This window comes from Dioscorea cayenensis, chromosome 9, assembly GCF_009730915.1.
Source record: "Dioscorea cayenensis subsp. rotundata cultivar TDr96_F1 chromosome 9, TDr96_F1_v2_PseudoChromosome.rev07_lg8_w22 25.fasta, whole genome shotgun sequence".
NCBI classification, from domain to species: domain Eukaryota; kingdom Viridiplantae; phylum Streptophyta; class Magnoliopsida; order Dioscoreales; family Dioscoreaceae; genus Dioscorea; species Dioscorea cayenensis.
Genome location: NC_052479.1, coordinates 1000438 through 1068012, shown reverse-complemented (window position 1 = coordinate 1068012; position 67575 = coordinate 1000438). Strand labels below are relative to the sequence as shown.

At 32.8% G+C, this 67575-nt stretch overlaps 15 protein-coding genes and 2 non-coding genes across 26 annotated transcripts; 11 read left to right on the top strand and 6 right to left on the bottom strand.

The window, feature by feature from the left end:
* Positions 1-2093: 2093 nt before the first annotated feature.
* Positions 2094-5684, top strand: LOC120268843 (caffeoylshikimate esterase-like). 2 transcript variants are annotated; one of them, XM_039276101.1, is made up of 9 exons: positions 2094-2200; positions 2320-2355; positions 2423-2516; positions 2626-2658; positions 2765-2911; positions 3003-3133; positions 3307-3444; positions 3559-3657; positions 5290-5684. In XM_039276101.1, the coding sequence occupies exons 1-9, from the start codon at positions 2198-2200 to the stop codon at positions 5572-5574; spliced, it is 966 nt and encodes a 321-aa protein (XP_039132035.1). In that variant the 5' UTR covers positions 2094-2197; the 3' UTR covers positions 5575-5684. The 2 variants fall into 2 exon arrangements, with proteins under 2 accessions (XP_039132035.1, XP_039132036.1); XM_039276102.1 differs by lacking the exon at positions 2094-2200 and having other exon boundaries at positions 2433-2516.
* LOC120268847 (dirigent protein 10-like) lies at positions 5620-6306 on the bottom strand. The gene has a single exon (XM_039276106.1). It carries the CDS (start codon positions 6272-6274, stop codon positions 5645-5647), a length of 630 nt encoding a protein of 209 aa, XP_039132040.1. The 5' UTR covers positions 6275-6306; the 3' UTR covers positions 5620-5644.
* A 252-nt stretch (positions 6307-6558) lies between these two features.
* On the bottom strand, positions 6559-9108 carry LOC120268846 (yrdC domain-containing protein, mitochondrial). The gene is made up of 5 exons (XM_039276105.1): positions 8974-9108; positions 8161-8397; positions 7539-7714; positions 7183-7474; positions 6559-6687 (listed from the first exon to the last, which is right to left on the bottom strand). Exons 1-5 carry the CDS (start codon positions 9042-9044, stop codon positions 6630-6632), a joined length of 834 nt encoding a protein of 277 aa, XP_039132039.1. The 5' UTR covers positions 9045-9108; the 3' UTR covers positions 6559-6629.
* Positions 9109-9975: 867 nt separating this feature from the next.
* On the top strand, positions 9976-14420 carry LOC120269269 (ruvB-like protein 1). Its single transcript, XM_039276600.1, has 12 exons — positions 9976-10172; positions 10318-10506; positions 10713-10844; positions 10973-11122; positions 11464-11619; positions 12010-12144; positions 12314-12379; positions 12459-12565; positions 13390-13489; positions 13600-13691; positions 13981-14050; positions 14160-14420. Exons 1-12 carry the CDS (start codon positions 10092-10094, stop codon positions 14247-14249), a joined length of 1368 nt encoding a protein of 455 aa, XP_039132534.1. The 5' UTR covers positions 9976-10091; the 3' UTR covers positions 14250-14420.
* A 679-nt stretch (positions 14421-15099) lies between these two features.
* LOC120269605 lies at positions 15100-15218 on the top strand. The gene has a single exon (XR_005539252.1). It is a non-coding gene; the product is annotated as a U5 spliceosomal RNA (small nuclear RNA).
* Positions 15219-16304: 1086 nt separating this feature from the next.
* On the top strand, positions 16305-19168 carry LOC120268354 (probable glutathione S-transferase DHAR1, cytosolic). 2 transcript variants are annotated; one of them, XM_039275788.1, is made up of 7 exons: positions 16305-16471; positions 16540-16630; positions 16720-16866; positions 17837-17954; positions 18177-18317; positions 18820-18935; positions 19008-19168. In XM_039275788.1, exons 1-6 carry the CDS (start codon positions 16390-16392, stop codon positions 18904-18906), a joined length of 666 nt encoding a protein of 221 aa, XP_039131722.1. In that variant the 5' UTR covers positions 16305-16389; the 3' UTR covers positions 18907-18935; positions 19008-19168. The 2 variants fall into 2 exon arrangements, with proteins under 2 accessions (XP_039131722.1, XP_039131721.1); XM_039275787.1 differs by having other exon boundaries at positions 18820-19168.
* A 1042-nt stretch (positions 19169-20210) lies between these two features.
* Positions 20211-21139, bottom strand: LOC120268348. Its single transcript, XM_039275783.1, has 3 exons — positions 20991-21139; positions 20776-20881; positions 20211-20653 (listed from the first exon to the last, which is right to left on the bottom strand). Exons 1-3 carry the CDS (start codon positions 21021-21023, stop codon positions 20553-20555), a joined length of 240 nt encoding a protein of 79 aa, XP_039131717.1. The 5' UTR covers positions 21024-21139; the 3' UTR covers positions 20211-20552.
* Positions 21140-24331: 3192 nt separating this feature from the next.
* LOC120268347 (DNA repair protein RAD51 homolog 4) lies at positions 24332-30653 on the bottom strand. The gene is given in 12 exon segments (XM_039275782.1): positions 24332-24580; positions 24678-24758; positions 25195-25306; positions 25308-25342; positions 25908-25978; positions 27181-27271; positions 27352-27465; positions 27609-27743; positions 27941-28022; positions 28125-28240; positions 28669-28748; positions 30553-30653. Coding segments are annotated over 11 exon segments (963 nt in total). The 5' UTR covers positions 30641-30653; the 3' UTR covers positions 24332-24580; positions 24678-24719.
* Positions 30654-32123: 1470 nt separating this feature from the next.
* LOC120269463 (auxin-responsive protein SAUR32-like) lies at positions 32124-32634 on the top strand. Its single transcript, XM_039276793.1, has one exon. The coding sequence runs from the start codon at positions 32260-32262 to the stop codon at positions 32605-32607; it is 348 nt and encodes a 115-aa protein (XP_039132727.1). The 5' UTR covers positions 32124-32259; the 3' UTR covers positions 32608-32634.
* A 1027-nt stretch (positions 32635-33661) lies between these two features.
* LOC120269187 (actin-7-like) lies at positions 33662-36891 on the top strand. Its single transcript, XM_039276517.1, has 5 exons — positions 33662-33817; positions 35239-35306; positions 35404-35797; positions 35874-36487; positions 36577-36891. The coding sequence occupies exons 2-5, from the start codon at positions 35250-35252 to the stop codon at positions 36640-36642; spliced, it is 1131 nt and encodes a 376-aa protein (XP_039132451.1). The 5' UTR covers positions 33662-33817; positions 35239-35249; the 3' UTR covers positions 36643-36891.
* A 348-nt stretch (positions 36892-37239) lies between these two features.
* Positions 37240-42045, bottom strand: LOC120269186 (metal tolerance protein 5-like). Its single transcript, XM_039276516.1, is given in 9 exon segments — positions 37240-37792; positions 37794-37871; positions 38003-38215; positions 38217-38237; positions 38933-38977; positions 38979-39014; positions 39543-39788; positions 39917-40026; positions 41744-42045. Coding segments are annotated over 9 exon segments (1191 nt in total). The 5' UTR covers positions 41913-42045; the 3' UTR covers positions 37240-37519.
* Positions 42046-46544: 4499 nt separating this feature from the next.
* Positions 46545-49281, top strand: LOC120268720 (receptor-like protein kinase THESEUS 1). Its single transcript, XM_039276009.1, is given in 2 exon segments — positions 46545-47898; positions 47900-49281. Coding segments are annotated over 2 exon segments (2451 nt in total). The 5' UTR covers positions 46545-46666; the 3' UTR covers positions 49119-49281.
* Positions 49282-49913: 632 nt separating this feature from the next.
* Positions 49914-49987, top strand: TRNAI-AAU. Its single transcript has one exon. It is a non-coding gene; the product is annotated as a tRNA-Ile (tRNA).
* A 517-nt stretch (positions 49988-50504) lies between these two features.
* LOC120268334 (diaminopimelate epimerase, chloroplastic) lies at positions 50505-53590 on the top strand. Its single transcript, XM_039275770.1, has 9 exons — positions 50505-50837; positions 50906-51073; positions 51176-51246; positions 51688-51745; positions 52100-52279; positions 52568-52652; positions 52891-52950; positions 53139-53212; positions 53322-53590. The coding sequence occupies exons 1-9, from the start codon at positions 50727-50729 to the stop codon at positions 53436-53438; spliced, it is 924 nt and encodes a 307-aa protein (XP_039131704.1). The 5' UTR covers positions 50505-50726; the 3' UTR covers positions 53439-53590.
* A 130-nt stretch (positions 53591-53720) lies between these two features.
* Positions 53721-54808, bottom strand: LOC120269357 (myb-related protein MYBAS2-like). The gene is made up of 3 exons (XM_039276694.1): positions 54688-54808; positions 54266-54395; positions 53721-54180 (listed from the first exon to the last, which is right to left on the bottom strand). Exons 1-3 carry the CDS (start codon positions 54806-54808, stop codon positions 53976-53978), a joined length of 456 nt encoding a protein of 151 aa, XP_039132628.1. The 3' UTR covers positions 53721-53975.
* A 2495-nt stretch (positions 54809-57303) lies between these two features.
* On the top strand, positions 57304-60154 carry LOC120269196 (F-box/kelch-repeat protein At5g60570). 8 transcript variants are annotated; one of them, XM_039276531.1, is made up of 3 exons: positions 57304-57776; positions 58425-58499; positions 58599-60154. In XM_039276531.1, the coding sequence occupies exon 3, from the start codon at positions 58667-58669 to the stop codon at positions 59948-59950; it is 1284 nt and encodes a 427-aa protein (XP_039132465.1). In that variant the 5' UTR covers positions 57304-57776; positions 58425-58499; positions 58599-58666; the 3' UTR covers positions 59951-60154. The 8 variants fall into 8 exon arrangements, with proteins under 8 accessions (XP_039132465.1, XP_039132467.1, XP_039132463.1 ...); XM_039276533.1 differs by having other exon boundaries at positions 58422-58499; positions 58602-60154; XM_039276529.1 differs by having other exon boundaries at positions 58422-58499.
* Positions 60155-66006: 5852 nt separating this feature from the next.
* LOC120269066 (zinc finger protein ZAT12-like) lies at positions 66007-66594 on the top strand. The gene has a single exon (XM_039276353.1). It carries the CDS (start codon positions 66007-66009, stop codon positions 66592-66594), a length of 588 nt encoding a protein of 195 aa, XP_039132287.1.
* Positions 66595-67575: the final 981 nt, after the last annotated feature.

Sequence of the window (67575 nt, the reverse complement as noted above, 5' to 3'; positions counted from 1 at the left end):
TTTCAAATAGTGTGACCTAAGATTGGCCTCAAATAAGACAAACTTTGAAGAGATGTGAAATAATATATATATATATTATTTATTTATGTGATAAAAATAAATAAATTATAATAAAAATAATTTATGATTCACATACAAAATTTATATTTATATAAATATATCCTTGAGTAAGTGAATAACCCCACATAATTCTTATAAATTTTATTTAACATGATTGTAATTAGGTCAGAATGAGCTTTCGAAGCCATTGCATTGTTCAAGCTCTGGTCGTTACATTATTTAATCGAGCTTCGAACTCGAGCCGAGCTTTCTTCGAGCCTTCATTTTTTATGCTTGTTTACTGCCATACTATTTTAACCGAGCTCGAGCTCTAATCGAGCTTCTTTCTCGAGCCTTCATGCCGAGCTCAACTCGCTAAGAAAATTCAGTTTAGACTTAGCACTAACTCGATTACGACTTTGATTTATATATATTTTTTATTTAGTAAACTTATTTAATGAATCATTATCAAGTGTGACTCAACTCGATTTGAGTTTGATTATATTAATGATCAAGTTACAAATAAAATCGTAAATCGATACTATAAATCTAGCTTTTAATTATACAATAAACGAGTTTAGCTTGCATTGCTTTATCTTACGAGTTCATTTAACTTAAATCGAACCAGTTGACTCGAGACTTTTGAACGAGCTTAGCCTTTTGAATAAGTAGGGGCTTTATACTCTATACGTGAATCTCAAATCGACAACAACGACATAATACATATACACCTTTAATATACATATATCATATATATAATGTAATATATATATATATATACACGAGCTCACAATCGAGTTTATAAACGAGACTGTTCATGTAGCTGGTCACGAGTTAGTGCTCATGAAAGTCAAAACTAGCCGAGCTTTTATGCCAAGTTTGTCATTGCTTTATTAATCGAGCTTGAAAACGATGCTCTGTTTCTACTGCTTACTACATATGAAAATTTAAACACGTAATGAGCTCTTTATCGCAGACCCAACACCCGAGCTACTCACGAAATCCGCTACTCAAATACACCCCTAATTGTAATACTAATATATATATATATATATATATCCTACCTTAATTGTGTAAATATATATGGAAAAAAATAAAAAATATTTATTTCTAAAATTTTTAATATTTAAAATAAATCTAAAACATTACACCAAGAATCTTGTGAATTTGATCTAGGAGATATTTTTTTGATGAGATATCTATAATAAAAACAAATATTAAAATATATATATAATTTTATATTCCAAAATCAATACTATTTCTAAAATAAATTTATTTGATGGAAATAAATTTATCCCCCCCACCTTTATTTTTTTTTGAGGTTTGAAGGTAGACAAGTATTTTTTAATATTTTATAAAGAGAGAAAAATGTCATAATTTTATTATATATATATATATATATTAATTATAACATCAAAATTAATGACTGTGGAACTATAGAAAGAGACATCAGTATGTTCTTCATGGTGGTTTGAATCTTTGCAACTTGTTGTATTTAATTAAATTGAGATTAATTATTAGTTTAATGCAAAGCATCTAATTTGAAAAAATGATATTTTATAAAGCCATGGAATCATATGATATCAGACTATCTTTATTGACACGAATAAAAAAATATCACATTACTTCAAACAAACCTTTCATTTTCAAAGATAACAAAACTTTCATTCACAACATACACATATTCCTTAGTTTGATGATTAATATTTTTGCCACTATTACTTTGTTTTAATCAATAGAGAAAATAACAACATATGACCAATTAATTATTTTAATACTTAAATAAAACCCTTGAATTAGGAAGATTTAATATGTTTATAAAAGTTTAAGCATTTAATTAATAATAAGTACTAAAATTCAACAATTTTTTAAGACCTAATCTAACAAATTATTAATGTTGATCAACATTATGAATTGACAATATAGACCTAGTACAATTATAGAATATATTTTTTAAATTTCTAGAAAAAAAAATCCATTAATCTAGTTCTTCTAAATGTAGGTGAGGGTCTTGATGATATATATATATATATATTTCAATGAATTTTTAAAGTAAAATTAATGTTTTTTAATCACACTTAATCTATAAATACAAAGCAAGTCCATAACATCACACCTCACCTTCTTTCTCACATCTCCTTCATCTTCTTCCCTTCTAATGGTATGTTAATTTTATTTATTTATTTATTTATTTATTTTTCTATTCTTTCTCAAACTCCCAAAAAATAAAATAAATAAATAAATAAAAAACAAGTGTTTTATTCTTCATTTGATTTACAGGCTCTAAGTGATGATCAAAACATCAAATATGAAGAGGTAGGCCTTTCTTATCTTCTTCTTCTTCTTCATTTTGAGAATAATTAATCTTATGATTTTTTTTTAGGAGTTTATAGTGAATCAAAGAGAAACAAAGCTCTTTACATGCAAATGGATTCCTGTAAACCAAGAACCAAAAGCCCTTGTTTTCATTTGCCATGGTAAATATATATATATATATATATATACAATTATAATTTCTCAAATCAAAGTTCATTTGATTTAAACTTTAGAGTCATTAATTTTAATCATATGCTTATAATTTATCAGGTTATGGCATGGAGTGTAGCATTTCAATGAGAGGTAATCTTTTTCTTCTCATAAGAAACACAGTAAAATATTACTAAACATTAATGTTTATTATTGTTGTTATTATTATTATTATTATTGTTGTTGTTGTTGTATTTAGGCACAGGGACACAGCTTGCAAAAGCTGGTTTTGAAGTTCATGGAATGGATTATGAAGGCCATGGAAAGTCATCTGGATTGCAAGGATATATACCGAATTTCGACAACATTGTCGATGATTGTTCGAACTATTTCATTAGTATTTGCGGTATATTACAAGTTATCAAAACTCTAAACAATACATATAAGTATTTTTTAGGTAGTTCTATTTGTTATTTTATTTTCTTCTTGAAATTTAGAGAGGTCGGAGAATAAAAAGAAGAAGAGGTTTCTTCTCGGAGAGTCTATGGGAGGAGCGGTTGCACTTTTATTGCATAGAAAAGAACCTTATTTTTGGAACGGAGTTGTTCTTGTTGCGCCGATGTGCAAAGTATGTTCATTAGATTTTTTATTTTTTTTTATAAAACTCTAAATCTCTTTTGAGTAGGAATGGAAATGAAATACTATATAGTTTATTGCAAGAGTGGTGTGCTAAATTGAATTCATTTGATATATTATTAGAGCATAAAGTAAAAATTAATATTTTTCTTTTTAAAATTTCAGATTTCAGAAGAGATTAAACCACATCCTATTATAGTGAATTTTTTGGGGAAGTTGGCTAATATAATTCCAACTTGGAGAATAACCCCAACACAAGAACTCTTGGATGTTGCCTTCAAAAATCCGAAATTTAGAAACGAGGTAAAATAATAATAATAATAATAATAATAATAATAATAATAATAGTAAAATGCTTAATTTAATAAATAAGTGATTTTAGTTTTATTTATATTTATTTTTTTATTTATTTTGAAGGTGAGGAATAATCCTTATTGTTATAAAGGAAGACCAAGATTGAAGAGTGCTCTTGAGCTTCTCCGAGTTAGCTTGGATATTGAGAAGAACTTAGACAAGGTAAACATATAATTTTCTCATTAATTTTAATTTATTTTATGATTTATTTTTTATGTTTAATAAGATGTGATTAGTACATTAGTTAGTTTTGATTAGAGTCATCTTGAAAGCTCCTTATTAAAGGTCAAATTCTTTTTTTAATACAAGTTGCTAATTTTGATGTCATTTGGGTGTGTATATATATATATATATATATAATCATTAAAATAAGCTGTATTAGTTGATTTTGTGAGATAGGTGCAACTAATTTTTAATTAAAAAAATTTAAAGAATAATTAAAGATATGAATAATATATATTATTAGTCAAAGCTTTGGGTCTTTATCACAAAACATAGAGAGAATATATATTACTTTATGTCTATATCTTGGGTCCCTTCATTTGCTTCAATTGTGCACTAAAAACCAAGTTCAATACTGTCACTTGATTCAGCAATTTCAGCTAATGGTCACTTGTAGATTTCCAATATTAAGATATTGACAAATTAATTTAAGTGAGTTTTTTAATTGCATATATATATATAATTTTGAAAGGTAGATATGTAATTATGAGGCTTTTGTTTTGATGTAATATATAAATATATTAAAATTGTTATATTAATTTATTAATCATAATTTATGAGAAATTTACTTTAATCTGTTGAAATATAATTTTATGAGAAAAAAATTTAAATATATTTATGCTAATCTTACTATAACACCGAATGATTCAGTTTTGCTTAGCATGACTATGATTTGATTGTCTACCCACTTAACCACTTGCCGACCACTTGCCGACCTATATACATCAATGTTGTTAGATCCAGTCTGTCATTTTGTGGATGAGTATCGTGCGAACCCACTGAGACCCGGGAACATGCATAAATTTCGATGAACAAATGGAGATGGCGTACATGCTACTGGAACCATCCACGACATTACTATTCACAACTCGAATGCAGTCGAACTCTCACCACTCGGGTGAGGCTATCGTAATCGATACCAGTAATTCGAAAGTCACCACCTGAAGATCCAGTCTGTCATTGACCTCTTAAAATTTAGAGAAATCAAGAGTGGAATCGAGGTCCACTTAAACTTCAATCGAGATCAATAATAAAATATAAAAAATATTTCATAATCATTAATAATAACAAATAAAATATAAAAAAGCACAATCAACTCAATTTGATATTTAGATTCATACCATGCTCAAATAAATATATACTAATTAAAATAAAATAATCAAAAGCATATAATCAAACGATAACGGCAATTACTTAAACATTTAATAAGAGTTACATAATTAAGAGTTGATTTTCGACCTTTTATACCCAACCAGTTCATTTGATTCTTAATCTAACCCGCTACCTTGCCTGATTTTGGCATAGTTTTATTAAAAGAAATTCAAAAGATAATAATCGGACTAACCTCATAGCCGGTTCCTGATTTTTCTGATTAGACTAACAGGGCTAGTCCGAATCCGTCTACATCGCTATATATACATTCATATATATATATATATGATATATATGAAGCTAAACAATTATGCTACAAAGGTATTAAAAAGAAATTAGACATAAGGTTGCAAATCATTGAGATCAATAGAACTTCATTAAAATGTTAACTGATGCATGGAATTTGTCAACTGTTATCAGGTCTCATTGCCATTCTTGATAGTACATGGTGAAGATGACAAGGTAACAGACCCTTCAACAAGCAAACTGCTCTATGAATCAGCCTCTAGCAAGGACAAGACCCTCAAGCTCTATCCAGGAATGTGGCATGCACTCACCTCCGGCGAGCCACCGGAGAACATCAATCTCGTATTTTCTGACATTGTTTCATGGCTCGATGATAGAGCTATCAACGTCAGCAATACTGATTTAGAAACAAAGCAGAAATCCAAGAATGATAAGCAGTTCTCTCTGTCACAAGACTAGAATCACAATTCACAATACTCAATTCTCAATTCTCATGTTCGGAAAATATATGTCAGAAACTCGAACAAAGTTATTTAAGATAGACAGTGAATAAAAGAACTTTTATAGAACCCGGAATTGATCTAACAATTGCATACCCATTTGCATCTTGATACCTCCCTGTTCCTCCGATCACGGCAATGTGAGACTCATTGAGGGCTGGTTGATATAGACCAAAGAATCGTAGGCTGTCTGTTGAGTCCTTGTTATTGCCATTAAACATGGCTTTCATCGCTACCATGCTGCTGTTTTTGTTCTCCGAGCTCATCACGTAGATTCCTTGTATTTTGCCTTGCAATTGTGAGCCGATGAGTAATTCCTCATTGATTACTGTTACCATGCCCGGTTCTAATGTTTGTAGCCTCCCAAGGAATGGTAGCCAGCTCGCTGAGGAGCTACTGCTAGCTCTGCCCATACTTGAGTGATGGGAAGGAACTCCATTTTTTGGTGATGAGAAAGTTGCGGGTTTGGGAGAGTACCGATGATGGCCATTGTTTGATGATACTGGAGCTTCCGATTGGCCTTTGTTCCCAAGTACATCATTCATGAGCAAGACAATTGTTCGACCGGTATTCGGCGATGGAACTGAAATTGATGGACAGACGATGATGAAGATGGCGAAGATAAACCATGTACAGACTCCATGCTTCATTGCTTTCATGTCTAGAGTTTGGGAGATGATGATATTTGTTTTTAAATCTGATATGAAGCCTGGAAAAAGCAAATGGAGTGGTTAACAAAGTTTAAGAGATTTCCCAACTAAAACACATAAACTAACTAAACATCAGAGACCAACTCCATTGATACTCCAACTTCAATATTATCTTCTGAAAAAATGAAACTCTGGAACAATGTAGTCAAAAAAAAAATGCAACTCATCCAGTAAGAGATGAGCCACATCATTGACGTCAACCAATTGATATTAGCCAAATGAATTCGGAAGGTAAAAGGAGACTTTCAAAGAGCCTAAAACTAGCCGAAAAATTAATAAGTTTATCATCCCCTCAAGGCCATCTTCAAGAAGCTTCTTCCAGGTGGAACTTTTCCAAGATGGCAACCGTTGCATCTCTCGCGCTGCAATATTAAAATCAAGGCCAATATCATCTTGCATGTGACAAGCAATTTGGTACCAAAAAAAACATATAAAGAACTTGACAAAAGCATGCCAGTTTGAGGCTTGAAACCAAAAAGCACCAAAGACCAACCGATTTTGGAGGGAAATCTAATTTTCAGAATTCAGACATCATTACAATCTGTACAGTTGATACTTCAGATTGAGAGTTAATTACGATGAACAGTGCTAAACTTTAGTTGCATTTTTAAGATATGGAAAAGGAGTGAGGATAATCAAGAAATGAAGAAATTGACACATAGCATGCTTGAATACTTCATATTCAGATTAAAATTGTGATTAAGAAGGATAAAAAGTTCAATTTCATTTCCACCTGAACAAGAAAAAGAAACAAGAAAATTTTCATCATCAGTGTGTTTGAAAAAATTCATCAGTTAAGCTTTGCTAAGTTAGTTGAGAATGCAGCGGATACGAAGCATAAATACTAGTAAGCATACCTTCCCGGCCTTAGAATCTTGTAGGTTCCTGGCTTGGTGAGATCAACAACTGTGGAACCAGCACGACCAGCAGGAAGCAGGCCACCATCAAAAACATATGCACAATGTTCCCAGAGGTTCTGAAAATCAGTAGTGCTGACACTACTCGGCTGTCCGCTAAGGTTGGCACTGGTGAGAGCCAGTGCACTTCTACAACCACGAGCAATTGCCTGAATGAAGTTGGAGTCTGGCACACGAACTCCAATGCTGTCTAACCCGGGATTTAGCGACTTTTCCAAATCACTAGAATTACCTGATGTAAATAGCATTCTAAGAATTTATAGTTAATAAAAAAGCATGTGTAGTGTCATACAGACCTCGACTTAGAACAACAGTAACAGGTCCTGGAAGAAGACAGTCAAGCAGTCCTGGAGGTAAGTGATCCAGAATGGCGAAGCGTGATATATCTGATACATCAGCAACACTAATTGCCAGAGGACTCGTTTGTTGCCGTCCTTTAATGTCATAAATCCGTTTAACGGCTTGTGCAGAACTGTCACAATAAGATCATTGATAAGACATCAACACTATATCTTATAAGTCAATATCACTATCTACAAGTGAAGAAGTACAGGAAATCAAAAGGAATTATTAATAGCATTTGTGCATTTTTGCATGAAAAGAAAGAACTCAGACCTCCCAAGTGGTATAAATTCATATTTCCTTCTAATTATTGAACAATTAGAAAGTTACAAGCTAAAAACTAACCCATCGTTTCCAATGTTCTCAGTAAGTCAGAAGAAAATTATCACAACAATGGCCCAATTGTTTTCCAACAAAAGACAGCAACCATGGAATTTCCAAAACACTCTTAAATCTCTGCTATATTTCACCAACAAATTTCTTCACGAGAATAAATTAAGTTCTTGCTAAACATAGACAGCACCGATGAATTCTGTTAAAGTATGAACTTGGAAGCCATGTTACATTGTCACTCACCAAGCATCACAAGCAAACCCATAAAGGGTGTCTGTCGGAACTGCAATAACTTTCTCATCTTTAATAGCACTGATTGCTTCTTCAACATGATCTTCTGATGCCGGGAGGATGACACCAGCCTTAGTTATGTATCCCATGTCACATTGCTTTGAATTCTGAGTCATATGCCCCCAGAGACCACAACCAAATCTCCTTCTATCTTGCAGAAAATTAAGATTCCCAGATCTATTAGGACACCTGAGAAAGGTTCACAAACTCAGTAAACTATTAACAATCCCAAATCAATGAGAAGCTAGAAAGACAAAGGCACTACCTTTAGCACTAATCAGCTAATGAAATCCATAATCTCAAAGTCTAAACAAATATATACAAAACCAAAATTTTATATCTCCTGAAAATTCCAGAAAAATAGCCACATGATGTTATTGGATTCAGAGGGAAACCTATTGATAAAACTATTGATAAAAATCTCTAATCTCCTCTTTCCACCACTTAAAACAAAAGACTAAAATGCTCTGGAAAAGGAATTAAAACATAATGGGAGAAAGGTTCACAAAATCAGCAAGGCAAAGGCACAACCTTTAGCATGATCAATGACTAAAATTAACAATCTCAAATCTGAGCAACTACATTCAAAATCAAAACTTTATGACTCCTGGAAATTCCAGACAAATAGCCACAGAATATCATTCGATTCAGAAAAAAAAATTAATGATAAAACTATCAATAAAATTCCTTATCTGGACTGAAATGCACTGGAAAAAGAATGAAAACATAATGGAAAATGGGATTGAAAATGGATTGATAGAATACCAGAAAGAGAGGGATCCGACGGAGAATGGAATCCGGGGAAGTCTTTCAGTGAACTTGGAGGGAGAAAGCATCAGCTTTTCCAGAGCTCTAGTTGGGGGGCAATGGTGGAGCTTCAAAGCTGAAGCTTTTGTGGCTATGGCGTTGGATTTAGGCTTTGGTTTTTTTCCACTGTTTTGTGGATATAGGTCAAAGCTTTGACCAAAGTTTAGGTCAACAAGTTTGCATTATGGGTGATTGACTTTTTTGATAATTTAGAGGAATTGGAAGTAATTTGGATTTAAAATTATATGGACTTGGAATTATATAATTTTTAAAATTTAAATAAATTTGTGTTTAGTTTGAGGAAAAATATGTAAATCTGAATTTTGAGTTTTTTTTTTTTTGAATGTTTGAAAAATATATGATGAGAATAAAATTATAAATATCAAAACATGTAATTATATAGAAAAATTACAAATGTGCTGGACTTCGTTGTCTAAGCTGCGAATGTGATCAAATTTGATTATGATCGAAAAACAGAAGTAAGTAATAGTTAAAGATACGGTTGTTTTATTGCAAACAAGATATGTTTTAAAAAATGGGTAAAGCAAGAAGATTTCATGTTTATTACTTTATAATAAACATTAGATTTTAAAAGAAAAAAAAACTTTAAAAATATATAAAAAAAAATTATTTCCGAACCTTACAATTTTATCTTTCAAATATTTTCAAAAAATAAAAACAATAAACTTTTTTTATTATTATTTTCATGGTCATTTAATATGAAGGGAAAAAAGGATAAAATTGCAAATTATAACAAATCCAAAAACAAAAAACTTCATTCCTTATAACAAATGAAATTGTGAATCTTGATGAATTCCTTGATTTTCAACCCATTAATTCCAAACCCGATAACCCGTTTGGAAAACGGTTCTGTTATAAACCCGATAACCCGTTTGGAAAACGGTTCTGTTATAAACCCGATAACCCGTTTGCACCATTTCGTTTCTAGAAAGATCGGGTGACCGCCTTCTCCCAAACAACGACACAAGCCCTTCGAAATCCACGCGCACACCCGCGCGGCGTTCCCGGCCATCGGCGCAAGCGAGCTCCAGCGTCGAAGCTCGTCGGAGAAGAAGATGAGGATCGAAGAGGTTCAGTCCACCACCAAGAAGCAGCGCATCGCCACTCACACCCACATCAAGGGCCTTGGCCTTGACGTTCGTTTCCTTTCTCTTTTCTAGGGTTTAGGGTTTTAGATTTTGTCTTTTGATTCTTCCCATGGTTTATGGGGTTTTAGGGATTGTTGGTGGTTTTGATTTGTTGATTTGTGAATTGATGGTTTGGTTTTTGCTTGATTTTTAGCCCAATGGCGTTGCGCTTCCGATGGCGGCGGGGTTTGTGGGGCAGGTTGCGGCGAGAGAGGCTGCTGGGCTTGTGGTTGATATGATCCGGCAGAAGAAGATGGCTGGACGGGCGCTGCTTCTTGCCGGGCCTCCGAGCACTGGGAAGACTGCTCTCGCCCTTGGGATTTCTCAAGAGCTTGGAACCAAGGTGTGTCTTGGTGTCTTCTCTTCTTCTTGGACTATATTGCTTCCAAAATCATTACTTGCTTCTCGTTGTGGAGCATTGTTTATTGCAACAGTTAATTTAATTGGCTTCTGTTGATTTTTCGTTTGGCGTGTCTTGTTTTTGTGCTTAATGTGGTCATGGTTCATCCCTTTTTATTAATAAACATGGGCATATGTTCTGAGTTGTAGGTTCCTTTCTGTCCAATGGTTGGGTCCGAAGTGTACTCTTCGGAAGTGAAAAAGACTGAAGTGTTGATGGAAAATTTTCGAAGGGCTATTGGGTTGAGAATCAAGGAAAATAAGGAAGTATATGAAGGAGAGGTAATTTCTTTTTCTTATGATAGCTGGTTTTGGGTAGTGTGTGTATGTGTGGAGATGGTGGATTTGTTGTTTTATTTGTTATGCTATAGTGTCTTCATTCACCATAGTCATATCTACTTTAATTGCAGGTTACTGAGCTTTCTCCAGAAGAAACTGAGAGTACAAATGGTGGCTATGGGAAGAGCATTGGTCATGTAATTGTCGGGTTAAAGACTGTAAAAGGAACAAAGCAATTAAAATTGGATCCAACCATCTATGATGCTCTAATCAAGGAAAAGGTATACATGTTCTCTTAATTCACTAGAGAGGTGTACTTCATTTGGGAGGCATTTTTTAATTTTTTCGGAGGTGGCATTCTACCAAAACATATGAAGTGTATTTAATTATGACTTCTATAATCTCTAATTGTTTATGTAAACTCTTTTATTATTTTCTATTGGCGGTCTTGCTTATTTTTCTTATATAATTTTTGCAGAGTGTATTTTGCTTATTTCCTATTGTTGATATTGTTATTGGTTTGTCCTTGTAAGATTTACATATTATTGGAATAGAGCTCATGATTCATAAGCTATATTTGATTTGCTCCCGATCATGTTATGGTTACTAATATGAGCTGCAGGTTGCTGTAGGCGATGTCATTTATATTGAAGCAAATAGTGGTGCTGTGAAGAGGGTTGGTAGAAGTGATAGTTTTGCTACAGAATTTGATCTTGAAGCAGAAGAGTATGTTCCACTACCTAAAGGAGAGGTGCACAAGAAAAAAGAGATAGTGCAGGTACCTCTAACACGTTCTTATGTTGTGAAGCTAGTTAAATTTAAAATTTGCTCAATCTTATGGTTGCATTACAGTTTGTTTTTAGCTTTTATTTGAATGGCTCGATTATCCCTTCAGTTAAGCTATCACACAAGTTCATCATGTGTTATTTGGATACAAAAGTTTGTTGAGATTTGCAATTTGATGTTTGACTGTGCTACAGAACTTCATATTTTCTGACCCGAGTTTTGAATTAGTTAACTTCATGCTATAATTTTATAGTATTTTATTTTGATTTTCTCATAATTATAGTCACAGTATGACCAAATAAATGTCCATTTATTACCAAAAGTTATTCTAAACCCTTCATCTATTGGCATGACGGTGACTGATGTTCCTCTCTTCTTTTAGGACGTAACTTTACATGATCTTGATGCTGCAAATGCTCGTCCACAAGGTGGGCAGGATATACTATCGCTTATGGGGCAGATGATGAAACCTCGGAAGACTGAAATCACTGACAAGCTACGACAAGAAATCAATAAGGTGCAACTTCTGAATCTTTTAGGAATGTACCTCAATAAATATATTCCTTTGCTTATCCATAGACAAACCTTTTATCTCCATACTTTAGTTGAAAATAACCATGTTTTAATAGTTGACCTAATTATTAACTTGCGTGATTAACTTTGACAATGGTCGTGGTTGATGCCAGGTGGTTAATAGATATATTGATGAGGGAGTTGCGGAGCTTGTTCCTGGAGTCTTGTTTATTGATGAGGTCATCTGTCCTTTTCAATGATCAACCATCACATTGTATATGGTGGAAATTTGCAGTCTATAACACATTCTTTCTGCAGGTTCATATGCTGGATATGGAATGCTTTTCTTACCTCAATCGTGCGTTAGAAAGCGCTATCTCACCAATAGTGATATTTGCTACAAATAGAGGAATATGCAATGTGAGGTACACATTAGTGAGAAATTCGGGCTTTTGAGTGCCTTCCTTGCAAAAATAACTTGTATCCAGTTCCATGTTTATACATACCTTCCATAGTAAATGGATTTCTGATATCTTATTTAATTCAGCTATTTAACCTTATAGTTCAGGGCTTCTTAACAACCAAAGTTCATCTCTGCAATTACCTTTTGTGCAGTTGGTTTGTAGGAATGTTAACCATATCATCTGTGCTTTGCCGGAAACTTAAAAAAAAAAAATCAAAACATACTTGTTAAGCTCAAACATAAGCAGTGTTGTTATTAATAGCAGCCAACTTTGTTGCTTGCTTTGGAGAAAAGGCAGGTGGAGTACATTGTAGAGTAATTGCTGATGATAAACTTTACGTTTGGTCAAATATAAATAGTGGTGCTAATTTTAATTAAACAAATAACTTGGTTATTATCTTTTGAGAGAAAGCATGGTAAGTTAAATTGGAGAGTAGTTAGGGATGATGAATTTTTGTGGGTAACTCGGTTTTCTTTTAACAACTTGATGCATGGCTTGACATGCTTTCAACTTTGCCATTTATTAGTCTTGGCAAGTTATTTTACTTGGAAACCACTAATTGTCATTGCTCAAAGTAGGGCTCAAAGTAGTTGATAATCGAAGTATAGTTGATTCTTTTATCACTAGAGCTCAAGGTAGAGCATTCTAGCAATTTGCTGTCTCACCTCTTAGGTATATCAGCAAAACTTTGCTCTATCTGCTACTAGGAATTGCTGCAATTTCATCATATCTTGATAGTTTGTTGTTTTTGTGTATATTTGAACCATTTGAATGCATCTTTTCAGAGGAACTGATATGACCAGCCCACATGGTGTACCTGTGGATTTGCTGGATCGTTTGGTGATTATTAGGACAGAGACATATGGTCCCACTGAGATGATCCAGGTTTGTATCTTATTCTTCACTTATAGTAAGAATAAAAATTAAAAGTTGAATGCATTATATTCTTAAAGCTAAACTGGCTTGTTGTCCATGGCTGTTACTATGGGATACAGATATTGGCAATTAGAGCACAGGTTGAAGAACTAGTCATTGATGAAGAGAGTTTGGCTTATCTTGGAGAAATTGGTCAGGAGGCATCTTTAAGGTCTGCTTGTTATTTTAATTCTTGAGAATGCTTTTGTGGCATTTTTTTCATATCTGCTTAAGATATTGGGAGTTAATTGTGTGTTATAGCTATTTTTACATTCATCATTGGCTTTTCTTACTCTAACGGTATACGCACTTCCTTATTGTAGACATGTTTGTGCCATGCCAAAGTATATTTGCCTTTATGGAATATCTGGTTTTCCATCTGAGTTCCATGCAGAAATATATTGTTTATTTCAATTTGTGTTTTTCATTAAAATTTTTGTACATCTTTTATGCTTCTTCAGGCATGTGATGCAGTTATTATCACCTGCTAGCATTGTGTCCAGGATGAGCGGGAGGGATAAAATATGCAAGGTATTTAGAATTTTAACCTTTTTGCTTGAAGCTTTGTCCTGTATAATATACTGTGAACCACTTCCATTTTTCTCTGTTCAATGACTATGAATTAATTTTTCACTATCAGGCCGATATAGAGGAGGTAAATACCCTGTATCTGGATGCAAAATCTTCTGCACGGCTCCTCCAAGAACAACAAGATAGATACATATCTTGACTTAGATTTCCTCTGTGAGTCTTGGAATGTATTGAATTGCTGCTAACCATGAAGCTCTTGATGAGAGAACCTATTTCTGGCGAATCATCTTTGGATTTATCTTCTCCCTGGATTGTCTCTGCTGCACACTGAGTGATGGAATCAGAAATCTGAGGAATTTTCTGTATTTTCATTTTATAACTCAAAAATCTCACCGGGGAGGTGCTATGATTTGTTCTTATCAGGAGTTCTTGTCATAGGGTTACTAATCATATGACAGAGGCCTCAATTTGTGTCTGGAACTCTAACTGCTTTAATGTACTCCGGCTGAGGCCTCTTGGTTGAAAGAATAGACACAGTTGTTTCTTTTACGCTACTGAATTTCTATTACCTGTTTTCAGATATTGATTTTTTTATTGAAATGTTTCTTATTATAATTGTTGTTGTTGTTGTGTTATTTATCAAATTTGATCAGGCATGAAACTATATTTCAATTTCTCATGTGTAGGTAGTTAGTCTTTTATTCAAAGTAATCTCATTCATTGTCTTTTTTTTATCAATCCCTCTGCTCGTTAAAGACATCAGTAGAACCAGAAAGAATTTCTCATATTTTATTTACTTATGCCTACTAACTTCTACTATTTTATTATTATTTTTTACAACTTATATTATTATTCTTTTAATCTTATCATAATCATTCTATTACAATGGCTTTTATATGAACTGGAATGAAGAGTTTTCATAAATGCATATAAGAAAGCAAATTTGATTCAGTGGTTGCTGGAGATTAGTCCCACATCGGGTAACAAGAAGAAGAGCAAGCGACTCAATTCTATATAAAGGAACATCCATTCCTTTTTCCAAGTAACGCAGCTGCGTGGTGGGCACAAAGCGAACTATTCTTTCGCCTTTTACTAAAGAATACCGTGTGCCCGTCACTCTAAAGCAGCATACGCCTATTTTTGAAGGGGGTTTTTTTTGTAAAGAAAACCCCATTAATACTTAATCAAGGAAATTCTTGTTACATGTTCTATAAATGTGTTGCATGGATGCATGCATGCATTGTGGGCCTTGTTTATTCATTATATGTTTGTTAGTTAGCGCTTGCATTACGGGCCCTCATTTTGATCATTAGCCACATTTCTAAAAGGTGAATTATTATAGATTTTTTAAAAGCAAGCAAAAGGAAGATGCCCCCTCATTTTCACTGTGATTCTATTTCCGATTAAAAGTTTGAGGTTTTATCTAAAATGGTTTTTAATTACTTGTTACCTTAGTATTTACCTCTATTTACAAAAAAATAAAATGAATCCTGTCTTACTTAATTGTGAAAATAAGAAATTAATCTCTCGTTACCATAAGATAATTGATCTTTCAAATTTTATTTATGATTTATCTACAATTATAGAAGAATCTTGGTAGATCAGTGGTATTTTGTTAGAATGTTAAATAATCAATACGTGACTATGTATTGTGCAAATACTACAGAAATATTATATACTACTATTTACTCACTATTTATTGGTTCCCTATAAGAACATCTATATTTTTCACTACTCCAGAAAAAAATTGAAGCCAGTGTTGTGTGTATTGTGCAAATACTATAAAAAAAAAATATTATATAGTATTGTTTACTCATTATTTATTAGTCTCTCGAAAGAGCTATATCTTTCACCTCTCCAGATTTGTATAATAGAGGGGATTTACTATCGTGAGATTTTTATTCATAATATATCATTTTGGGCGTATATAACTATGCATCATTATTTACATATAGTAAATTTTTAAAAGATCATAAAACCATCATAACACTTCTGTATCTGGTACGTCTTTTTTTTTACGGTGTTTGTGGTTTTTGTAAAAGAAAAAAAAGAATCTACAAATTAATTAAAAAAAAATTCACTCTAATTGACATTGATGAGCAACCACTAGAAAAAATAAATAAATAAAAGCATCTCATTAAAAAAAACTATGATAATAATTTTAAAAAATTATAAAAACTAGTTTTCTCTCTCTAATTTTCTTTTTAATTCGGCGGGACCATTTAATGCACCGAATCTCTATAAATTGACAGCCAGCACCGCTTCAATCCGCACACAAAACCCTCTCGTTCCTTCGATCTTCTTCTCCGAAACCCTCGCCGGCGATCTCCACAACCCTAATGGCTTCCACCACCGCTGCTCCATCGCCGATCCAGCTCTGCGTCAAGGCCGCCGTTGGCGATCCCGACACTCTCGGCGACTGTAATCCTCCATCCCCCTTCTCTCTCCTGGATTATCTTGGTTTTCTCTTCTAATCACTCCTTTCTCAGGTCCCTTTAGCCAAAGGGTTCTCTTAACGCTGGAGGAGAAGAAGGTTCCCTACGAGATGAAGCTCATCAACGTCAGCGACAAACCCCAGTGGTGGGATTGTTTCCGATTTTTCAAGGTCTTTTGCTTGTTTGATCTTTGATCTTCATGGAGTTTGAGGATTTGGGGATTTTTTTTTTTAGGTTTTTGGAGATCAGTCCCGAGGGGAAGGTACCGGTCCTTCAGTCTCATGGAGGCGAATGGGTGCCAGATTCCGATGTGATCACCCAGATCATCGAGGAGAAGTACCCTTCCCCTTCACTGGTGACTCCGCCTGCGTGCGCTTCTGTGTATGTACTTCTTGAAGTTTTGATTTTTTTTTGGTTTTGTGTTTTGATTTTCATGCATATTACTTTTCTGACGTTCTTAGTACTGTTAAATGTATTTGTGATATCGTTTTGTTGGAATTGAATTAGATAATGATCCTGTTAGAAGATGCAAAATGTATACTGTTTATCATAATCTAACTCTAGTGGTGAAGGCCATGGTCTCATTTTTTAAATCACAATTAGTTCAGTTCTTCATATCAATTTCAAATGTTAATGTGGATAAAAAAATTAGGGTGTAGATCCTGGACACAATTGTGATTTAGGGTTGGAGAATGTAGTGGGCTTGTAGATTTTAATTCATGGAGTTAAAATTCATCCTCAAGTGCATCAAATGTTATGCAGTATGTATAACAAGTAGAAACAGTGATGCTCTGAATTTGAAATACTTTGTTGATTACATGCAGTGAGTTGTGTGTGTAGTTTAGTTTTTGAGTGATTTAACTTAGAGTTGCACTCTTTAAGTTTCAATTAGTAATTACATATTCTGTTTCCTCATTTACTTATGTGCAATTTAAGATCTCCGCTTCCCATCTTCTGAATAATATAAGTTTTCATGTGGTCTTTATCTGCCTTGGTAGTGAATAGTTTTTCTCACGTCTTAAGGAGCTACTGTGCTGATGTTTCTGTTGGTGGTTTGGTTTTGTTTTTTGAAGGCAATGATTGTTCTTAATAATGGATTTGGAAGCTCTTTTCAAAATTTAAGGACCACACAAGTAGAGGTGAAGCACTATTCAAAAATTAGGGGCCATATGAGTGTAGGTGATGCCTACGTTGTGTGTTTTAGCATGCCTGTCCATGTTCATATCTTGGTCTGTCTGAAGTCTGACTTTAACTATCAACCACTCATAAACAAGAAGCATTTTTTTAATATAGAAAATATGCCCAACATGAACTGTTTCAAGTCATCGAGACCTTTATTGCTGCTTTACAGGGGATCAAAGATTTTCCCTTCTTTTGTGAAGTTTCTACTGAGCAATGATCCCAGTGATGGCTTAGAGCAAGCGTTGGTGGATGAATTACGTGGTTTGGATGAGCATCTCAAAGAACATGTATGTTTATGAAACATAGTTAGAATTCATTCATTTCCCTTTTCTTGAGAAAATTAAACTTGTTTGTAGACAGTATTTTAGTTAGCCACATGAGTTTTAATGGATCAAGTGACAAAGGCAACAAAAATTTTTAAAAAAATAATAGTCCCACATTTCAAAATCAATCCATTGAAGTTATTATGTAAATGCACCCACAGATAATGATTATTATTATTTTTTCAGGGCCCCTTCATCAACGGGGAAAATATTTCTGCAGCAGACTTGAGTTTAGCACCTAAATTGTTCCATATGGAGATTGCTCTTGATCATTTTAAAGGATGGAAAATCCCAGAAGATCTTACTAATGTTCATGAATATATGAAGGTACTGACTGCCGCCCTTCCTTTTTGTGAATAAAAGCAAGCATAGAATATCAGAATATCAGAATATCAAGCATCCTGGATCATTATCCCAGAAAAGTTTTGATTCGTCTTCTTTTTAAATATTGACAATTGGAATTCTGCGGTTCCACACTCTGATGCACAAAAAGAGTTTTATCTGAGTTATCTTACTGATTGATTCATTATATTGGCTGGTTTTTTTCCTTTTACATCAATGCCCTAATATCTATTAAAGAACATGTGTAATAAATAGTTATGAATGTGCAAATTGTGAATTGGAATATGGAACACAAATATGCTATTTCTAAATTATCCTTCTTCACAATTTATGCTGATAGATTCCTCATTGTGTGGACATAAATGGTGTAATACCTTTGATTATATATCCTTTAAATGCACATAGACCCCAGTCATTTGCATTACCAAAATGCTATTTCTGAAGTATGCTTATTAAACTCTTTTCCTTTCTTGGCTTTTTGTCACAGCTATTGTTTAACAGGGAGTCTTTCCTAAAGACCAAGCCTACAAAAGAACATTTGATTGCAGGCTGGGCCCCCAAAGTTAATTCTTGAAGTTTGCTGGATAAAAGCTATTAAAGCAGGTAATAGCGCATATTCATGTGTGTATATATATATATATATAGTTGTTACCCAAGTACTATCTTAAAATGCAGCTACTGGCATATTGCTGTCTGAACTGGTGTGGTTCTCCAATCCAATTTGCTATCTTCGTATAATAAATCTTTATTGTGTTATCTTTTTGTTTAAACTCTTGTTATGATTACTTTATCTCATTATATTTGAATAACATCTTAGCTGGTTGGATTAGGTTTTACCTGTTTGTGTGCATGCATGTTTAAGAAATTGATTGATAAATGTGGGAATACCAACCTCCCGTTTAAAAATTGGTGAGCAGCATCCAATTCGTGCACATGTTTATGTATTTTTGTAATGGTGCTTAACATGACTCATTTTGGCCACGGCTGAGAGATCAAATGCTATCGGGGTACTTTTCACAAATGACCAGAGTTGAGTTCAGGAGTGATGACACATTTATGGAAGTATGATGGTTGGTTCCAATGTCTATCGTGTGTGAGTTTTATCCTTGCTCCACCAAATATTGTGTGTATTTTGGACCTGTTTAATATGATTTAATAGATATAAAATAAGTATGCTTGGTGCAAGTTGAGATGGTTTGGATAAAATTTTGAATTTTCTTTTTAGAATAAAAAATTTTTTTATAGAATTGATCCAAATTTAACCTAGTTAATGCTAATTAAAGTAAATAGTTTTTATAATTAAAAAGTGTAATTTTTTTTAATTAACGATGGTTTTGTATTATTATCAATAACTTGATAAAAGTAATTATCAATGAATATATCTATTTTTTTAAAAAAAATAATTTTGTAAAATAAAATCAGTGATATTCTATTTTTTTAAATAAATTTGGTAAAATAAAATCAGTGATATTCGATTGGAGCTTTGATTACGATTCTAATAATTAATAATTTGATGTTTTTACAGATTCACAGACAAATCAACTTATTTATAACTAATCTTAACTTATTATGAAAATTGATACCATATCAGATTCAAGTATTTACACACAAATATATATAAAGACTAGTAATTTAAAAATATCTTGCAACAATCATTAAATTATGATCTAATGATTATTATTTTATTATAAATATAACTTCAAACTAAATTAGTAATGAAATAATAACTATTAGATAGAGTAATTTAATAACGACTATGAGAACGTCTCTAGATTCTTTTTTGTAAAACGTCTAAAAAAAACCATATTATCATATATATATATATATTCTAAAACTATTGAATAGGATAAGCTTTGGGGGTCTGGTATGCGAATCAGATATGGGCCCAGCCGATGGACCATGCATTTTTTATTTCCATAGAATCTTGGTTTTCCCATGCATTGTTCCCATGCACACACACCCAATGCACACAGATACAAACTTTATATCAATCACTGTGATAGACAATATAAAGGCAATCCAAAGAATGTTTGGCATTATATACATGATTGAAGGGGTGGAGGGGGGGCAACACAAAGGGTGCCCATCTTTTCACTTGAACTAGCAACACCATCACCTCTTCTAGCTAGCATCATACCAATGGATCAATTCATAGATGATATGCATCACAAACTTTATTACAGAATTCTTCTTCTGCCACTACAGTAACATATGCTTGTTTTAAACAGGACTTGTGTTGTTGGTCTCAGCAAGACTTTCCTCCCTCGCACGTGTGTATCCTTCAAAGAACTCCTTGTTCTCCTTTTCCAATTCCTTCCAAACTGTCACACTCAATCACAGGAGTACTAGAACATTAGAGATTTTTCTTATTTAGTGTTGTTTGTACTACAGTGATGATGATGATGATAAAAGAAGATTGAAAAGATTAGAGAAGAATAAAAACCTGTGGAAGTGATGATAGGATTTATGTTGGCATGCTGAGATATGGCTTCAACACTTTCCTCTTTGCTCATGTTGAACAATAGACACCTCTCTATCAGATGTTGCACCTTATCAAAAAAGCAAAACAAGTGACCACTCATATATATAAACATAGCATAACATATTAACATCAGAGAAGTAGTAAAAGAGAAAGAGAAAGAAAGAGAGATTAGCTACCATTCGGATGTATGAAGCTGAGGAGTCCACCATGATGAAAGCTTGAAAATGGCATACAGATGAGGAGAGAAAGGAATCAAGGATAACATATGGTTATATAGGCATCAATGAATAATATAATATAATATAATATAATATAATATAAAGAAAGAAATACGAGGAGATGTGGGCCAGTGGAATCACGTGGGAGATTGAAGCTCATTGGGGGAGAGGTTTGTCTTCCACGTGGATGTGTTGTTCCCGGAGATTGCTCAAATGATGGACTGTAGTAGGAATAGATAGTTATCACTTATCACCATATAAATAAATAATATAAATAATATCCCACTACTACTACTACTTCCATCCATGGCTCTAGCTACCACGTGACATCTTACGTGACATCTTAGCGTATCTCTATGCTTTTACTGAGCCCTATCTTCGAATCATTAGATACTAATAAAACAACTATAAAGTATAAACCCCATCCTTGAGTTCGGTGGACATGTTTGTTTTTTTTAAAGATAATATAGACAAATCAATAAAAATAAATAAATAAAATTTTATTATTATTTTTTAACTATATATTTTAAAAAAATTTAAGTATTTAATCTCACATGTGAAAAATCACGTCTTAACCACTAAAATTATTGTTATAGTGACGTTAATTGTCTAATTTATTATAAATATATTTTTCTTGAAAATTGTCATTGTGCTTGCCAACAACCAAACCATGAACAATCCACTTTTTAAAACATTTGTAATAAAAAAGTTTGTTTTTAAATATTAATTTTGTTTGCAAAATTTAAGACTTTTAAACTTAAATTCAAATTCAAACAAGTTGAGTACTTCATAACTGGGTGCATGCAAGGATTGATTTGAGTTTTGTGTACAGAAGAAACACATGAACATCATACAATTTTCATTATTCAATCTTTAAAAATATTTGATCTTAGTATGGCTAATAAAATTACTAAAAAAAAAATTCATATCCGCTATGTATGTTTATTAGTTTATGAAAAAAAATAATTAAATGTTTTTATAAAGATATCAAATTACACCTCAATGGTCTCAAAGATAAACCTATTAGGTAAAGATTAAAAAGAAAAATTTAAATAATTTTTAATCATTACAAAGTCAATCAAACAATAATAAAGCTTATTATTATTGTTACTAAAAATGTTCCATATCATCTTTGAATCACTCAATACTATCTACATTTTGTCAAATATGTTGGAGAGGATGATAATTATGCAAACAAGGTCTATCAACTACTGCCAAACCTAAATTTCAAAATCATATTTTGTGAACTATAGATGATATATGCACACTTCAATGAATGAGTTTGTCGGCAATCACGAACTTGTTGTGTTTGGTCATTTCCCAGTTCCCAGGAATTCACTAACAAAGTAAGGTACCACCCTACCATTTCCGATTCCATTCCTTACATACATACATACATACATACATACATACATACATACATGTGCTTCACAAGAGAGATAGAGATATCAAGAAGAAGGATTCAACTGGGATGTATTCTCTACCCCCAACTAGTCAAATCAATTTCTTACTGTCTTAAACTTGGGCATGGAGAAAACTTTTTTACTCATCCCCATGTCTGTGGGGGTTATCCAGATTCTAGGATTCTCCCTAACTGAATTTTTTTTTCTTTCATATATTTATTTTTGTATTATATAAATCAATTAAGGGGGTGTTTGGATGCCAAGATTGGAGTGGGAGTGAGGGGGGAGTGGTTGTAAGCCCTTGTTTGGGCATACATTGAGTGGGAATGAGGGGTGGATTAGTGGAAGGAGTGAGACTCACCCATGTGAGTGAGTCTCACTCCCCAAGAATGGGCGGATTGAGTCGAGATTGGACAGGGAAAATGGCATATATACGCTTTCTTTGTCTGCTTTGAAACATGATTATTCCATCGCCATATATGCTAAAGAGAAAATAAAAGAGATGGCAAGGAAAAATTTTTTTCATATTATTATTATTTTCAATGTTATTACAAATATTTATTTTGATAATTAATTAGTTAATTTTTATGTGTTACACAAATATAATTAAAAAAATAACTCATTATAGTTAATACCATTAATTACTTGCTAATTAATAATATTAATATTTGAATATAATACTTATAATAAAATTATAGTATTATAAAAATTAAATAGTTATATCTTATAATTAATTAGTTACATTTTTTTCAATGTTTTTAAAAATTATAATTAAAAACAACTCATTATATTTTAACACCATTAATTAATAGCTAATTAATGATATTAAAAATCTCATCCCAAAAAAATTAGAATGAAATTATAGTATAATAAAAATTAAATATTTATTTTTTTATAATTAAAAAATATATATAACTAAAAATAACTCATTATTATATATACAATATCATTTATATGGATGAGGGACATAAGTGTCATTTTACCATATCTACTTTCTTTACTTTTTCCATTCCCAATAAATTACACTCTCCAAATCCTACCAACCAAACACATCCTTCATTCTCACTCCTCCTCCATTACCCCTCATGTCACTCCCAATCCACTCCTCCCCCAATCCACTCTTGGCATCCAAACACCCCCTAAATATATTATCTTTTAATAATATATATATATTTAATATAAATAATTTTTAAATATTATATATATATATATATATTATTTAAATTATATACTCAGGAACAGGCGGAGCAGAAAAGGGATTTCCATCTTAGCTCATAATTTTGTTCTTAGAATTTTAGCCATGGTCCTAATCTCGTAGGGATGAAAAATTCAAATTTCATGTTAAGTCTAAAGCAAATTAACAAATAGAGAAACTAAGAGAGATCAACAAACCACTGGTACTACTATCAAATAAAAAGTCAAAAAATAATTTTTATTTTTATAGATTAGATTATATATATATATGACAAATCATCTACAAAAGTCTCTAGATTTGAAATTTATAAATTAAAATTTATTTTTAAACAGTATTAAACAGTGGTATGAATATCTATATAAATAATAGCCTTTGAATCATCATCTAATGGATGTAAAAAAACATCCTAATGAACAATAATCTCCATGTCTAAATTTAATGAAAATCATTAATATTTCGATATGAATGATTATCCGTAAATTGAGAAGTTTATTTGATAAATATAGTTTGTTTAAATAATATTATTTGGAAACCTGGGGTACAGTACTTCCATTGGGTAGGACATGGGAATGAATGAAGTAATGAAGGTTAATTAAAAAGAGCGCCATTTAATTTAGTAGATTGATTTCTCAAATTAACTAAAAACAAATTTGTTAATTTCTCATATATATATATATATTCTAATTAATTTAGGGAGCAACTAAAGAAAGGATGCAAATTTCTTCTCTGTAAAATTTATTTTATAAATCTAATTAATAGATAACCAAACTGAGGCATCTAAAGTCTATATCCAACCAACAGTATTCTAGTACAAGGGCAGACAAAGTATCTATCATTGGATTAAAAAAGCACGCTACAGGAAAGGATTCTTAAGTTACCTCTAGTTCTGGCAGGAGCTTTAAGATTCCACATCACAAGAGATCCAATCTTGCAAAGCTTTCCAGATGACCCTACATGTGAGTACACAAGCATAAATAAAAGCAAAGAATCAAAAACCACTAGAACCAAAGGGCTTGTCAACTTGATAGACAATGGATTTGGCCTTACTTTGGTCTGGAATATTGTGGAAGAGCAGTTAAAAGCTTTCCATCATTCATGGATGGCAAATTCCACAGGAACACCAGAAGCCTGTGTGGTAATAAATGTACAATAATTCAAGCAAAGTGTATGATCTTTCAGAGTCGTATTATAACTATTGAAGGCCTGAGGTCAATCTAAATCTGGTGGTTCATGCTTGGATTGAAAACAAATTGAAATCTTTTTTGCACTAACTAAATCCTTTAAAATGGTGTTTAAGTTACAACAGTAGATGACTTGAAATGAGCTGTCATATTAGAATCAAGCATTCAATCTTGTTTTTGCTGTTTATATCTGATGGCAGGCAAGAATGGTAGCTGTGATTTATAATAATAATGAGCTTTGTATGTTACAACATGGAAATAACAGATAATTCTTCAGGTGCACCAAGATTTGTTGATTTAACTACAGCAAGAATTATGGAGTCCAAAATATAAAAGCATACTGCATGAATCATATAAGTAAGACTGTTGGTAGAAAAACTAACCATAAAAGTGTGCTTCAGTACAGTTGCTTGCCAAATATTGCGCACTCGATCACAAGATAGTTGCAGTTGTACATGAGGAATGCTCTTCCAGCTCTCTCCCAGTGCAGGCTTAAGAATCTCCTCCACCACGAACCATATGATTGGTCACCTTTATAGATGATATTAAGAAGAATATTGTCAATTGGTATTTGCTGCATTATAAGTACGGCCAACAAAAACCATGTAAATTTGATGATGAAAATGATTCGTGAGTAATTTAATTAAGTATGAATGAAAAATAGACAAAAAAAAGTTATACATTTGCAATTACATGCAGGCCATCTGCAACTGTAATTCAGGTGATATGATCATCCACAGTGGAAGGGGAGAGGTAAATTTGCATTATATGAAATAAGTAAGACTCAAATACAAGGGGAAGGGCACAGGATCAACTAATCCCTTTTTGCGCTAGCATGAATTGAAAGCAAGCTTTTGCTTGAAAAGATACTTGCAAAATAAGATGTGAACTATCAAAATAACAAGCGCCAAAGCAAACTAACACTATTTTACATGACTTCAACTAAATTATATTTAGAAAAGGCTATTCTATTATTTGGAAACAAACCCATAGAAACACAAAAATGCATTGTTCTGTGTTTGTGAAATTACAGTTTGAACAAAATACATCTCTTTGGACCATAATGGAAAATCAAAACTTTCATATGAGCGCTTACCAGTACAGAGATATTGTGTTCATTAGCTAATTTCTTTAGAAGTGTTCCACATGATGACATCAACATCCGTCCTGCAATTTTTTCGTCCAATGCTTATTTTAAGACATTTCATGCTTGCATAGTTACTTATCAGACAATTAACAAAACAATTTTTACACAAGCAAAATGTCATAATGAATTCAGCATTAAATTTGAATGCATGAAGACTCTTAACTCCAATTTTGTGGGAACTCAAGCTTTTACTGCACCATGCATAAAACCCTTGAAAGAAAAATAGGAATTATTATATTAACCAGTCCTTACTCAAATATACAGTATTAGCTTATGGTTATAGCTGCAAATATAAGAAACCATTCATCACTTATGAAAGCACTCAAGGCCAAAGGTTCCAAGGAAGGCAGCCCCATCTCACATTCCCGGTCATTCAACCACCACCCCAGCAATAAGCTAGAAACTTGCAGTTCATAAGATGCTGGTCAAACCCTTATATTCATCTCTATTTCTCATTCATCTTTCCATTTTCATAGAAAACCACTTGTCCCTTTTGGCATTCCACTGTTCTCTTAATTCCATTTCCCCTAGGCTTCTACCAGAATCCATTCTTGCCCTTTAAACTACCTATAATGTGGAGCTTGTTACTTTCCAAATGCATCCATAAAGGTACTTCTAGTGATAATTGTGGTGAATTGTCATAAAAATCATTTATATTTTATTTTCCTCATGCCAAGCAATCACACTATTCTCAATGGAATTTTTAGTGAGATTGTGCCTAAACTACCTTTATAATATGCAGTCTGTTTGCCTGCACACTTTTAACTTTGAGAACTTACACCACCTTAGCAGAAGATTGCTAGCTATAATTCAAGAGAAGCAAACCAAGCTGGCAAGACCTAATGCTAATACTGTACCAGATATAAATGTAAGAATACTCAAAAATTCATTAATCTTATTGGGTATTAACATTTAACCATAATGACTTAACTCATCCAAAAGGAGAAACCTCCAAAATTTCAAGATTGTAAACCTTTTATAAGAATGATGAAAGAGACTTATCATAGACCAAACGTGTACTATAACACAAAAAGGGTTTACGCAAATAGACAAGCCACTTGAAATATTTTGAGCATAACAGATGCAAAAAATTCAGAAATATTCAAAATCCATGCTGACTAAGTGTAATTAAAAATCAGTTTCAATGAATTCATGAATTATAAGATAGTAACTAAAATTATTATAAGAAAAAGCCACATATACAAGCAAAACTTGTGCATACCTTGTGAATCTTTCCCACCAAGAATAGGTGTTATAAGAAAAGATATTGAATCAATAATTAGTAAACATAGCCCGGTGCCCAGGTTTTTTCCCTGAAATTTTCATTGCATAAGTTCTAGGCTTTCAAACATAGAAAACAGGTTACAACCAGAAGTTTTATTTATGAAGTAACCTTGTGTTCTGAGGCAGATGCAAGTTCATTCAGTACACCCAATAGCTCAAAGATGTCAAAAACTGATCTACATATTATATTCCTCATAATCCTATTAAGCCTTCTTTCTTTGCCCTAAAACCATCAGTTAACCATCAAGATTCCTAGACTACAGAAATAAACAAAGCGAGATGAACATCAAATTTTAAATGCATTCTTACTAGCATGACTCTTTTTGTCAGACAATGGCAACTCAATTTCAATTGTAGAAGAGTTACCTCTGTGATGAAATCGTTAGAATATTGACTTATCATGTCAGCTATTAGTTTTGAAGAGAAAGAATTGCATGTATCCAAGTACATGACAGCTCCCAAATTCTTATCTGCAACATGCAAAGCAGTACATAGGCAAACCTGCACACTCATAAAGTGAATGGGATCAATGATACTTCAAAGCATAGATCCAGTCATTGTTGAGATAATTTTTGCCATAAATTCAACAACATAATCAAAATGTATCCAAGACAAGCAGATTCCTTCTTAAATGTAACTTCTTCGCAGATGATAAAACTATTTTTTTAACATTCCAGTAGGTAGCCATATATTATTACTTGTGTCTTGCCAGAAGATGATGGACCAACTATTTCAGTCAACTGCCCTTGACGCAATCCTCCACCAAGAAGTTTATCAATCCTGATCATTAGTACACCAAAACATATACGTTAAATTATTTTGCTTCCATCCAACTAAAACGATAAAATTAGACTATCACTTCAAGAAAGAAGAATTTAATACCCTTCACAACCGGTGGACAGGAAATGTATGTTTTGATTAACATCTGCAAACAACTCCAGTCCATTGAACCATGGCTGATGCAGCTTGTCTATGATAGAATGGACTTGGGCAATTCCCTAATAACAAAGGAGCAGATCAGCCTAGCATTAATTTGTTTTTTGGGCATACATATTGCAATCATGAACTAGGTAATTTTAATGTTTTCAATTTGCGAATGAGAGAAAGAAAATCTTAAAGAAGGACATAGGAGCACCAGGTTGAATGCCATCAGAAAAAAGAATGTCAATATATTGCCACTAATATTGATGATTAATATTCATTGATGAAAGGCTCTTTTATGATATCTTGTTCATATGAAATCCGTAAATTTTTATTGGAGCTTTATTGCCAATACTGCACTACCAAAACAAAAGGTTAGAGGGTGAAGAAGTTGTGACGGAAGGAACTTATCAAAAATAATTCAGAGAAGGGATATGACAAACAAAGAAGACAAAAGCAAGCACTTGGATCAACAAATGCTAGATTATGTGAGAGAGATGATAACCTGCTTCAGAACTTCAGAATTTGCCTCCCGATCAGCTAATGCAGTTAATGCATAGATATCATGAACAAGGAAATCTTCCACTGGACAAGATGAGATAAAAGAAAATAAACAACAGAAAAATCAGCAAAAGAAAATCAAGTTTGCAAGCATATTGCTGGCGCATGCTTCAGACGGGCCTAAAATTTATATCAATAAAGAGCGAATGAAACAAAATGAGAAACCTGAGGTTAAAAATGTGTCAATTTTCAATCAGCATACACTTGAGAAACGGACATTATTTTTTATGGTGAGTGATTGATTTTATTTGCCAGTATTACATATGATGTATATCACTATAAAAAATGAAAACAGCAAGTGTTTGACATACAAATACAAGCCCAATGGCTGCTGAAATAGCTCAAAATGTAAAATTTATCTATTATAAAAATGAAAAATAGCAAGAGACTGACATATATATACAAGTCCAGTGGCTGCTGAACTGCAGAAATAGCTCAAAAGGTAGAAATTTATTTATAAAACTGGGAAGATCTTGTATTAAGGACATAATCAGGCTCAAAATTGGATAAAACCCAAGCAAAACCTAAATAAATCAACTCAATCTTAAAACACAGTCACGTGATTAAAACACAAGTAAATCTGAAATATTCCAATGTAGCAAATGATAAATAAAAGCATGTATCCTCATAAATTTCAAGTGTTCCTACTCTCCGCAACATCATAAAATTGCGAGACCTTTATGCAAGTCATCAAATCCTTTTTCGCAACTAATAGTAAAGCTAATTTCCTTCAAAAAGGCACTATAATACAATCTAAGCTAAAGACAATATAATACAATCTTAGCTACTGAAACCCATTTTTCAGAAAATCGTCACAACAAGAAAAGCTAGTGAGCACCAGGATTTTATTTTTCATTATGGTTTTAAAAGGTACCTATTAATTCAATTTTGACGTAATTTTATTTTGCATGTAATGTAGCCTAAATTACCTCGAAGGAAAAGAAATAAAATCTAAATAAATTAACCAGTTTTCCAGATAGCTATCTTTGAAGTCACAACGAAAAAGCCAAATAAAAAGCACCTAAATCTTGTTTGTCAATTGATCAAAGAAGAAAAAGAACAGAAGTGTCAGTTAAGGAGTCAAAGAGCACAATAACAAGAATACCATAAGATGTGCCAATGGTGTAAACAATCAATCATAAATTCCAAGCACCCCAATTCTCCTCAACAGCATCTATATTCAACAGAGTTCTTCATGCAAACCATTAAAAACAATTTTCATGCATAATTTTAATGCTAAAATTCCATTATTAAGAAAAGGCAACCTAAGCTACCGAAACCCAATTTTCATATTAGAAATCTTTGAAACCACACCAAGAAAATAAAATACAGAGCATCAGAATTTTGTTTATCATTACGATTAAAAAAACAACAACAAAAGCTCATTTTACATTGCATTCCAGCAATCACCAAAATGAGAAACAAAAACAATCAAATATACTGGAACCATTTTTCAGATTAGACATCCTTGAAATCACAACACGAAAATCAAATGGCTAGCGTCAGTAAAAATTAATTTAAAAAAAACAATGACAAAAGTGTTGATTAACAACTTTTTCACCTAATTTCACCTCACATACACCCTAAATCACCGAGATGATAAAGAAATGCAATCTCATATACTGAACCAAATTTTCAGGTTAATAATCTTCGAAATCATAACAATGAAATCAAACAGCAAGCATCAGAAGATGAAGAGAAAGCATCGATTGACCCGATCTTACCTCGCAAAGAGCCCAAATCACCGAGATGAGAAAGAAATAGCAAAGAAATGAATGATATTTTCAAGGTGGAAGATCAAAAAGAAAAACTTAGATGGAGATCGAACCTGAGAAGATGCCATTGGAGGCGCAAAAGAGCTGGAAATTGGCATCGATGATCGGGAACTCGACCTCAAGGTTCTTCAATGGCGGCATTGATTCCTCTCTGGATCTGGTTTCTCGCGCTTCCCTTTCACTGTATTGATGCTTATATAGAGGCGGTGAGAGAGCGTCAAAGGAGGTATGGGCGGGAAAAGGACACGCGTCAATCGTTGATTGGTATTCGATTTGAATTGCGCGCCAAATCGAGCTTAAATTTATAAATTTTTAAATTATATATATACACGTAATATTTTATTTTTATTGATAAAATAATATCAAATTAACATAAACATTTAAGTAAAAATAAACTGCTGCTGTGTATCTATAATTTCATTTTATTTTTATTCTTTTGCCAACTTATAATTTGTACTTTCTACTTGTACATTAATTAATGCTATATTTTTAAATTATTTGTTGTTTAGGATTGAAATGGCAAAGTAAAAAAAAAAAAAACTTTTTCTTATATAAATATTATATATATATATATTATGGAAAAGTTATATATTAACAAATACATGTGGGTCTTAAATTGATCATATAGTCAATATGTCCTCGCTTGGGTGGGTGCCACAGGTGTTTATATAAACAAGTTTGTATTCATAATTACGACCCATTATTATTATTTTTAATTTTTTATAGAGTGAATATATCACAAATGTATTAAAAATGAAGGACATACCGATAGAGAAGAATAGAAACAAAAAAAAAACATAAAGAGAAGAAAAAACAAAACAACTACTCGACTTTGTTCACTAACCAAGTAACCTAAAATCACAGATTAGAAAACACAAACAAGAGATAAAAATATGACCACAAGTAGTGGTGAACACACACAGACGGAGCATACACACAGCAAAACGAACGTTCCCCACGAAAAAAGACTCAACGAATGTTTCCCAAGAGAAAGGGATCCCTTGGCGAGCGCACTAAGAGAGAATGGGAGGACTAACCAGTGGACACATCAAGACTATCGTCAAAGTAGTGCTCATCACACAAAGAAAATCATGAAAATTGAATTCAAAGCCAAATATTAAAAAATCCCCTCTAACTTCTATCTTTTGGAGACTGTAATTATATTGACCTAATAAACGAAATCTACGGCAAAATTTCAAAAATATTCAAAAATAACGAAGATGCAGATAAAAAATATTTGAAAGTAATTTGTTATATATTTTTAAAATTGAGATTTCCAATATGTATATATTTTTAAAATCGACAAGCAAACATGTTCAAATAACCACGTTTTAAAATAAAAATCAAAATAAACATAAAAAAAGGGAAACAAAAATTAAAACACTCATGAGCGTATAAAAGCATAATCTGATTCCAAGTCATGCCACGTGGACAGTCCCCCCACTCTGGAAGTCAAATCAGACATCTATACTGTTTAATTCATCCAATCTCCTCGTGATCTGGATTTTAGACCAATCACGATCATGATCCGAATCCTAAAGCAACAACGCATCTATAAAAATTCAAACCCGCCACGAAATCCCCAATCTATATAAACACGCGCGATTCCTCCATCGTCTTCTCCATCGCCATGACCAACGTTCCAAGCTCTCTCCGATATTCCTCTCTAACCCTCTTCCTTTTCATCATCTCCTCGTGGCCTTTCTTCTCTCTTTGACCGATCCCTTCTCATTTCCCCCTCTCAATCGATCCCGATCTCAATGGTTGGAGCTGTAGATCGCCGCCGGAATCACCATCCAAGCCCTTTGTTTGAGATGCCGATGATTCCGAGAAAGGGAAAAATTGGGATTCGGGTGGGCGGCAACGGCGAGGAGCAGCAGCGATTCGAGGTGCGAGTGGAGTATTTGAGCCACCGCTTGTTCAGCAGCCTTCTCCGGGAGGTTGAGGAGGAGTTTGGGTTTGACCACGACGGTCCGATCAGGTTATCGTGCGGTGTTGATCGATTCCGCCGTGTTTTGGTTGTCATCGCCGGCGATTGCGCCGACGATCGGTGGCGGCGATGCCAACACCGTCGCTTCTCTTATTTCACTGGATGCTTTGGGGTTTAGAGCTTGTTTCAATGTAAGTTTAGTTCATTTTAGGCTCTGTTTTTAGGTGATCCTTGCTAAAAAGACAGTTTTTGGGGTTTTAAAGAGAACAAATTTAAGTGGGGCACAATTCAAAGTTCTATTTTGATAGAAAATACAAGTGATGGGGTTTTTTAATTACAAATTGGTTATTTTTCTTTGATTTTTCTTGTATGGAAAATGATCACAAATAATATTTTTATTTAAAATTGATTATAATATTTTGTTAGCTCTATTTTAACATATTGTCTGTTGTTTGAATTAATTAATTAATTAATTAATAATAATAATAATAATAATAATAATAATCCGACGGATTACGAAGTTATCTTACAATGATTCAATTGTTCAAATGCCTAATTTTTAAATATTAATATAATAAAGTTGTAGTTCAAAATTTTATCAATTACGAGTACAAGTTTTTTTTTTAATATAAATTTTTACAAAATCCCGCTAGTGTCTCTTTATTTATTCCATCTAAAACTAAATTAGCTTTAAAATTTTAAATTAAATTCAAATTAACCAAAAAAACTATATTTTTAAGAAAATGATAAGAGATAGTGAAAATTAGTTTAAAAATTAACAACAAATTTTATATTTTTCAGTTTTTGTTATGTATCCTAAATTGTTTATGTTTTAATTTTTAAAAAATAAGCAACAAATTCCCAATTTAAGTGAAGTTAGGGGAATGGCCAGGTATGAATGCAATCGTAAATTTCACAACATATGTGCTCATTGTTGATAACTTTTAAATAATTTGATATAAATTTAGTTAAAAAAAAAAAGCATAAAATAAAAAACTATACTAATTTTTCAGTGGCACTTGTATAAACTACAAACCCCAAAAAAAAATCCTATTAAATTGAAAATATATCAAATTTTTTTATTTAAAAAAATTAACAAAATAAAATAAAATATATATAATTAAAATTTACACACAACTCAACTAAATCAAACAACCATAAATATTTAAAAACAAAAATGGTAAATATGGAATTTACAAGAATTTAAAGGGGAAAAACGAAAAAAAAAAAATTGTCAAAAAAAGAACACTATTTTCTTGTCGGTATATATACAACGAAGCCATCTCCCCAACCTTCTCCATTCTCATCGCCATTGATTCCTCTCGACTGCTCCCTTTGAAGCAAAGGGAGAGGCCATCACCAGCTCCATCGCCCCAGCTCTTCCCAAGGTCTCGTCTCGATCTCTTATCTCTCGATTTTGCCTCAGATCCGGTTCATTTTGCTGTGTTTTTTCATCTGATTCTTTTGATATAAGCCTTATGGTATTTGGTATTGGTGAGATGATGGAATTGTTGGTGTAAATCCTTGTTGATGCTAGTTGAAGCTTAGATCGTTGAGGATCTTTGTGTTTTTGAGTTGTTGTGAAGGATTTACGGTTTTTGTTTTGGATCTGGTTTGCAGATCGTGGAAAATTTGAGGCGATCTGTTTGTTTTTAGTTTGATCTGGCTTGGATCGTAGATCTGTTGATTATTTACTTGGAATTTATGTTATTTGTTCTCTATTTGAACTGTAAATCATCAAAAAGAAAAAAAAAAACATTGAATTCTTTGTTTAGATGAAATGTAGTTATGAATTCATCCTCAAATTGAGTTGAATATTGATTCAGTTCAGCAAAGTTTTAAGAAGAAAGCATGATGCTTTTTCAATGGGACAAGTTTTTGCAATGTCAAGGCAATATTTTGAAGTATGGATGCAGATTTGATGGTTTATTTGTCTTAAAAATGGTCTATTTGGTTATACTTCAATGTCATTCTAGATTTCTTAGTGTCATTCTTGGGAAAATAGTCAAATACTGGTTTTGATTCTACTCTTATCCTAACATTAAGCATCTCTGATTTTCTTTTAGACCACTTTGAGGTTACATTTTATAGATCTTTATCAACATGGCTGATTGCTATCTTGTTGATTGCATGGTTAAACTATGAATTCCTTTATGAAATGGAGAATGATGTTGTGTGAATGGGACAAGTTAAAGGAGATAAACCAATGCATTATTATCCTGGTTCACCTTTGCTTTTGATGATCCATTTGGTTTTATTTGGTTATACTTAAAATATGATTCTGGATTACTGAGTGATGGTCTTGGGAAAATATTTGGTTTGATTCTACTCTTATCCTAACATTGAGCATCACTGAATTTCTTTTACACCACTTTGAGGTTACAAACTTTATAAACCTCTATCATTGTGGATGCTTGCTATCTCATTGATTGCATGGTTAACCTATGATTCCTTGATGTTTTCTGAGCCCTGAGTTATGAAGGAGTACGACGATATGTCAATGGGTCAAGTTGGAGAAACTAATGCATTGTCCTGGTTCACCTTTGCTTTTGAAGATCCATTTGATTTTGTTTCTTTCTCTTTTTTCTTCTCCAGTGGTACAGTTTTATCTCCTGTCATTGACCTGTTTATTTTGCAATAGTAGACTGGACTTAAATGTATGGATATAGGTGAAATGTATGTTTGAAGTTATAGTAGGGTGTTAGGTTTAATTTGACTTAGCTGTTGATTGACATTATGTGATGGTTGTTATTTTAATCACGTTTTGATATTAGAGTTATGTATATCATATACTTCATCTGTTTTACAGATTTGTAGGAAATGGCTGATGAGGATATCCAGCCTCTTGTTTGCGATAATGGAACTGGAATGGTCAAGGTAAGTCAGCATCCATTTCTCGAGAGTAGAAGTAATAAAATTCTTTCTTCGCGTTGTCATTGACCAACTTCATATCTCTCCTATCATAATTGTACAGGCTGGATTTGCTGGTGATGATGCACCTAGGGCAGTGTTCCCTAGCATTGTAGGGCGACCACGCCATACAGGTGTTATGGTTGGAATGGGCCAAAAGGATGCCTATGTGGGTGATGAAGCTCAATCTAAAAGAGGTATCCTCACTTTGAAGTACCCTATCGAGCATGGCATTGTCAGCAATTGGGATGACATGGAGAAGATTTGGCATCACACTTTCTATAACGAACTTCGAGTTGCGCCTGAAGAACATCCAGTGCTGCTCACTGAAGCTCCTCTCAACCCCAAAGCAAATAGAGAGAAAATGACCCAAATCATGTTCGAGACTTTCAACGTGCCTGCAATGTATGTTGCCATTCAAGCTGTGCTCTCCCTATATGCTAGTGGACGCACAACTGGTTTGTATCATACTTAAATCCAATCAGTGCTCTTCTCCATAAGCTTCTCTATTTGCTTAAGCTGTTCTACATGTAGGTATTGTGCTGGATTCTGGTGATGGTGTCAGCCATACTGTACCAATCTACGAAGGATATGCACTGCCGCACGCCATTCTTCGTTTGGACCTTGCAGGTCGTGATCTCACAGATGCTCTGATGAAGATCCTTACAGAGAGAGGCTATTCCTTCACTACCACTGCAGAACGGGAAATTGTAAGAGACATCAAAGAAAAGCTTGCTTATGTGGCCCTCGATTTTGAGCAGGAGCTGGAAACTGCAAAGACCAGCTCTTCTGTCGAAAAGAGCTATGAGCTGCCAGATGGACAGGTGATCACAATTGGAGCTGAAAGGTTCAGGTGCCCGGAAGTCCTCTTCCAGCCATCCTTGATTGGCATGGAAGCTGCTGGAATTCACGAGACAACATACAACTCCATCATGAAGTGTGATGTGGATATCAGGAAGGATTTGTATGGCAATATTGTGCTGAGTGGTGGCTCAACAATGTTCCCAGGTATCGCCGACCGTATGAGCAAGGAAATCACAGCCCTTGCTCCAAGCAGCATGAAAATCAAGGTAGTAGCCCCACCGGAGCGCAAGTACAGTGTTTGGATTGGAGGCTCCATCCTTGCTTCTCTGAGCACATTTCAGCAGGTAAACTATTCACACTCTGCTGCTTTTCTGTCTTGCGTTTCTACTTGTCAAAATTCTTCATTTGATATAATCTGTGTCTAAATCTGCAGATGTGGATTTCAAAGGGCGAGTACGATGAATCCGGCCCATCAATTGTGCACCGGAAATGCTTCTAAGTTGATGAGAGCAGTAGTTTGGTTGTTCTTTAGGCAGTTTTTGTGTCGATGTTGTTTTGTCTTTGTTTCAGGATTATAAGCTGTCACAATACTTATATATTTCAGTACCCCGTCTTGAGATGTATCTTCTTATGCGTTTTATGGCTAAGGAAGCCTTTTCCTTGCCAATCTTTGTTGCTGTTCCTGTGTTTTGTAAAATGACGCTGCCCTTTCTGTGTTAAATGGATGCCCTATTTAGAATTTATTGAATTTGATAACTATATTAACTTCAATTTGTATTAATTTGATAATTTAACTTTAATTTGATTTCATTGGGTAGTAAATCAAGTGATTTTTGATCCTAATCCTAAGTGAATGATGTGATTTTTTTTTGTTACATGAACACCTCCAATAGATTATATAATGTATCATGGACAGAAATGATTTGGATTTTCAGATATAATTAATTGGGGTTGAAAGTTGAATACCAAATTGAAGTTCGGTGATCAAAATAAAAATGAACCAAAATTTAGTGACTTTGTAAAAAATTTACCCGATTAATTGCAGAAGATTAAAATTGACATGCATGATGTGTTGTCATGCTTCGGAAGTTCAAAATTTTCCAAAATAAAAACATGATCCTTTCACTAACCTTCTGGCTTTGATAGATAGAACAGAAATTTGACAAACAAGTTACCATTTCAAATGCACTACAACCGCATGCTGCACAGCAACTTAGAGCTGCAATTGGAAACCCTAATTTCGTGGTTGGCCAAGTACCATATTTAGTTCCACACATTTAATTAATGCCAAGGTTACTTCATTTTCCAAGTTCAAATACTACACAAACAAAATCCTAAATGACTACGAGAAAAGTTAGGTACCTTCACATTATGTACTATATATCATGTGCCTGGGCATGCTCCGGCCGATGAGTGAATTCATAGTCAAGGTGAACAAAGGCGCGTTCGATCTCAGGTAATAGTTCCAGCTTCTCCTGCAGGGCCTCGCCAATGTCATGTGCTTCCCTCAGAGGCATCTCCGATGGCAGCACGATGTCCACCTCCACGAAGTAATGGGAGCCAAATGTGTAGGCTCGGACCGTGTCAATTTGTTTTATGGCCTTGTGATGGTTCCAGCACAAGTATGTCAGCTTCTGCAGGAATTCAGGGTGCTGCAGCACGGCCGACCAGAGAGTTTACATTCTCCAGTACAGTCATTGACCATGTCCGGATAGTGTACAGCGCCAACTGAGTCATAAAGGATACAAGCACACAAGCATAATAAGCAAAGAAATCATGTTATGTGACTAAAAGTACCACTTTGTGTGTAATAATCACACTTATATAGCAAAAAGAAACAAAAACAAAATAGCACTTACAATTATAGCTCCAACAGGATCAATCCAATCCTTTGTGTAGTTGGCGAGGAGTGCTGCAACAAGCCCGATGATATTGGTAATGACATCGAAGAAATGATCTTGAGCATAAGCCTTGACTATCTCATTCTTGAATGAGCGACAATAGATAACAAGAACAAGTTTCACAAGTGTAACTGATAACATAATGTCCACAACCCATTTCTCTTGTTCCTTTGGTCAAGCTGAATTCATTTTCCTAAATTGAACAACTCAGTTAGACATTTCTATTTTATTGAGCGTTGCAACTACAAAAAGCATGATGACTTGAGAGGTCAGATCACAAAGCACAGGAATGGAGATGAGATCTCACTACAACACATTGAAGAGTAAATTTGATTGACAGAGCAATAAATGGAAAGCTGCATACACGTTTAAGATTAGGCAATAACTTGGGGGATCCAAACCACCCTGGGAATCAATTAGGTAAGTGAAGGAATACTTCAGAAATTTTTTTCACTTTATTCTAAAAAAAATATGTCTATAATATTTTAAAATCAGATCTGTAAAATATTTTTACATCAATGAACAGAATACTCATAAAAGTTATTTCACAAACAAAGCTTGAATTTTGTAAAAATATCATAGAATTTTGTGACAATGCACACAAATGATGTATTGGAGAAGCTATTAGTCTAAAGTTTAAACAAACATGGCATATTAGGAAAGCACAAGATTCCTCTTGTGATTGTGCATAGTTATTTATAAAGAATTTGTTCCCAAGAAAGCCATTCGTGAAGGAGAAGTATGATGCTGCCTATTAAAAATCATCATGACATTCTAGGAAAACAAGTCCAATAGTCTATCATCTTATGTTTATTAAGGAGATGATTGAACAAGATTCAAGAAAAAGAATGTCAGCATGGTTTGAATATATAAGAATAAATGACTTACATTAGAAATTAGAGAGCGTGTAGACTCGATGATTATCTGAAGTCCCCAATGTGGCCATAACAGATGCAAAGACAAGTATTCCCTGCATGTAGTTAACAGGCAGAACAAACAGGGGATCAGTGAAAAGAAAAGAGACAAAAAGCTGCCTCTGATGAAAACAATAAAAAGAAAAAGTTCTGATTACAAGAGGAACTGGCAAGACCAATGTGAGTTCTTAACAATCTACTGTATACACCCTCCAAGGTTTAAATCTCTCCAGCAGTTTTGCAAATACAACCACCCTAGAAGGCAACTCATCACAATTTCCCCCATGAACCTCCATATAGCCTTGTCCAATACCCTTTATAGATATGCTTCTCCACCAGTTTTGCAAATACAACCATGCTAGAAGGCAACTCATCACAATTTCCCCCGTGATCCTACATATAGCCTCATCCAATATCCCTTTATAAATATGCTTCTAATAGGGGCAAATTCAGATTGAAGATAGAAAATTCAGAATGCTAAAAATGTTGTGCGACTAATATCATAAAAGAGAAAAAAAGAGCTTTCTATACATCATAAGCACCTTACTTAGGCTTGACAGAAATGATTGCTTGTAGAAACTCACCAGTGGCTGCATTCGCCTTTTGCCAATGGGATATCGGTATGGATTAGGGGTTTGCATAGAAAATGCAGTGAACCATAGGATAAAACCAGATAACAAGTCGAGCAGGGAATCCAATGTGGATGCAATTATTGCCAATGAGCCGCTCCTAAATGAAGCATACACTTTGGCAGCAAAGAGAACCATGTTTGCAAGATTAGATATTCGAATTGCCATCTTCTCAGCTTTAGCAATGCTTTCACGTTCTTCCTTTATGTATGAGATTTGCACCCAAAAAAGAAGAAGAAGAAACAAAGTCATAATGTGATAAGAATTGAGGCAGCCCTAAGAGCATAAAGTCCCTCATAAAATTAGTGCATAAAATAGTCGAATCTAACCTTTGACAGTCTAGGAAGAAAACCACGATCAGTCAAGGTGTCCATTTCGGTAAAACCCTCCAACATTTCTCCCTGCTGTTGATAATAATCAGCCACATCATCTCCAGAACCTAGAACAATATTAAAAAAATTGATTTATAAGATTGTTCAGAAGAAGCCATTCAAGACAATCCACGTGGAACGCAATAGTGTATTATCACAAGCAGATAAAGTTATGTAATAATGTGATGAGTGAAATCAAAGAGATAATTTGGTCACCACCAGCTTTTTTAGCTTATCAGAAAATTTTAATTAAAAAAAAAAAAATCTTTGTCATGCAAAGACATGAAAAATTTTGTTAAAAGCCAGAATGAAGACTGCTTCTTAATATTGAGCAGCTTTATCCCTTCATCCTTATAAAGTAGTAGGCTGCAAGTCAACTGGTATGATAACATCATTTGGTATACATGTAGAGCCATTTTTGGAGACATAAAAACTAAGCAAGAAAGGAACAATCGAAGATACTGAAAGTGAGATGGTCATGCACGTCCTCTACCACTTCATCATGTATTACAATCATATCAAGAACTCAAAAGAGTGGAAGGTAGGCATTCATCCCCTACAAATGATGCAGGAGGTATTGACACCACGGTTAAAAAATAAATCAATTTACTGATAACTGCCTTCCAAATAAGGGTCCTAAATGTAGAACAAAAGGGAAAGGACAAGGATATGATGTGAATATGAGTAATTTTCAAGTATCCAAGCTACATCCAAGGATCATTATATTCATTGACTACCAGCATGAGTGATGTTAGAACTTCAACTGAGAGATGCATAATGGGTTTCTTGATGTAGAAAATCATGGAAACATCCAATAACCAGCACAATGTGCATTCATAATTTTTACCCGAAGAACCATATAAATTCATATGCTGCTTAAATAAGATGCCAACTGCACTAATTCCATTATGTTGCCTAATTGAGAAAATATTTTCATTTCCCATAAAAAACTAAAGAAAAAAACCACATCACTCCAAATCAATACAGCCAAACTCCCACTATATAACGACAAACTTACTTCATTAAAATCGGATACGCTAAAACACCATTCTAATAGAAGTTAGTATCATTCGAAGAAAACATCAAAGAGAAACTTTTGAAAGTTCATTTACAAGTAATGATTCAACAAACAAAATCAAACCAAGGATCAAAGAGAAACCTTTTCCAATATAGAAAGACCACACACTGATTTCAGACATATCACCTCTGCTTATTGCACAATACAAAGAAAATTTCTAGACACAACTATGTCTTCTGAGACATACACAAACACTATCAATAGGCCACTCCTACCAGAGATACCAAAAAACTAATTATTCCTTAGCAGCAGAGAAATAAACCATAAAAAAAAACATAAAATAAAATAAAACACCAGAATCACAACCCAAGCTCAACCCAGCAACTAGCTTTCCCCAAACTCTCATACTAAATCTGCAGAGCACTCTTCAAAAGAGGGAAAAAACCAAAACATCAGCCACTAATCTCTTCAACAAACCAAATTGCGCATCAAAACTAAAAGATTATTCCTACACAACCAGTTCACTACCATTTCTTTTACCAACAATGGTGTGGTTCCAATCACTAGATTCCTTACTCCACTGTACATAAAATTCTCAGAATAATCAGACAAACAGCCAAGGAATCAGAACAAACAAAAAAAAAATCCTCCTTAAATACAAACACCAAAACCAAAAATCACTAAAAAAAAAAGGGGGGGCTTTTAAAATCCAAAAAAAAAAAGAGAACATGATCGAAAATGAAGAAGAAACCAGAGTGAAACAAAACCTAATACACCGAGACAATCTTGCAACCGGCGCGGCGGCTTTTCAAGGTGCTCCGATCGCCGGAACCCATCAAAATTAAGCCGCCACGACCGCTCCCTCTCGTCGGATCCCAACAGCAGCAGCTCCGATCCTTCCAACTCTTCTCCGCCGCTTTCCATCTCCGCCATCATCCCCCAATCTCCTCCGCCCTAGAACGAGAATCCTCTCAAAACCCTAAGAGAGAGAGAGAAAAGAGAGAGCTTGAATCCCGTGAGAAGAGGAGTGCATGGTTTCTTTTTGTCTCTCTGCTTCGGCGGGTGATGAAGAGGATGGAGAGAAAGCGATGAGCACGAATCTTGATGTACACGTGTAGGGATCTGAATGGATGATGATTCCATAGAGAGATAGAGAGTCCGAGATCCGGGTTCACTGAGAATGAGATTGGGTCCCACGTGGCCGGTTAATGGGCCCCACCGATGAAGTGACTGACACGTCATTGGATCCTTATTTGGACCACGTGCGCCGCCGGTTGTCACTCGATTCAAAGTGATTGAATTTTATATTTAGTCAGCTGCGCACGTACACATCTACAATTTATAACCGTGAGATCACAATCCAACAGTTAATTAATACTAATTAATACTGTTTAAAATTATTTTAAAATATAATATATATATATATATATGTATAATTTAATAATATTTGATATTATTTATAATGTTATTTTAATATTATGAAATATCGTGTATATGATTGTATATAAATACTATTTATATTTTGAAAAAAACTAATTATAAAATTACGGAAACACCCTTATTTGTCTCTCTTGAGATCCTAGCAAATATACTATATGCTATATATATATATATTATGATTTTTGTATTTTGAGAAATAAATTTGTATTTTAACGGAGTATTTGATTGTAGGATTACTAGCTTCTAATTAAGCACTGGACAAAGATACCTAAAATAAAGTTTGTTGGTTTTTGTTTTTGATATAGAATAATTTAAAATGATATAGTACAATGACTTGTGACTAACTAGAATCTTAATTTTTTTTTCCTCCCTCAATAATTGAAGGGCTTAGAATTCAAGTTATTCAACTTTAATTTTCTTGTCTGGGTGGAGCCAATTGTATGGATATAATAGAACTAGCATTTTCCTTTTCATTTTCTTGACTATATTTGTTTTTATGGACAAGGTTCATTTAATGCTCTATACTTTTTGTATGGTGTGTTGCATTCACTTGATTTGTCTCATTGTTATCTTATTTCTATGTGTGAGATTTGATGAAGATTTTGGGGTTGAATTTATGTGGCTAATGCACTTTAGTGTTTTTTTTTTAATAATTTATTTTAAAAATAAAAGGGTTGTGAAAAAAAAAAATTGGAAATGATATAATGCGAGTAACAACTCCCTAAGTTACTCATTTTTAATTGAGGAAAACTCAAACTCGACTCCATCATGATCGAGGTCGAGTTGAACTCTAGCTCGAGTAGTTAAGGAAGCTGAGTTCAAGTATAATGCTTTACTCAAGTACTCACGAACCTAACTGAGTAGTTGTATTTATATGTATATATGTGTATATATGTATATATATATGTGTACATTAGTTTGTTTTAAAATTACTTTACGTATACATAATTGAGTTCAAGAATAAAAATATCCATGATTAAATAAAATTTATTAGTCTTTTATTGAATTTAATTAATCGAGGTCGAGCAACTCACTTTATGTATTGAGTCAAAGCTCGAATTAAGAAAGCAAAACTCAATCGAGTTCGAGTTGAATATCAAGTAGTGAGTTTTCAATCGAGCTCAAACTCGAATACCTTACTATTTGGCTCGAACTCGATAAATTACGCAAAATATATTAGTGAAAATAAATACAAATACACAGTGATGATGGCCAATATATAATCACATGAAAAATAAATGCATGTCAACAACAAAAGATGATTAACAACACAAGGTTCTTGGTCTAGGAGTTAAAGTTTTTTTTTAAAAAAAATAAAGAGAATGAAAATGGGGCCTAAATAGAGATTCTAGAGACTAGAGAGACAGAGCTTGTAGTTAACTGTTGTAATAGTTATGTACTGTGACAGCTATATTTTAATATCACAAGGTACTTGGTCTAGGAGTTAAAGTTTTTTTCTTCTTTAATTTAATTTATTTTATTTTATTCATTTATTTATATTTTATCCACATGGTTTCATTTTGTGAGAGTGATTGATATAGATGTCATAATATAACAATTTGAAAGGACCAATTGAATCTAACTAGAATTTACTGATTTTAACTTTTAATATAGTTTGAAATGTTGTCATATATTTATCATGTGACACTCACGTGTGGTTTTTGTGCTTCAAATTCAGTGATTGTTGATTAGTTTATTATCATATGATAGTACTATTTTATCCCAAGAGGAACATTTTTATTTATTTTTAAACAATATATAATCATATTTATTGATTAATTAATCAAATCACAAATATTGCCCATATTCAGGGTTTGCTCAATATGTATATATATAATAAGAGTATATTTTATTCCTATATGTTATCACAACAAATCTAAAAAAATTACATAAGTCACATTTTCAGTTTAAATAAACAAAATTAGAGTGATAAATTTTTAAAAAATACACAATAATTTTTTTCCCATCTATTAGTATAAGTGCCTATTTATAGAAGTTTTTTATGTTTAACATTATCCATTCACATGTCTAATTCAAAAGGTAATTTTCAAATTTAACTTTTACAATATTTCTAAATAGATAAAAAAAAACTAAATATACATAAAATTTTAAATTGTGGCTATTTTTTATTTTTAGTGAAATGATTAAGATATACACTTATAATCAAACTCCCTGAAAGAGTATATCAATGGTTATTATTTATTTAAAATTTTAAAACTCTAACTTTTATTAATAACATTGGTATTCTTTAATAAGGTTGTCACTAACCAAAACTAAGCATAAGGGTAAAGATAAAAAGATAATAATTATTTGAAAAAAAATATTACAAACATTGTTAAATTTGATAATAATAATCCATGTGGTAATAGATATTATATAACCGGGACCACGAAATTATTATCGGCAGAATAAAAATAAAAATATAGATGCATATTAACTCCATATTATTTTTTAATGTTGCAGTAAAAAAAATAAAAATAAAATAAAAATAAAGAAAAATCTTGAACCCTTGATAAGTGTGCCGTTATAACTTACTTTTTAAAGGCGTTTTCAAGCTTATGGGAAAGCGAGTTCACAATGAATACCATCTCATGATGGATCTTGGTCAATGGTTTTTATTAGAGGTTAAAAAGTTTCATGCCATGTGAAAAAAGTAATCTTCCCAAGAGAATTGTTTTTTTTTTTTTACTTTTTAAGTTCATTATTTGTATGTTTAAAGAACTATTAAATTTTTATTTATCAAAATATATATATTAATTTATATTTTTTAACAAAGATTAAGGTGTTCACCAAAGTATAAAAAGGAGGTCATGGGTTTAAATCCCTCTCATGACAGTACTGTTTATATATTGTTTATCTGGGATTTTTATATTATTCTCATACTGTATATATATGTACATTCGGATTATAATACTATTTATATTCATATAAAAATGACGTTTATCGTCTATTATTAAAAAAAAATAAAAAATTAAGATGTGGCTTGATCAGGATAAATAAGGGTTTATATAATTATATCAATGAGACAAAGCTTCATTTGATAATCTAATTAAAGACCAGCCAATGGATTGGCACTGTTGCCAATGGCAAGTGGATAATTTTACAATATATATATATTTTATATATATAAAAAATAATTTACAGTTTTCAAAAACATAGATTATTTATTTTGTCTTTTCATCAAACAGAATGAACGAGGGACGCATAATTAGTAGTTTATTTTTTTATACAAATTTTTTGGCTGATTTTTCATTTTTGATCTGATTTGTATCTAACCGAATAAAAATTATGTATATATAATTTTTTATAGGATTATAGAAATGAAAAAAAATATTTCTAACCTATTTTAATCAATTATTTAAAATATAAACTTTATAACAATATAAAAATAAATGATGACCACCAAAGAAAAGATGGAACCATAATAAGTTATGGTCATGATTTAACTTAATCTTTAAAGTAATTAAAAAAAATTTATATTTATTTTTAAAAACTAATCCACCAAACTATGATTATATTTTTATATTTTTATTCAAAAATGAAATTCCATAACCCTATATATATATATATATAGTAAATGCTAGAATGTGAATTTTAAATTATGATTTTTTTTAAAATTTTTATTTTTTATCGTAGTAAAATATAATAAAAATTTGACCCCATTATAATAAATCAACAATCAAATTAGTCTTTGAGAATTAAATTTTTTACTGTTTTTACTGTTTCGCCAGTGACACTCTGCACATAATACATATAAATAAAATATCACCCTCAATGTACCTATAAATCCTAAATAAAAAAACAATCATTTAATTATAAACATTAGCAATCAATTACATACCATCTGAGTTTGAATCACGGATGATAATATATTTATAGAAGTGTGAATAGTAATTATATGTGTATAGTCATTTCAGCACCCACATAAGTGAGTCTCATCACTAATTACTCTGCCATGACTTGTGCACTCTCCGGTCTTTCTTCACGGCTTTCTTGGCCAATATATATAATATATATATATATTATTCACCATCTCTTTGACACCTTCTCTCAATATCTTTTTCATTTCCTCTCCTTTTTTAACTAGTTCTACTACTGCTACTCATTTCTTATCATGTATCTCTAGTTCTTCACACTTCTCTTGCTCTTTTCTTTCATTCTTTCTCTCTCTCTCTCTCTCCTTTAATGCTTCACTGTCACTGTACCATTACTCCCAAACCATTCTCCAACTCCATTACCAACTTTCCCAAATGCTCTCCACCTCCAAAGCCTTCTTCTTCTTCTTCTTCTTCTTCTTCCTTTCCATCCATCTTGTCACCATTACTGCTTTTCCACCTTCTCACAACCTCTTCATCAGCTGTGGAGCCATTAATGCTTCTTTGAAGCTACCTGATGGGCGTTCTTTCCTCCCTGATTCCAAACTCTTCTTCACTCCATTCTCCAACAATGCACTAAGCTCCAACTCTTCTCAACTCTGTGCTAGTGCTCGTGTCTTCACTCAGCTCACTGAGTACAAGCTTAAAGTTGGCAACAATGGCAAGCATTTTCTCAGGCTTCACTTCTGTCCATTTTCTAACTCTTTGTTCAACCTCAAGTTGGCTGCTTTTTCAGTCATGGTTGATGGCATCACACTCCTCAGCAACTTCTCCTGCTCAAGTTCTGTTCTTGTGAAGGAGTTTGTGGTTGAAGTTGGTTTGGGTTCACTGACAATGGTGCTTTCTTTTTCTCCTTCTAATGGCTCCATTGCTTTCATTAATGCTTTGGAGGTTATTGCTCTCCCAGACCTCTTGTTTCCTCAAGGTTCTCCCATTGATGTTTCCAATAGTGTAGCACTAGAGACTTTTTACAGGATCAATGCTGGTGGCCCTGTGCTGGATTCACTGAATGACAGTTTATGGAGAGTTTGGTTCAATGATCAAGTGTTTTTAGTGAATCCTTTCTCAGCTAACAATGTCTCCACTGATCCTAACTCCATTGTTTACCCTTCTGGAGTTCCCTTTGACACTGCTCCTGCTTTGGTTTATGCCACTGCACAGGAGATGGCTGATGCTAATGTTGGCAACCAGAATTTCAATATTTCATGGTTGTTTGATGTGGATTCTGGCTTTGATCATCTTGTGAGACTCCACTTCTGTGATTTTGTGAGCACTTCTTTGCACAATCTTATCTTTAACGTCTACATTAACAATCAATCTGCTCTGAATTCATTTGATTTGTCTAGCAAAACAATGGGGCTATCAACTGTCTACTTTGCTGATTTCTTAGTCAATGCTGAGATTGGGAAGGTTCTTGTTCAGGTTGGACCTCCAGACTTGTTAACCATACCACCAAATGCTATCCTTAATGGTCTTGAAATTTTCAAGATCATTGATTCTAATGCAAGCTCTTTGAATGTGATGGTGGAGAAGAAGAGCAAGAGCAAAGTGATGGTCATTGTGGCTTGTTTGGGAGGATTAGTAGTATTAGTGTTCTTAGTGGCAGCATTCATGTCTTTACTTTAGAACGAGGAGAAGAAGGAAGGCAATTCAGAGCAATGAAACATTGTTAACTTCGACAATTCCACTTTCAATGTATGTCGGTAACTCCGAAACAAAGGTATCTCATGGTAGTTATGCTTCATCAGTGCCTACTCATGTTCTAGGACAAGTACTAGCATTCTCAGATATCCGAGAAGCAACAAAGAATTTCGATGAGAGTTTAGTTCTTGGTGTTGGTGGATTCGGGAAGGTGTACAAAGGAGTGCTAGATAACGGTGTTGTCGTGGCTGTGAAACGGGGAAATCCCCGATCACAGCAAGGATTAGTAGAGTTCAGGACGGAGATCGAAATGCTATCCAAGCTTCGGCATCGGCATTTAGTGTCTTTGATAGGATATTGCCAAGAGCCTAATGAGATGGTGCTTGTGTATGAATTCATGGCAGGAGGACCTTTAAGGAAACACTTATATGGGTCAGAACTCCCAGCTCTTTCTTGGAAACAAAGGCTTGAAATATGCATTGGAGCTGCAAAAGGCTTGCATTATCTTCATACTGGTGCTGCTGAAATGATAATTCATAGAGATGTTAAGACGACAAACATTCTACTCGATGAGAATTTAACTGCAAAGGTTGCAGATTTTGGCTTGTCTAAGTTAGGTCCTTCTCTTGATCAAACACATGTAAGCACTGCTGTGAAGGGAAGCTTTGGCTACCTTGATCCCGAATACTTCAGAAGGCAACAACTGACACAGAAATCCGATGTTTATTCGTTCGGTGTTGTTCTCATGGAGGTTTTATGTGCAAGGCCGGCAATCAATCCCACATTGCCTAGAGAACAGGTTAACATCGTCGAATGGGCAATGCATTGGCAAAAAAGAGGTCAATTAGAACGAATAATCGATCATCATCTTGCCGGAAGTGTAAGTCTTGGTTCATTGAGCAAATTTGGTGAAACTGCAGAGAAGTGTTTAGCAGAGCACGGAATCGAGAGACCGACAATGGGAGATGTTTTGTGGAATTTAGAGTATGCTCTTCAGTTGCAAGAGTCTTTTACAAGAGAAGTTGGAAATGAGAGCAGTATAGATTGTATTGCCGAATTACCGGAATGGATTTCACCTGTAAATCATGTAGAACATGACAGTTTCAGTAATGTCAGTGCCGATGGATCCGATGCAGCTACCACAAGTAGATTGTTTTCTCAATTGATTGATCCAAAAGGAAGATAAGGGTTGATTGTTTTAATACCAAATCACAAACCTTATAGACAAACATGAATAGATCAATGCCTTTTTCAGTTTTTGGTTTTTCGTATTTTTTGTTTGTGTTATGAGTGATCTGTATCAATCTTTGATGCTGCATGTATTGGATTTCAATGTGCCACTCTTTTTGTATCCGTACTCCTTTTCTGCAAGTATTGTTAAGGATCTTTTGTGCAAATTATTCTATAAACAAGCTAAGTAAACAGTGCATTATTTTGAGAAATTGCAAACAAGATCAAAATCATGCATATTGTTTATGGATGTTTTGTGGTTTAATTGATTAGTTGACTTTTGTTGTCTTTTGGTGTATTTCGTCTTCTCAGTTTAAGGCCGGGGTTTTTTTCGTCCGTGCTTGTTGCTTGTAGTTTGTGGTTTGTTTGTTGTGGACTGTCACACCGCTGGTGTAACGTTCTTTTTGTCCCTATTTGCGTTTTGTTGTTTTGTCTGTTTGTTGTTTGTTTGTTCGTCGTTCGTTGTTCTGGTTTTTCTAATAAATTTATGGTTTAGTCATTTTATTTTAAAAAAGAAAAACAAAAGAAAAAAATTATTTATTTTACACTGACATCAATATATAAGTCTATTTTTGTTTGGGAAGAAGACATAAATTATTGTCTTTAAACTTGATTTAATTGTCATATATAACTTGGAATTTATTGGTTGGTGGAAAAGCTTAAAAATTGACAAAAAAGTGAATACTTTCAATTTTTCTCTCTTTAGGTATGTATTTGAATTTATTTAACTTTTACAATGAAAACAGCAAATGGCCTATTAGCTCAGTTGGTTAGAGCGTCGTGCTAATAACGCGAAGGTCGCAGGTTCGAGACCTGCATGGGCCAATGCTAATTATTTTCAAGGTATTTTCTTAAATTGAAGATTACATTTATAACCTTATTAAAAGTTATATTTGTGCTTTTAATGAATAGCACTTTTACCTCTCTATATCTTTTTTTTGTTAATCAATTAAACACAAAAATGACATTTTTATACAGAAAATTAGTGAATAATAAATAAATAATACTGCTACATTATTTATATTAAAATCTTTCACCATGCAACTCTGAAGAGATAAAAAATAACATTTTTGTACAGAAAATCAATGAATAATGAATAAATAATACTGTTAAATTATTTATATATATATATATTCAATCTTAAGTTTTCTTATTCATTATTCAAATAACACTCTGCACATATACCGTCTCATTGGTAAAAAGAATTGCGGACACGGGGATCAGTAATCAAAATTAAACTAAATATATGTTTGTAAAAATTCAAAAGGTCCGCAAACAAAATACTATTATACGAGGGTTCTAGATGCAAAAATGCATAGATAGAAAAATAGAAAATGCGCGAACAAACAAGCAAGTCTTCCCACTGCCCTGAACCACCTTCGAAGCTCTCGTCCGCCGTCGTCAATGTCCATGGCCGGATCCTCGATCTCCATCGTTCTCTCAACCCCTCATCGCCGCCCTCTCTCCTTCTCTCTCTCTCCTCTCCGCTTTCTCCTCCGATCTCCACTCCTCTCGATCACTGCGGTTTCTCGGCAAACCTAGCTCCCGGTTATCTTCTTTCAGGATGAGCGTTGAAGCCCCGGAGAAGTCCCGGAAAATTTCCTTTTTGGATCGCAAGGAGTCTGGTGTCCTCCATTTCGTCAAGTACCATGGCCTCGGCAACGATTTCATCTTGGTATTCGAACTTCTTCTTTGATTTGTGCTGTTTTTTGGGGTTGTTTATGGAGATTTGTTGGGTTTTAGGTCGATAATAGGAATTCTTTGGAGCCGAGTGTTACGCCTGAGCAGGCAGTGAAGCTTTGCGATCGTAATTTCGGCATTGGCGCTGATGGTGTGATCTTTGCAATGCCGGGTGTCAATGGCACTGATTACTCGATGAGGATTTTCAATTCGGATGGCAGCGAGCCAGAGGTGATATGTGTTTTGTTTTCCTGATTAAGATTGAATTTTTTAGATATTATGAATGATATTGAATGCATTTCTTATGCTATCAATTTGTTATTGTGCATTCAGATGTGTGGCAATGGAGTCCGGTGTTTTGCTCGTTATGTTGCTGACCTTGAAAACCTTACTGGTACACGAAGGTGCTATTACTAGTTATTTTCTCATTGTTGTTGTTCTTGTTTACATATTTTTAGTGGCATACTTGGTGGCATTTCTTCCTCTTTCTTGAATTGCCTTGGCATCTAATTTCTTTTGTAGTCTGTCTCCTGAGGATGCAATTCCAGAACATAGTTTCAGTCACCAATTGTCAAGTAATAAAATACTTGTTAAATCTAATTCACTGGTTGTAAAGGATTCAGACTTGGTAGCTTTCTTGAGATAAGGGCAAATGATATTGCATAAGATTGTCTTGGACAAAGTTCTTGTTTAAAACTTTCATGATAAAATGTTTTTGAACTGTCAATTTGTAAAGGATGGGTATTCATTCATTACCATTAATTATGTCATTAAAATGAAAAGAGCAATATCTTTGATATAATTTTAAGCTGTTGTTTGCGGACTTATGTTTGCTTATCTGGCAGTTTTACTATTCACACTGGTGCTGGTCTTATTGTTCCTGAAATACAAGAAGATGGGAAGGTATTGCTCAATTGTTATGTCATTTGTCCCTCAATACAAAATAGTGACTTTTAATTCACTAACTTGATAGTTTGAAGTTTGAACATTTTTTGGCATATTATGTTCTTTGCTATTATGTGAGGTGGAACTTTTGGTATAACAAAATGAAATATTTTTTTATCAAAAAAATAGTGCAACAAATGTGGGTTCTATGGCTCTTCTTATGAATTATAAGTTATATCTTCTTAAAAAAAATGACTTTGATGTTCGGTATCTTAGTGGGCGGATGATTATTTCTTAGCATATGTATACGCAGCATTATTTAATCTATTTTTACATTTGAGATGAAATTTATACACTATTTGTCTTTTACAGGTAAAAGTCAATATGGGTAGGCCTGTGCTCACTGCAGCAGATATTCCTACTAAACTTCCAGAAACTAAAAATGGTGCTGTTGTTCAAGCAAATTTGGCAGTTGATGGAATCTCATGGAAAGTGACATGTGTTAGCATGGGAAATCCTCACTGTGTTACTTTTGGAAACGAACGTTCTGAGGTAATGTCCAAATTAAACCTTGATAATCTCACTCTTATAACTTCGCCCAAATAGTTATTGCCTGTGAGTTTTTGCTTATTCTTGGTTGCACTACGTTGTTTCATTTTTGCTTTTGAAGTTTCTAGTCTAATTCTGTTGTATAGAGTTTCCACTCTGAAATTCATTAACATGACAAAGTTTCATTGGTTAACATCTATTAGAATCAACTATGGTAACTTTGTTTGATTTACAATGTTAGGTGCATCTAGTGGCCATCTAATTATAATTTTTTGGCATCAACTTGGACAGGGCCTGCAGGTGGATGACTTAAAGCTGGCAGAAATTGGCCCAAAATTTGAGCACCACCAAATGTTCCCTTCTCGGACCAATACAGGTTACTTTTTTGCCTTCTTGTTGTACATGTTATTACTTATCATGTATATCATGCATCTTGTAAATACATATCAAGTGAATGTATATCTGTGGATGGTGACACTGCTCCTGTTCTTTCTTTGTTGGGAAAATTAGAATAAAAAATTCTTGTTATTAAATGCAATCCATCAGCCGGCATTCTGGTTTTACTTGCTAACAATTCTTCGATTTTCCTAAGCTGGGTTCTTGTATCTGTTCAGAATTTGTGGAAGTCATCTCAAGAACTCACCTAAAAATGCGTGTGTGGGAGCGTGGTGCAGGTATTATTCTGCAATATACTTTATGATATTTCTTTTAGTTTCTACATTTCCTACGCAATCACTATCTACCTATTTTTTGCATAACTCATCAGAGTGATCTGTAAGCTATAACTATTCCTTTATTCTGTGGGCCTATGTGGATATTGGCTGAAATAGAGTTACTTTACTACGTCACATTGCAATTGCAGGTGCAACTCTAGCATGTGGGACAGGAGCTTGTGCATTAGTAGTTGCTGCCGTGCTTGAAGGTCGCATAGAGAGGGTAAGTCGTTGGCAAATGTTTTTATTCATATTTTTCTTGTTTAATCTCTGTCGATCTACTTTTCTTTCTCGTTGTCTAATTACAATCCCACACAACCTTGTAACTTCAGTCATGCACTGTTGATTTGCCCGGGGGTCCATTAGAAATCGAATGGAGAGAAGATGACAATCTTGTCTACATGACAGGTCCAGCTGAGGTAGTGTTCTATGGATCCATCCCTATTTAGTTCCTCGATTAGAGTTTGCAATCTTGCTTTTCAATTTAGTTCCAGTGGGTTTGGAATTTTCAGAAGTTTCTGCTTGTTGTACACTTGTACTTGTATTTTATTGATCATATCTGTTAGGTAATTTTATGCATGATTTGAGTTTTAAGTTTTAACTCTTATATAATTAAAATTATCTACTCCTTTTCAGCATGCTTTATTATAAATAGTTTATATATTTATACTGTCTAGTGTCTTCCACCAATAATAGATGGACGCAAGTAGGTGAAATATCTTTTATACCCTTTATATATAGTGTTTCATACATGGTTAAAATTTCTCATGCAAACACTTGACTAGATAAGCTAGAAATATATAGGCACATCAACTAAGGAAAGATCCTTTATTAGCTCTTATTCCTCTAACTTCCAGAGTGAATCCAAGTAGCACTCCTCCGCTAGGGAAGTCATTTGATTGCAAGATACATCCCAAACCTTCATCACTGCCATCCTCAAAACTCAGTTCAATGTCCTTCCATTTTTTTGATCCATAGGGTCACCGTCAATAGTTTCCTCCTTCTTCTTCTTCTTCCCTTTCAGTCCTTGATTGAGGTTCATTGAAATAAAAATTAGTATCATTATATGATGACAGAGCCGGAGATGAGTTCATTTTCCTCTCTTGTGCTATTTTTCTCATTCGAGTTCTCCAATAATTCTTGATCTCATTATCAGTTCGACCCGGTAGTTTCCGAGCTATTTGAGACCACCTTGTAAACATTAAGAATACTATAAATGTCACACATGTTTAGATTAGATTCAATACATAAAAGTAAAAACAAAACTAGTGTTAACCTGTTTCCCCAATAAGAGTGGAGTTGTAGGACAAGTTGTTCCTCTTGTGGGCTCATGCGGCCATGCTTGAGTCCTGGGTGAAGATAGTTAACCCATCTTAGCCTGCAACTCTTCCCACTTCTTTTGAGACCTATACACACACACACACACACACAAAAACAGTAAAACTAAAGTGCACTTTCAGGTTCATTACCCTGTTCATCTTCAACCTCTAAAAGTCTCTGAACAAATAAAAAATTTAATAAAAAAAGAATAATCGGTAGAAGTGCTTCTAGAAAAATATAATTTTAGTATTTATGAACAAACCCATTGAATTATATTTGAAAGATCAGAAATGTACTTTCACATATATGATATGACATAGATTAGATATAAAATTAGATGACTTCATTGGAAATATGGAATTAATTAAATTTTCAAACCTGATACTTGTGCTAAGAAATCCCATCTCCTTTCACCAAACAAGCTCACATACCATTCTAATTGCTTGTCTTCTTCCTCTGTCCATGCCCCTTTCCTTTTCTCTTCTTTCATTTTTATCATCTTCTTTCCTTCTCTTTCTCATTTTAAGGTTTCGCCTCTCTCTTTCTTTTATAGCCATGGAGGATGAATGAACTTCATTGCCCCCCATACTTAGTTTCTGTAAGACATATTAGAGTAATTAATAGTCTTACATTGGTTAATTTGAAAAACATAGTTTTGAATATATAAACCCGGATTTCTCATCTGCCAGTTTAAGTTTTTTTTAATGTTGAATCTGACTCGGACTATATATTTAGTTTATATCTAAGAAGATATTTTTATGTACAATACAGTTTCATGAAATTTATCAAATTAAAAATAACACATAATTAAATATAAATATATTAGATTAATTCATTAATATTCATATTATTAACCAATATAAAATAGAAGTGTACAAATTACTTGTGTTTGACAAGGCTCAATACTTTTTTTTCTAGAATTACATGCATTGTTGTCATTGTCTGTCAATCAATCAATCAATCAAAAGAGTAAACTTGAACATTATGCTTAAAGCTTCTTTTAATCCTCATCCAAACACATCCAAAAAATTACCTATTTATTTAATGGATGATTATATGACATTAGTGAACAACCAAATGTTATATATATATATATATATACAAATTTAAGAAATAAAAGATGAAATAAATAGTGAGGTGGAGTGCACCAATTTGTGGCCAACCCACCAATTGGGCCTTTTTATCTTCTTGGTCCTCACTTAAATTGTATCCCATTTGCCCCCTTTTTTTCTTCTTCTATTTGTTTGGACCTTAAAACCTTTTTAATATCTATTATTTTATATTTATTATTATGTCCATGGATATAAGGATATCAAAGTTGGCCGGCCCCTCTTTCTTTGTGGGACGGCAATCAAGTGTTTTTGGAATCCATTTCAACCCCATTCAAAGTTATAAGTTAATTTAGGTTTATCATCATTTAAATTTAAATTTGATATTACTTGGAGTTTCCTACAAAGTTATTCACTTCCATGCAAAATTATTTTTTTTTTTTTTTACTTTTTTTCTTTTAATATATCGATATTTTGGGTCAAGGTTAAGCGAATTAAGCTTTTACCACTAGAACCATCCTCGTGAGTTAATTTTCTACTACTGGTTTAATTATTTCATTTTATTTATATAGTTTAAGGTTTAAATTGAATATTTAATATTTTCATCTAATTTTAGTGGAATTCCATAGAGATTTTTATTTTTATTTATTTTAATTCCATTTTCTTGATTTATTTTAAATAAGTTGAGGTAAGGTCTTTCACAAACATACAAAAATTATGCACATATATTTATTTGTTATTACTGTTCATTAGCATTGTTGAAGTTGCGGTCTTTTATAAACTTTAAAAAAAATGTTGTTTGTTGATAATTCACTAATCTCGAAACAATCCCGCGCGTTAAATCTCAAACCTTTGAGCCCAATCGAACGGCTATGATTGCTTGGCGTTGACTGACCATAGTCGCATTGACCATAGTCGCATCACTAGCTGACACAACGATGCGATGGAACCCCGAGGAAAGTTATCTGCAAATCTCACCGTCCGTTCTCTGGCGTCACATCATCGTAACCGTTAATCAGACCCATTTACGAATAGAGCCCTTTCTATTTCTGGTAAAAAACCGTATAGCGTAATTCGGTGTTGACCTTCCGTGGGGGTCTTCGATATGACTTTTGAAACCTTATCCTATTAAACGTCCTTTTTTTAAAAATTTAAAAATAAAAAAGAAAAAAACAAATTACCAAAATTCATTTACACCCTCAAAAGTAACTCTTAAACCAGACTCATCCATTTTTTAATTTATTTTTTTTAAAAAATATATCTAATGCAGGTTTTATAGTTTAAAGATTAATTGTGAATTTTGATCATTAATTTTATTGAGATGTATTACTATACTGTATTGAAATGTATATATATATATATATATATATATATATAATTATAGGACCAGTTTTTTTTGAGAATATTTATAAATATATTATTTACGAACGTCCGTTCTCAACTGTTGGATTTGAATCCAATATTTTTATTTAAATAAAACAGTGTTATAAACAATAAAAATGAGATGAACAATACTCTTATGATCGATTGTACAGTAAAACAATAGGATAAACTATATTTTCACCATTCAATCCAAATCGCAATATAATATAATCGATCTCACATGTTAAACTTTTTTATTATCTGTGGACGACGTCTGCACATGAATCATCATCATCATCATATGTGTATATATATTATTTATACTTTTAGTTATTTTTTTAATGTAATTATTTATTGGATTTCCATGGATTAGGGTGCAAGTAAGGGTGCCTTTAGCTTTAAACACTACTAACAAAAATAAAGCTCTGGCAGAAGTCACGTGCGGCGTGAAACACTGGGACAGCTGGCTTCATTTTTTTTATTTTTTTTATAATACTTCTTTTATATATTTTTTTAATTTTTTAATTTTTAAAGTAAATTTACCTTTTTACCCATCCCGCCGGGAATTCAACTCCTCGTTTCTCAGACACACACACACACACTCTCTCTCTCTCGCTGATGGGATCGGGGTTCTGGGTGCTTGGAGCCGTGAGGGGGGATCCGGCGGCGCCGGCGGGGTGATCTGCTCACCGGAGGAGGGTATCCGGCGATAGGACTTTCACCGAGGAGTGTTCGAGGCGGTAGATCCGAGGACGGCTGGTAGTTTGTTGGTGGTTGTGAGAACTACTGGTTTCTTGGAGAGTGTTCGAGTTGTGGGAGTTGGGATTGAGGTCTGGAAGTGTTCTTTGAAGTTTGGGTTTTAGATCTGGGTTATTGGGTGGATAATGGGAGGGGTCGGTTCTTGATGGTAGATCGGGTGTTGTCTCGTCCGCTCTGGAGATTTCTCAGAGGATCTGGATTGATGGGAGGGTGATGTGTGGATTTCAAGTCTAGCTTTTCCGTGATTGGATCCTTGATGCGAGTTGCTGAGAATTTCTCTGCAGATGCTCTTCTGAGGTGAAATAATTCACAAAAAGTGGTTTTGTTTTTCCTGTTATATTTTTTCGCTAATTTCTGGTTTTATTGCAGCTTTTTGTTTTGTTATTAGAGTTATACTGAAATTGCAGAGCTCTTTTCATCGTTTCTAAGTAGAATATACATCCAAAATTCGAACTTTTGTTACTTTGGTGTTGAATTTTGTGATTTTTGTTCCATAGAATAATTTCTATCCTGTAAAGGTGGTCAATGTGGAATCTTTTGTTATGCTATATGTTTATATTAGTTAATCACTGACTTATAGAAACCATTCCTCCTTAACACTTCTGTCTATGTAGGCCAGATTGGCCTTGAATAATAAGATTTTTAATTTGCTGTAAGTACATTTTGTAATTTTTTTTTTTTAGTTAAAATATGCTGAAGTATGGTTTGTAGTATCATTTATGTGAGTCTAATTTTGATGTTTGGATTACATGGTGTTGTGAGTCCTGCACAATGTATTGTCTGCATTGGTGGTTGATGCCCTTCATGTTTTTCTTTCTCTTTGTTGCCCAATTACATGGAGCTTGGTGTCTGGATTGCTAGGTACATTGATTATTTTGATTGTTTTTATTATCAGTCTGAGATGCCAGTTCTTAAACCTTCTCATTTATTGTTGTTGAGCAGCAGATATTATGTGCTTCAGCACCTTCTGTCACTACAACATTGCGAGTGCTTGTGCATCTCTTGTAGAATGAGCTGATGGTCAATATATTCTAGTTACTTTTTGAATCCAGTGTACTCTTTGAACTCTGTTTAGTTTTAGCTAACATGTGACCTGTTCCTGATTTGTTCCTTATGCAGCAGCTCTTTTGATGTTACTTTGAGAAGACAAGACAAAGAACAATGCGCTAGATAGCAAGTCAGAAACCATGGTTGATGCTCAAGCATGTTTATTTTCACAACTTTTTAGATCCTTTGATCAGGACTCCGGTTCTTTTCAGAAGTATATATTAGCCTACATCCTATTAGCTAGAAACGGAGAAATATTGAAGAAAGTAAGAGAAAGCATGTGCAGAGAGCTTTATAGATCTGGTTTAGATTTGATCGGACAGAAGAAAAGATGTCCTGCAGTTAAGAAGCAACCAGGAAGTGATTATAATGGACAAAGATCAGAGGATTCTCTTCTTCCAGGCCTTCATGATGATATTGCACTAGATTGTCTAGCTTGGGCACGTAGATCGGATTATCCTTCATTGGCTTGTCTGAGTAAAAGATTCAACTTGTTGATTGGCAGTGGATATCTATACAGATTAAGGAGACAACTTGGTATCATTGAGCACTGGGTTTACTTAGCTTGTAGCTTGATGCCATGGGAAGCATTTGACCCTAACAGGCAGAGATGGATGAGGCTACCACGAATGCCATGTGATGAGTGTTTTTCTTATGCTGACAAGGAGTCCCTTGCAGTAGGAACTCAACTTCTTGTCTTTGGTCGGGAGTTGACTGGTTTTGCTATTTGGATGTATTGTTTAGTAAGGCGCAATTGGTCGAGATGCCCATCAATGAACTTATCCCGCTGTTTGTTTGGATCAGGAAGCTCTGGAGAAATTGCTATTGTTGCTGGGGGAAGCAATAAGAATGGCCATGTTCTAAAATGTGCTGAATTGTACAATTCTGAATTAGGCACATGGGAAACTCTACCTGACATGAACTTACCGCGGAAAATGTGTTCTGGGTTTTTTATGGATGGGAAGTTTTATGTTATAGGTGGTATGTCGAGCCATACAGATTCCTTAACTTGCGGCGAGGAGTATAATCTTGAAACTAGGATGTGGAAGAGAATTCGAAATATGTATCCAGGGGGCAACAGAGCCACTCAGTCTCCACCATTGGTTGCTGTTGTAAATAATCAACTCTATGCTGCTGATCAGGCCATAAATGTAGTTAAGAAGTATGATAAAGTAAATAATACTTGGAATGTAGTAAAGCCACTGCCTGTTAGAGCTGATTCGTATAATGGCTGGGGTCTGGCATTCAAGGCTTGTGGTGACAAGTTGCTGGTGATCGGTGGCCATCGAGGGCCTCAAGGCGAAGTCATTGTGCTGCACTCGTGGTGCCCCGAGGAAGGAAACACTGGACCAGAATGGGATGTGCTTGCTGTCAGGGAAAGAGCTGGGGCTTTTGTTTACAATTGTGCAGTAATGGGTTGCTAATTATCGGAAAGGTAATAGTCTTATTTAATTGATGCAATGGCTTACACATCTTAAGGTATGTACTTACATTGGTAATCTGTATCTTCTTGATGGTGTTATCTTTACCCTCATTTGTTCTTTAATACCTTGGAGGACAACATCTTCATGTTTCTTGGATTTTCCATTTCCGGTATAAAATTCTATTCATGAATTTGAATTCTTGTATGTTCTATATCCATCTATCATTCATTTGTGTGTTTATTGTTGAAGATACAATACTGTAACATTTGAACATAGATCAACTTTGCCCATTGCTGAATTTAATTGCTTTGGTTCATGAATTAATATCTATATCTCTGAGTTCTGTTTCTAGATAGACTTGTATAGAGCCGGCAATATGTGACACTATTTGTTTGACACGATACGAACACTACACTGGTCAAGCTGATTTGGGGTTAGTGTAATAACATGACAATACCGTGTCTTAATTAGGTTCTACCACCTAACTTTCTTATGACTTGTTTAAGATTCATGTTTGGCCGATTTATAGTTAAATGCATTATCTAGTAATATCATCTTAAATCAGAGAAGTGTCAACCATTTCTTTTCATAAAGTAGCGTCGATAGCACGTTGGAGGACAACATCGTCAATGTTTTGCTAGCATTTTCATTTAAGGTATAAAATTCTATGCATGGATTGATTTTGTGTATGTTTCTTTATTCGTCTCTCATTCGTTTATATGTTTATTGTCAATTGATGATAATGTAATGTTCATGAATTAACGACATCCTAAGCTTTTCTTAGATATGAAATAAGTTTGTTGGAAGTTTGAACTATGAGTTTTGCTAGAAGCTTTGAGTTTTCTATTGAATTTGGTGCTTCTGGAATAACAAAAGTAAGCAAAGATGATTAGGATGATAGAAAATAATGGTTAAACTAATCCAATATTTTAATGTTTTACTACTTTGAACTGTGATCACTTTCATTTATTTGGATTTTATGACTGAATTAACTCATCAACAAATTAGACTATATTTTTACGTTTTGCAAGATCTGGAACATTGTCTTAATTATTCAGTTACATCATCAGTGAGGTTGTATGATATTGATGCCTTTTGCATAAACATTTAATGTAAGTTTGACCTTAGAAACTAATGAAGTAAGTTCATGCTATTTCATGTCTAGATGCGGACATTATATTTTGTTTTTGCATATAAACCCCTGCAAGTTCTAGTATTTAACACTGACTAATTCTTCAGAATAAGATAAGTATATAAGTTTACTTGGATTCTAAGTTAATTTATTTTTTTTCTTATGTTCCCATGCAGGAACCCAAATCCAACTTAGTTTATAGTTTGAGTTGAATTCCAACTTAAATTCAATTCAAGTTAAGAATCAAATTAAATAATCTTGAAATAATATCATTTTTACTAGAAGTTTGTCATGGTTTCCTCATTTGACTTTTAAGTTTGTCTTGTAACTCCAACAACCAATGAAACCTCACCTCATATGACATTTTGCTGCTTTCTTAGCAATTTCCAATTAATTATTAAATAACATTTAATGCTTGCAAATACAAAGTCCAACTTTATGCAAAAATGATAATAAAAATTTTATTTATTAGAGATTAAGGCAAATATAATTATAGTCAAACTGATGTTTATATATTAGTCTTTTTTTAAACTTATTTTTAGGGTTTTTTTTCAAGAAATTTTTATTTTTAAGACCGAGGTGTACCTCTACATTTTATTTAACAAAATTGTATAAAAATACACAATAACTAATAGAATGAATTGTTCGAAGATAAATAAATATTCTCGAAAACATAGTTTTAAAAGTAAGTAGGAAGGTCAGACAAAATTTATCGATTTTTCTCGAGTGCTTCTCAATAATTAATCTTACATACAATATATATATATATATATATTAAAAATAGAGGTTTAGATGCAAGTATAGTTTCTATGTAGAAAAAGCAAAAAAACATTTATTAGGGTTTATAACATGTGATTAAGAATTGACAAGTCTAATGATACTTGCTTACCAAGTAGTAGAGTAAATAAAATAGAATAAAAAAAGTAAGCATTTAAAAGCACAAGAGCGGCGCTTTATGTGTGTGAACTGTATGAAAGCTTATTAGCTTAAGAAGTTGTTATTTATGAATTCAATTCAAAATATTTACACATTTTGAGTGACGTTTCTTTGTTTGACTTTCAATTGTGAAACATTTTGTACTTTTTAAAAACATCAATGCACACACTACTTGTTCAACTATTAATTAGTTAATTAAATTCACACACTACTTGTTCAACTATTAATTAGTATTAATTAGTATTAATTAATTAATTAATTAATTAATTATTAAATGAAAAAGAATGATTTCATGGTGGATACCGACCAAAAAAAGAAAGAAAAAAAAAACTGTTTTTGAATTTTTGACTGTTGTAAGAGTTTGACATTTGAATCTTGAAAACACATTAGTCGAAAGTAGCTATTTACCAAATAAACTTACATGGTAAAAAAGTAAACTCTTATTTCCATATCATAAGCATAAGACCTTTTTTTTTTTCTTATTTTTCTAATGTTTTATTGCTTTATGTCTTATATATATATGTAATATTTTGACATTATTTGGTTAATAATATGAAGAGTTACATCGGTTTAAGACCATAGTTAATAAAACTTAATGTTTTCTAACGAGTGGTTGGAGGACAATTACCATGGTGGCGGCAAGGACCACATGTTAGTTCAACACTTGACTTGCTTTCTTAATTCCTAGTTGTGTTTAGATGTATTTTTCTTTAACATTTATAAACTCTATTGAGTTATGATCTTTAGTTTTTATAATTATTATTATTTTTAATTTATTTTAATGAATGCAGTTTATTCACTATAATTAAAATATATAAAACTAAGCGGAAAAAAAACCAAACACAAACTATCATTTTTAAAAATCAATCAGGTACTAGAATAAACACTAATTGATCCATAAATTTTTTTTTTAAAAAAAAACATAATTAAGAAAATCTAGAAGCACTATGATGTGTGAGTGTGTAGATACATATTAAGACAAAAATTACGGAAGAGATGATGAAATATTATGGAAAATCAAGTCACTGCTTTTGACTTGGAAGCATCCAACTTAGTTTACCTACTTGTTTGACTTATGGTCCATTAATGTTAACTATCTAGTCTAATTAATGCTAACCATCTTAAATGACTCTTTCCTAAATTTCAAAAAAACAGTCCTCTTTGAAACCACACAAAATGCTAATTCAATTCAACTCACCAAAATCTTTTTAATTGAACCAATTAATTAAAATTAGTTGGAAACTAGAATCAAATGTTTTCCTTTGTTGAATTTATCTAGATGCCACGTGGATCCTTGCTTGTTTACCCACATATTCAATATCTATATATTATTTATTATTATATTTATTATTTATATATGTTAGAAATTAACAAGAAATTTCCTATATGAAAATGTTGATCATTGTTTTGTTCTTATGTTTTAAGTAAGTAAGAAAGAAAGAATAATTCATTCTCTTGAAGCTTTGAGAAGGTGTAAGTTTTAATTACACATTTGACCATTTTAATTATAAATAGAAATTTTTGTTATTAATGTTATCTACCTTATAATTTATGTATGTTTCAATCATTGAAAACTCTTAGTTGCACAAGATGAATGGTGAATTATTTATTTATTTTTTTAAATACAATTTATATTATAAGTACTAACTAAAAATAGCAATTTTAGGTCAAAACTTGGAATTATACTTTGACCATTTGATGGTTTTAACAATAAATTAAATTAAAAATTTTAGACATAATTCAAATTTATATAATTATTTTCAAGTACAATAATATACACATATACATATTCCATAAAGTCAATTTATATATAATTTTTTTTATATTCTAATTTCTTTTCAAAAATTTTGGTTTAAACTAATCAATCAGTTTGTCAATGTAAAAGCAAAAGATGATTTAATTGAGATATATTATTAAATAAAACACAACGTGAAGAGTAGTGGTTTGAAGAGATTAGTTACTTGCGTGGATAAGATGAAATGCATAATATTATTGAATTCATGGTTTTCATGGAATTGGATGCATGTTTATGATTAAAAGATTTATATATGAATGTGATTGCATAAGCATCTTTAATTTATATATTAATTAATTATATACATACATGCATGATGATAAGATTGAATAGAACTTCAAATACACTCAACAAAGTGTTCATGTATTACTATGATACGTCTACTCTTTTCATCCTTTCTTTGGTTCCAAAAAAATACATTTCTAGAAAAAAATAAAAAAAAGTTTGAATCTTTTGAGTCCTTTCCTTCTTTTGACTTTGGATAAGTATTAAATCACATTGGTATTGTTTAATAGTAATTTATATTGGTATATATATATGTATAGTTTTTAATGTTTAAAATTAAGGGTGCATGTTCTTTCAATTAATAAATAAAAATATATAATATTTAAAAATATTTTATGGTATTAAAATTCATATTATTTATTTCTTTTATTCATTTAGATTTTTTTTTGTAGATATATAATACAGTAACCATCGAATAGCATATATACACACACATTAAGATAATTAAAATTATAAAACTAATTTGTGATGTTGGTAGGAGTTATTAAAATATGGAATCCCCTTTTAATTGATTTTATGAAAAAAAATATATCTTTTAAGTTTTTTGTAATTTTTTTTACATAAATGTTTTTCCATTCTAAGTGATTTTTTACTTAAACTTATTATAAAACATTTTATATAATACAAACCGAGTAAGGTATTTTCATCCAAAAAAATAACTCAATTATTTATTTTAAACATCTAAAAATACTTATGATTGGAAACATAAATTAAAATTAAATAAATAAAATAAGAACATTTATAATATATACTTGGTATTCTAGTTTATATATGTATATACACACAGTCACAATCTCTTTAGTTGTTTTTTCACATTCATATTTGTTTCACAACTTGTGATTATCATGTTATATATGTTTCTCTTCTATATATATATTATAAAAAACAAGATAATAATTTTTTTTTTTAATAAAGATAATCAAAAGGTTAGGTTGGTGATTTAGAAACAAACAAATAAAAGTCTACATCAAACTAAGTGGGATAACAAATTAAACATGAAATAAGTGTGTGAATTCACAACCAAAGCATAAAGTGTGGATAGAAAAGAGTATAAAGAACAAACACACGAGGATAAGATTGACTAAACCGTGTTACATGCTTTCTTTTTCTAGATTCATTGTTTCTTCTTTCTCATTGTTATTGTTTTTACCTAATTAAAGCCATTTTCATGGTATATATATATATATATATTTATCTTTATAAGATTAGTAGTACTAGTGGTTTAAGAAACAACAACTTAAGATTGGGAGGGAGAGAGAGAGAGAGATCTTTTGTTGACTAGCTTTTCCCCCAAACCTAATTGACAAAGCCTTTTCAACAAAAAGATAAATTAGTTAATTAATTAATTAATTAATTGATAAAAGAAATTTCAAGTTCTAGAACTCCAATCTGTATGACTTCGTCACCACATACTTAAGCCTCTACGTCAACATGTTTTAATGGAAAAAAAATTTATAAAATATTATATCATGAATTTTCTTTTTTTGAGATTAATAAAATGGTTAAAAAAAATATATAAATAAAAAACATACTGATAGTTATGTTAATGATATATATATATATATATATGCATGTTTGTATATAAGGCTTTTTCCCATACAAAAATACAGAATAATAATAATTATGGTAATATACTAAAATGTTAGATTTTGCAAGAGAGATATTTACTTAAATGTATGTAGTAACAATACCACTTATATAAAAAAACAATCATAAAATATAGAAATATATATAAAGTAACAACAACTTAATTTGGTAATTAATTAGGTGACAAGGCACAAGTCCTAATTTGACTCCCTCCATTACTTTGAAAACTCTCTTTATAAATTGCACTCCAAATGCACCACTCCTTTCATTCCTCATTCATTCACAAGCTTTGAAAAAAACAAACAACACAAACAACCAAAGATGACCAAAAGATTCAGAGTTGGAGGAGAAGAAGTTGAGATGGAGAGCATTAACATGGCTAACATGTTAATGTTCTTATCTCATAGTGCTCATCATCAACAACACCACCATCAACAACAACAACAACAACAAAAAAGTAATTACAAGAGCATGAGTACTAGTAGTACAACCGGTAAACTATTTGAGTGCAAGACATGCAATCGCCGGTTCACATCATTCCAAGCACTGGGAGGTCACCGGGCAAGTCATAAAAAGCCGAAGGCGGTGGCCGATGGGGGCAGCGGTAACGGTGGTGAGATGGCGGTGAAGCCGAAGGTGCATGAGTGCTCAGTATGTGGGCTTGAGTTTGCAATTGGACAAGCTTTGGGAGGACATATGAGAAGACATAGAGGGTTAAGTACTGAAGGAGTGAATGGTCATGATGATGAGCATGATGTTCATAAGTTGGTGATGGAGAAGAAGAGTCATGGTGGGAGGAGAGTTATGTGCATGGATTTTGACTTGAACTTACCACCAGTGGATGGTGGAGAACATGATCAGAAATGGTTGAAGATTGGGAGTAGTAATTTGGTTGATTGTTTACATTAATCATTCATTTTTTTTTTTTAATATATGTATTTTATTGTTATGATATATATATATATATATATATATATATATATATAGTTGTGAAGATTGTGAGGGATAATATATATATATATATATATGTAGATGTTATTTGTTATTTTGTTTTTGGTTTTGTAAAGGGATGAGGTTTTTGATGGAAATATAAGATGGGATGTTTTTTGACTTGTTATTAGTGGGAGATGGTTTGTGTTTGAATGGCAGAAAGGAGTGAGTAGTTGGTCTTGTTTCTTGCTTCTTGGTTTCTTGAAGGAGGGGATACTCAAGCTAGGTTATGCTGACTTTGATTGTTATTATTATTATTATTATTATTATTATTATTATTATTATTATTATTATTATACATGTGTGGTGTGTGTGTATATATATATTATATGATATTATGGGTGAGTTGGGTCCTAATGGGGAAAGTGGAATAAATCTTCTATACTCCATTAATAAGTCTATTATTGCATGTGCTCCGACAACAGCAACATATTAATATTTATCTGATGGGTTTTGGGATTAAAAAGCTGTTTCACAAGCTAAATATTCTACTCAATCAAATATAATATATACATACATATATACATACTATAGTATAAAGTTTATTCCTTGAAAGCTCTCCCTGAACTCATTTTGAGTGGTTTTATTGGCTTTGTTTGTTTGTTTGTTTTTTTTGCGCATTCAGTGTGGTCCATACCACTTTCCCTCTCAATACATACGAATATATGGTATAATATATATTATATTATAATTTTGTTTTTATTAACTTTTACCAATAAAATTAATACTCCTCCGTTACTTTTTATCTGTCTTAAACTCATATTTTTTTTATTTGTTATTTTCTAATATCCAAAAGCATTTATTATTTTTTTTCTAAAATTATCCTAAACACTTTATTCAATTTTTTTTTTGAAATTAAATATGAGAGAGGAATGTGAAGGTATAAATTATGAGTAATTT

What these genes read in the sequence shown, in the direction of transcription:
- LOC120268348 (XM_039275783.1), bottom strand. Translation starts at nt 21,023, where the DNA reads ATGGTGGACTCCTCAGCTTCATACATCCGAATG. An exon ending in CAGCTTCATACATCCGAATG is followed by an intron (nt 20,882 to 20,990) that starts GTAGCTAATCTC and finishes TTTTTTGATAAG; the next exon opens with GTGCAACATCTGATAGAGAG. An exon ending in TCCTATCATCACTTCCACAG is followed by an intron (nt 20,654 to 20,775) that starts GTTTTTATTCTT and finishes TGAGTGTGACAG; the next exon opens with TTTGGAAGGAATTGGAAAAG.
- LOC120268847 (XM_039276106.1), bottom strand. Translation starts at nt 6,274, where the DNA reads ATGAAAGCAATGAAGCATGGAGTCTGTACATGGTTTATCTTCGCCATC.
- LOC120269066 (XM_039276353.1), top strand. Translation starts at nt 66,007, where the DNA reads ATGACCAAAAGATTCAGAGTTGGAGGAGAAGAAGTTGAGATGGAGAGC.
- LOC120269357 (XM_039276694.1), bottom strand. Translation starts at nt 54,808, where the DNA reads ATGATAAAAATGAAAGAAGAGAAAAGGAAAGGGGCATGGACAGAGGAA. An exon ending in TTTCTTAGCACAAGTATCAG is followed by an intron (nt 54,396 to 54,687) that starts GTTTGAAAATTT and finishes GTGTGTGTATAG; the next exon opens with GTCTCAAAAGAAGTGGGAAG. An exon ending in CACTCTTATTGGGGAAACAG is followed by an intron (nt 54,181 to 54,265) that starts GTTAACACTAGT and finishes AATGTTTACAAG; the next exon opens with GTGGTCTCAAATAGCTCGGA.
- LOC120269463 (XM_039276793.1), top strand. Translation starts at nt 32,260, where the DNA reads ATGGTTGGAGCTGTAGATCGCCGCCGGAATCACCATCCAAGCCCTTTG.
- LOC120268846 (XM_039276105.1), bottom strand. Translation starts at nt 9,044, where the DNA reads ATGCTTTCTCCCTCCAAGTTCACTGAAAGACTTCCCCGGATTCCATTC. An exon ending in GGGTTTGCTTGTGATGCTTG is followed by an intron (nt 7,715 to 8,160) that starts GTGAGTGACAAT and finishes TTATTGTGACAG; the next exon opens with TTCTGCACAAGCCGTTAAAC. An exon ending in TACTGTTGTTCTAAGTCGAG is followed by an intron (nt 7,475 to 7,538) that starts GTCTGTATGACA and finishes TATTTACATCAG; the next exon opens with GTAATTCTAGTGATTTGGAA.
- LOC120269187 (XM_039276517.1), top strand. Translation starts at nt 35,250, where the DNA reads ATGGCTGATGAGGATATCCAGCCTCTTGTTTGCGATAATGGAACTGGA. An exon ending in TGCTAGTGGACGCACAACTG is followed by an intron (nt 35,798 to 35,873) that starts GTTTGTATCATA and finishes TTCTACATGTAG; the next exon opens with GTATTGTGCTGGATTCTGGT. An exon ending in CTCTGAGCACATTTCAGCAG is followed by an intron (nt 36,488 to 36,576) that starts GTAAACTATTCA and finishes CTAAATCTGCAG; the next exon opens with ATGTGGATTTCAAAGGGCGA.
- LOC120269196 (XM_039276532.1), top strand. Translation starts at nt 58,667, where the DNA reads ATGGTTGATGCTCAAGCATGTTTATTTTCACAACTTTTTAGATCCTTT.
- LOC120269269 (XM_039276600.1), top strand. Translation starts at nt 10,092, where the DNA reads ATGAGGATCGAAGAGGTTCAGTCCACCACCAAGAAGCAGCGCATCGCC. An exon ending in GTCCCACTGAGATGATCCAG is followed by an intron (nt 13,490 to 13,599) that starts GTTTGTATCTTA and finishes TATGGGATACAG; the next exon opens with ATATTGGCAATTAGAGCACA. An exon ending in GGAGGGATAAAATATGCAAG is followed by an intron (nt 14,051 to 14,159) that starts GTATTTAGAATT and finishes TTTCACTATCAG; the next exon opens with GCCGATATAGAGGAGGTAAA.
- LOC120268334 (XM_039275770.1), top strand. Translation starts at nt 50,727, where the DNA reads ATGAGCGTTGAAGCCCCGGAGAAGTCCCGGAAAATTTCCTTTTTGGAT. An exon ending in AACCTTACTGGTACACGAAG is followed by an intron (nt 51,247 to 51,687) that starts GTGCTATTACTA and finishes CTTATCTGGCAG; the next exon opens with TTTTACTATTCACACTGGTG. An exon ending in CCCTTCTCGGACCAATACAG is followed by an intron (nt 52,653 to 52,890) that starts GTTACTTTTTTG and finishes GTATCTGTTCAG; the next exon opens with AATTTGTGGAAGTCATCTCA.
- LOC120268354 (XM_039275788.1), top strand. Translation starts at nt 16,390, where the DNA reads ATGGCTTCCACCACCGCTGCTCCATCGCCGATCCAGCTCTGCGTCAAG. An exon ending in TCCCGACACTCTCGGCGACT is followed by an intron (nt 16,472 to 16,539) that starts GTAATCCTCCAT and finishes CTCCTTTCTCAG; the next exon opens with GTCCCTTTAGCCAAAGGGTT. An exon ending in ATGAGCATCTCAAAGAACAT is followed by an intron (nt 17,955 to 18,176) that starts GTATGTTTATGA and finishes TTATTTTTTCAG; the next exon opens with GGCCCCTTCATCAACGGGGA.
- LOC120268843 (XM_039276101.1), top strand. An exon ending in AAAACATCAAATATGAAGAG is followed by an intron (nt 2,356 to 2,422) that starts GTAGGCCTTTCT and finishes ATTTTTTTTTAG; the next exon opens with GAGTTTATAGTGAATCAAAG. An exon ending in CCTTGTTTTCATTTGCCATG is followed by an intron (nt 2,517 to 2,625) that starts GTAAATATATAT and finishes ATAATTTATCAG; the next exon opens with GTTATGGCATGGAGTGTAGC.